The 60,948-nt window shown below is 46.1% G+C and overlaps 1 protein-coding gene and 2 long non-coding RNA genes across 14 annotated transcripts; 1 reads left to right on the top strand and 2 right to left on the bottom strand.

The window, feature by feature from the left end:
• The first annotated feature begins 2,606 nt into the window (after positions 1 to 2,606).
• On the top strand, positions 2,607 to 29,178 carry TFAP2A (transcription factor AP-2 alpha). 12 transcript variants are annotated; one of them, XM_045584249.1, is made up of 10 exons: positions 2,705 to 2,866; positions 11,761 to 11,818; positions 11,958 to 12,195; positions 15,271 to 15,322; positions 17,383 to 17,614; positions 18,108 to 18,146; positions 19,397 to 19,515; positions 21,464 to 21,605; positions 23,321 to 23,605; positions 28,449 to 29,178. In XM_045584249.1, the coding sequence occupies exons 1-10, from the start codon at positions 2,794 to 2,796 to the stop codon at positions 28,498 to 28,500; spliced, it is 1,290 nt and encodes a 429-aa protein (XP_045440205.1). In that variant the 5' UTR covers positions 2,705 to 2,793; the 3' UTR covers positions 28,501 to 29,178. The 12 variants fall into 12 exon arrangements, 11 of the variants coding, with proteins under 11 accessions (XP_036300487.1, XP_045440205.1, XP_036300482.1 ...); XM_036444589.2 differs by having other exon boundaries at positions 11,761 to 12,195; XM_036444588.2 differs by lacking the exon at positions 2,705 to 2,866 and adding an exon at positions 7,113 to 7,245 and having other exon boundaries at positions 11,761 to 12,195.
• Positions 6,304 to 7,272, bottom strand: LOC118722727. Its single transcript, XR_004989104.2, has 3 exons — positions 7,134 to 7,272; positions 6,842 to 6,926; positions 6,304 to 6,566 (listed from the first exon to the last, which is right to left on the bottom strand). It is a non-coding gene; the product is annotated as an uncharacterized LOC118722727 (long non-coding RNA).
• On the bottom strand, positions 14,206 to 19,516 carry LOC118722728. Its single transcript, XR_004989106.1, has 2 exons — positions 19,395 to 19,516; positions 14,206 to 18,232 (listed from the first exon to the last, which is right to left on the bottom strand). It is a non-coding gene; the product is annotated as an uncharacterized LOC118722728 (long non-coding RNA).
• Positions 29,179 to 60,948: the final 31,770 nt, after the last annotated feature.

Below are 60,948 nucleotides of genomic sequence, written 5' to 3'. Positions count from 1 at the left end.
AAGAGGCCAGATGTTGATGTTCTAGAAACTGCTCAGGTGCTGAGGCAGGTCCTCAAGTAGTCTTGGGCCTGCCTGGGAAACTGGGTGCAGCTGGCTAGCTAAAGTGGCCCTCGGGCGCCTGGGCTCAGGATTAAGTTGGGAAGTGTCTTCTTCCCCTCTGCTCCCCCTGCCATGGCACATCCCCCGCCTCCCTTAGGAGATAGTCAGACTCTTGGGTGTAGGAAGGAAGGAAGGCGGGGAAAGACCTTTAGGGGTGAAGTGGGGTTTGAAGAGCAAGAGGGAGGACACACACATGGGAAGATGAGGGTCCTGAGGGGCAAGAGTAGGAGGTGCAGTTGACCCAAAGTCTGGTTGCAGTGTGCTTAAGAAAGTAGCTGTGGCATTGACCTTGTCTGGACCTGAATGGGTCCTGGGTGAGAGTGGGGATGGGTGCACTCCAGTCCTTGATCACTCAGCAGCCTTTCTTGAGAGCACAAGGTGGGTCAGGCTCTGTGCTGAGCACTTTGTGAGCATTCTCCTAGTGAATTCTCACAACCAATTACCCATTTTACAAATGAATAAATGAAGGTTCAGACAAGTTTAATAATTTGCCCTAGGTCACTCAGACTATAAATGTGACAGAGCTGAGTTTGAACCTCAGTGGTCCTATTTCAAAACTCAGTTCTAGCTCCACTCTGGTCTCAGATTCCTGGACTCCCTCCTCTGATCTCTCCGGCGCCCCCACCCCAACCGGGCCCTGCACCTAGCACCTGAGCAAAGCCTGGGCTGCTTCCTTCCAAAACTTCCTGTCCACTGCCTTACAACGCTGAGCGGGGCTTGGCTTCCGCACTGAACTACACTAGTAGCTTTGCCCCTTCTTTCCGCGCTCTATGTCTTCCTCACTCCCTCCAAAAAGTACCAGAGTTGGAGATGGCACTCTAAACGCTCCACCTGGCCCTGGCACAACCCTCGGGTCTCCCCAGGCTCAGCCTGACCCAGCTAGCTGGATCCCAGCTCCTTCAGCTTTTGTTCCACCAGTGGGTGGGAAAAGCCTGGAAACCGTGCTCATTTTTAAGAGAGCACAGCGCCTCCAGCCGGAATCCGGAAGAACTACAGGCGCTTCTTCGAGACCAGTCTTGGAGTTGGAAGCATTTGGATTTTACCAACCTATTTCGACAACCTGGAAAAAGCCGGGGAAGTGAAGTATAGAAGCTTATGAGTTAAAAGCGCTGTAACTTTAATAACTTAAAAATATCGCAAAACACACATACACACAAACAAACAAAAGTCAAACTTGTTGAGCAGTGTCCTAAGGGAGGTTCAAGATAGTTTCAAATCAAGGAGAGAATCGGCAGCAGCAAGAAAGTCTCTCAGCCCAGAGACAATTAAAATGCCTAAGCAACTCGGTGACTTCTCGGAGAGACACCGCCACACCATGAGGGGGGGGGGGGTCGCAAGGCCATCTGGGTAGGCAGGAGTGCAGAGTTAGAAAGAGAAGGTCTTGGTGTGGGGACAAACCTCCACTTCTCAGAGCGGGACTGACCTCTTACACACTTTTGTCTGACGTGTCAGAGAAGATGATTCGACACCGGGGTTCTTGGTTCACCTCTCAGTCCCTGCGAAGGCAGCCGGGAGGGTAACTGAGCCTGTTCCAGTCGTTCCAGGCCCAATCCCCAGACAACTGGATCTCTTGGTTGTCGAGAGGTAGCTGGCACTGCTGGGCAGGGAGCGCAGCCTGGGGCTAAGCTCCTCGCCCAGGCCTCCCTCCCAGCCAGGTGTGGTTCCTGCCGGGGAGGTGAGCTCCCGGGAGCCCCAAATCCTGTGGCTTCTTTTAAAGCTCCCTTCTAATTAGAAGCAGCGGTGAAATCACTTGAGCGATTTTATCTGTCATGGGAAAGCAAACCCCAGCCCAAACCCTAGTTGCCCATCCCAGAACCATCAACGCCCCCACTGGTCGTTTAAAAAGTTTTTAGTGCAAAAGATAAAGAGCTGGGAAGCAACAAGAGGAGTGGGGGAGGGACGGGGGTTGTGACAGTAGGAAAAGAGGGTGAGCCTCAAATAGAAGTATGCGTGTGAGTGTGCAATTGTGTGCGTGTGTTTGGCTCTCTGCGGTGGGAGGGGACTAAACCTAAACCTAGAAGCCAGAAACGAACCTCTGCACCTACTAAAAAACACTTTGATCTGGGATCCGATGCTGAAGCAGCCCTGGGGGGTGCAGACTCAGATCCGCGAGGCCCGGGGCTGCCTTGAATCTCCTGGGCCGGTGGAAAGGGCAGGAGTGGGGGGAGAGGGTCCGTCCCCACCGCGGGCATCCAGGTGAGAGGGACCTATCGACTGGCCCTGCCTTCAGATTCTGCACTCCTCCTTCCACCCATCTCCGGGTGAAGACTCCCAGCAACAAAGTTTCGAGGGAGAGGAGAGCCGTGGGAAGACTGTGTAGATGCCCCCAATGCTTGAGTGTGAAAACAGGCTCTCGCACTAGCAGAGCGCCCAGTGCACCCAGGCAGGCAGTCTGCGTTGGTTCCGAGACCGACCGGGAAGGCGGGCTGGGGCTGTGGGGAAAAGCTGGAGTTGATGGCGAGATTGCCGCGGCTATAAATCCATCACTTCCCAGTTCAGCTCCGCGAGGCGCAGGCACTGGAGCTGGCGGAGTGAATTCCTGGGCTAGCGCGCATGCGTCGGCAGGTAGCAACCCAGCTCTTTATGACCAGGTGAGATGTTGGTGAGCAGGTAAAAAAAAAAAAAAAAAAAAAAAAAAAAGGAGGATTTGCCTAAGCGATTCCAGGGAGCGGGCCCAGTCGAGCCCTACAGCCCATGCCCGGCGGGGACCCGTCGCCAGGAGCGCCGAGACGCGATGTCCATACTTGCCAAAATGGGGGACTGGCAGGTACGGGGGTTTGCCTGGGCTGGGGCCGAGGTGGGCGGGGGGTTTGCCTGGGCTGGGGCCGAGGTGGGCGGGGGTGGACGGGGGAGGGTGCCGGGAGGGGTAGGCGGAGAGGAAGAGCCTTAGCCCAGGGCAGGAGTCGTAGGTGAGGCGCGCCGGGCTGCGCCCCGGAGAGTTCCTAGGGGAGAAAGGACAGGAGGACGCGCAGGCGGTGCCGAGGCGCTGGGGGCACCGCGCGCTGCCCGCGGGCCGGGCGCTGGGGCAAGTCCGGCGCCCGCTCCCACGGTGGCCCCGGGGGAGGGGTCACCTGTAGTTTGCGATGCAGCTCCCCCCCCCCCCCTCCTCAGCAGAAACGGGGCTGGATGACTAATTCAGGAGGAGGAAGGGTGCTGGGCGGGGGTTGTGGTGCGCCATGAGGAGATTTCCCTGCTCGCTACGCCTTCGGTCTTGTCCCAGACCCCAGGGCTGTGCGTGAAGTGGGGTTCCGGTGCACCTGTCTCTCCGTGTGTCTCCACGTTTTGGGGACCTGTAGCGAATGGAAAGGGGCCCACATGTAAGAAAGGTCGCGGGTTGAGCATGTTCTTTGGGAAAATACTTAAAAAGAGTTTGCGCTAAGTTTAGCTTCTCACTCAGTCCGTTTCCTGAAGTCAGTTTTCGCTTCTTGGGCTCCTGACGGGGTGGCTGGATGCGGGTGTGTGTGAATGGCTGGCGATGAGGCAGAAGATCTAAAATTTTCCGAAATCAACGCCTCAGGCTTGCCAGCTAGGCTCCGGGTTCTGCCCGCCCTGAGCCGCAACCTGACCCGGCATCCGGAGCATTCGTCCAGAGTTGTCCTGACTTCCAGACGTGTTCCCCTTGGGAACTAGGGCGGCCCTGGCCGGATTGGTGAGGGTAGCAGCCTCTCTCCTGTCTCTGATTTCATAATGGGAACCCCAGGGCCCTGTTTTCTGCCCCTGCAAAGCAAGGCCTGGCTAGGGCGAGGCTCCATGTGCCTAAAAGTTCGCAGGTGGGTTGGAACCAAACGCCCTGATCGGCCCAAAGAGAAGTCCAGGCCTACTCCTTGTGGCTCGAGTTCTTGCACTTGTTTCGAATTTGGGCCAATAAAAGTTCAGAGAAGTCCTGTCTTCACTGCATTCATTGGAGTTTGGGGAAAGGAAGTCATCTCGCAATACTAATTTCTTTCCTTACACTTTTTAAAGATCAACCGTGAGCTCTTATACCTCTCCCCAGCAGGTAAATCTCACTAAATAAAATGCCATCCCCAAAGTTAGACTAACTTTGTGGTTTAAGGATGCAAATCTCATACCAAATACAAATCCTGGGATAGCACACCTCTTTCCCTTGTCCCTGCGGGCTCAGGGCTCATCTTCATTCTCTCCTCCGGAGGTTGAAGAGGAGGGAAGTGCTTTGGCAGAGGGGTTTAGGTTTCCTCCTCAAGCCGGAAGGACTTTGTTGCAGAATTCTGAACTCCTCGGTGGTGAGAAGGCGCCGGGAGTAGAGGCTGGGCCTGGGTCTGGGCCTCCAACCGGTAGGCCCAGCTAAGGTTCAGAAGCAGCAAGCTTTTACAGCTTGAAGGGGAAAGGAGTGAACCCTGGACCTTGCCCCTGCGAGCTCACAGTTTGGCAAGCGGTGGGAAGCCTGAATGCTAAGTGGGGCGCTGAGGATTTGGGGTCCTGAAAAGTGAGATGTTCTGGGGTTGTCCTGTTGGGCTCCTGGGTCCCATTGGGTAGTGACAACCATAGAAAATAGAGTCATTCTGGCCTCTCGCTGTCTCTTTGTTTCTCTCCGTATCTCTGACTCTCACACACATACATGCCCTTAGTTTCTTCAGGGCCCCAAAGTTGGCCTGGGACCCCTAACCCTAGGCCTGGCGCTGCTGTCCTGGGGTTCTGGCTAGGCAGGGCTATTGACATGCAAACAAGGGACTTGTGGTGGTAATGTCGCTCCCTCTCAGGCCGCTCCGCCGGCTCCGGGGTGATGGGGTGCCGGCCGGGCCTTTCTTTGGTGCCCAGAACGCCGGCGGAGGCGCGGAGCCCGCAGGCCCCAATCTGCACCTCAAAGGCGCCCTCGGCGGGAATACGACAACAGTTTAGCAGCTCCGGCTGGTGCGGAGCCGCAGGTCGGCGGGGTGCGGAGCAGCAGGAGCGGCTGGTTGAAAAGATGAAGAGCCTATGCCTTCCCCAGCCCGCAGACTGAAAGAAAGAAAGCGAAACAAGAGTTCCTCTAAACACGCCTTAGTGCAGTTCAGGGGTGGGGAATCCATGCTCCCAGGCCTGGGGTTTGGCCTACAGATCACGTTCTGCGTCTGCTGCCCCGCTGGGAAGGTGTCAGTCCTCCCAGCGGCCCATCTCCCTGCTTAAAGCGAACCCCGGGCAGCCCCAGAGGGCGAGTGTGCCAGCACTAGAGCTGACCCTTTCCTGAGTAAGGTGCCTCTGGGAGCCCCTCGCTGGGCTCAGCCCAAAGACTACTATAGTATTCTGAGGAGGGAGGAGGGGAGAAGGGGAGTGCTCAGTTGTGGGGAGGGAATCTCCCTCCCCGCCCCCCAGTTTAAATCTCCCCTCTAGCTCTAGTCTTCTTTCTAACTTTTTTTGGGGGGTCTCTGGCCTACTCTGCCTGTCTTGGGAAAGTCGCTGCCCTCCTCTGGAGGGAGAATTGCCCTTCTACAAGGCTTGTGGGAGGGGGTCCTCTCTCTGCCTTCGCTCCACCTGTTAGAGAAAGCTCCAGTTTCCAACAGCCTCTACCCTACTTTGAGGACGCTGCTGAAATCTGGGAGGCTTAGGGGTTTTCAAGAAACAGGGCCAGAGGGAATCTGAGGTCGTGAGTAGAGCAGCTTTGAGGCGAGACCTACTGTTGTCGGGGAGTTTTCGGTATTCAAGTGGGAGAAAGACAGAAACTTTTTGTGTGGGGGCAAATGAGCAAGCTCAGCCAGAGAAATTAACTACTCTGTATTTTGAGTATCAGTCTGTTGTTTTTTCTTTCTTCTTTAAAAATGTTGCTAAAACTGAAGGAAAAATAAAGCCCTGGGGTGAGCAGGCCCCTGTGTGGAGGGGGAGAGCCTAGACTGGCCAGCCTGGCCAAGGGAATGGCTGCCCTGGCTCTGGTTCGGGGCAGCCGGGCACTGCGCCCCGAGCTCGCCCGCGTGGGTAACACCACCAAATCATGCAGGAACTCTCCTTGCTTTAATTAAAAAGGGGAATCTTGGGAAAACTGGAGCAGATTAGCACAGAGAAGAGTTGGTTCCCAGCGACTTATTTTGATGCATGCAAGTGCACACATGTCAGTGTTTCGGCTCAACTCCAGAAGCTCCTGTGAGCCTTCCTAGGAGTTCTGTACCCCTGTCCACATCGCGCCTAGGAAACCCTCAGTCCAAACACCACGTTGAGTTATCACTTGGCCCTAGCTTCATACAAACGAGAGGAAAATCACTTAACTCCTGGAGCTGTCAAGTGGCCTCTTCAGGGTACAATTTTTATTTTACACGCGGCAATTAAAGAATCGCAAACCCCAGCCGAGCGACGGAGGCCGTTCGGCGGCAAAACCTCCAACCTGGGGGGAAAGCACCAAGCCCATAAAACTCCCAAACCTCTGGCCCGAGGTGGTGGTGGCTGCCCCGGTGGAGGCGGTCATTTCTTGGGCAAAAATCCTGGAGTGACTACGCTGATCTTGGTTTGGTGGTTATATTTAATTGCGAAAAGGATAATTTCTAATAAAATCGGAGGGGGCCGGAAGGACAGCGCCGCCGTTATGGGCAGCAGAGGTGGGAAGAGGCGCGGAGAGCCTGGCTCGGCCTCTGCGGGAGCCTGGCCTCTGCACCGGGCTTCTCCCTCCAGGAGGGGACGGAGTGTTGGACCCGGGAGGAATGGGGGAGGGGGAGGGGGGGACGGGCAGGGGCGCGAGGCGGGGCTCGGGAGATTTCAGGGGCTCCATGGCGGGCGTGCGCTCCAGGAGCCAGTTGGCGGCTCCCAGCGGCCTTTATACCTGGTTCGGAGGCAGAGAGTCCTGCCGGCAAGCAATTGGATTATTGTTGATATGCTAATGAGGCGATTAGGCTGTTGGTAAAGAGCTGGAAAAGGGAAAAGTTTCTACCATTAGAGGGAGATCTCCGAGCGCACACGGGAGCTCTTTCCCTTCTCGCCTCCTCCTCCTCACCCTCCTCCTCCTCGACCTCCTCCTCCCCCTTTCTGCCCTCCTCCTCCTCCTCCTCTTCTCCCTCCTCCTCCTCCTCCTCCTCCTCCTCCGCTCACCGTCACAGCCGGCACTTTGCGCTTACCCCGAGAGTAGCTGCACTTGGGTGCGAGGCAGAGAGGGGGCAAATCAGTTCACGCCGATCCATGAAAATGCTTTGGAAACTGACGGATAATATCAAGTACGAGGACTGCGAGGTAAGCGCGGCGCCGGCTCAGTTATCCCTGCGGCCTCAGGACCCTCCCGCGCCTCCTCCTCCGCAGCCAGCCGAGAAGCGCGGGTGGGACAAACTTTGCCCCGCGCAGCGCCCGCCGCTCCCGTCCGCCCGAAGAACCCGGGGAGAGGTCGGAGCGGAGCCAGCGGACGCTCCCCTTTCCATCTCGCCCCTTCGAAGCCCGTGTCCCACTCCCCTCCCCCCCTTTTCTGGGCAACATTGTCTGTGCCTAAGACTAGCGAGAAGAGGGACAAGCACGGGGTTTTGAAGCAATTGCTGGCAGTAGGGCACGCGCCCGTGCACTCCGCGTGTCTTTAGCGAGGCTCTGGGAGCCTAAGTCACCAGGAAGAGAAAGGAAAGAGAAAACCCTTTACCTTCTTTAACTTCCTCTCTGATCCTGAGTGTGCGTTTGCTTATTTATTTGCTTATGTATTCATCCCCCAGCCTTTTAAATCAAGGCTCGTTTCTCCGTGGAGAGGGGGCCGCACACCTCGCTTTAGGCCGGGTTGCATCTCCCGTTTAGCGGGTTCGGTTTGCGATCACTCCTTTCCCCCAAACTGCTGCGGGGCCCGCTCCAGGTACACACTCTCTCTCTCTATTCAAGAAGTTCCGCGCTGCTTCTTTCTCTGAACCACTCGGTTGGCGCCTCCGTGGGGTGGGGGTGGAGGCGGCGCGACGCGGAGTTTCCCGGCTCCCCGGTCCCCCTGCAGCTGTCCTCGCAGCCGCCCGCGTAACCGTGGGAATCCCGGCGGGGCAGCACGCGACCTCCGGTGCGCGGAGCCAGCGGGGCCGATGGAGCCCGTTAAAAACCCGGGTCCCGAGAGCTCGGTTTCTTGGGGAGCAACCAGGAGAACCCCCCCCCCCCCCCCGCCCCAGCACTACCGTTCCGCCCGCGGGAGGCGCTGAGACCGGGCCAGGCGGCCGCCGCTCCCGCCGCCCTGACAGCCCCAGCCCAAAGGAGCCGATGAGTCACGGGAGGGGGAGGGGGCCGCGGCCGGAGATTACCTAAATAAATAGGTGGCAGTCCTGGCTTTTGCTCTCCCCCCCACCCCCCTACCCCTTTCCTTTATTTCTTTTTGGTGTTTGGAGCTGGGAGTGTCGGACATGGAGGTCCGCGCGGGCGCGGCGGCAGGGGGCTTGTCTTCCCCCGACATCGGAGCCTGGGTGTCTGTGAACGTGGTGCCGCCCGCCTCCCTTCCCCTCCTATGTGCAGGCTATTTTAAATCTCTCTCCTCTCCAGGGCCCTTTCTTTCCGCTCTCCCCACCCCCATGGGCACGGGTGGCGTCCTCCGAGACGGGCACTTCTCTGGGGCTCCGCGGCGCGGGGTGCAGACACCCCACATCAGACCAGCTACTTTGTTTTTCAGAAGGGGGGTGCCTTTTGCGAGCTAATGGGGTGAGACTCAGTCCTTAAGTCTCTCAGGGTGAATTGCCTCGGCACGGGCTGTGGCCGGAGGCTCGGGCACTCACTTTCTCCGAGGCCAAACGCCGCTCCGGGCGCTGAGCTCCGCGCGGCGCCAGGCGCCTGTGGGACCTCGGTGGGAGGCGAGGAACGTGCACCCCCAGAGAGAGACCCTGTGGGGGCGCGCGTGAATATATGTGAGCGAGGCAAAAAAGGAAAAATAAAAGGATGAGGAACGAGACGGGGGAGAAAATAGAGTGAAGGCTGTTTCTACAACTTTGGCTGTGGCGGGCGGGTGCCGGAGCAGGGGTTTCGGGTTCCCGAGCCGGCTCCGGGCTGTCTCATTATGCCGGGCTCTGCAGGGACACGCAGGAGGCGAGGTGCCGCTTGTTCTGACAGCCCGGAGGGCGGGCTGGCAGCGGCGGCCGCTCTGGGAGAGAACGAGCCCTGTCATGGGGGGGGGGGGGTAGGGAAAGGGGTGGCCCCCCGGGCGGGAGTCGCCCAGCCAGTCGGACGGGTTTGAGCCGGGAAGCTGCGTCCAGGCTGGGCAGCCCCGCGTCTCCGCGCATCAGGGGCCGCGTCCCGGTCCCCTCCCGGCCCCTGCCCCGGAGAGCCGAGGGCGGGGCGGCAGAGCGCACAGCCCCGGGTGTTGGAGAGAAGCACTGGCGGCAGCCGAGGCGAGGGTCAGTCCCGGGTGGGGCCCCGGGCCATGGAGCAGCGGCGTGGCAGCAGGCCTCCGAGTCCCGAGTCCCAGGCCCGGCTGCGGAGCGGAGGAGCTCGCGGCCGGAGAGGGCGGGGAAGCGCCTCCGGTGCCCAGAGCCGGTTCAACACCACCCGGACACGGTCCCCGGTAGCTCCAGCCAGCGACGCGCGGCCCCCAAGATACCCCGAGGTCTGCTCGAGCCTTTTAGGTCCGATTGTCCTCACTCGCTTTCTTTCCCCCTTCCCCCTTCCCCTTCCCGGCGGCCTCCCCCTCCGCGCGCTCCGGCTCAGCCCCCTCCCCCTCCCGTTCCCCCGCCCTCCCTCCCTCCCTTCAGCCGGGCTCTCCCTCCCTCCCTCCCTCCCTCCCTCCCTCCCCTCTCCCACTCCGGGCTCCTCTCCCTCGCCCACACTTTCTTTCTCACACACGCACGCAGACACATTCTCCCTCTCTCCGCACTCTCTCCCTCGGCCTCCCTCGCTCGCTCTTTCTCTTTCACTTTTGCATGCCCTGCCACCTTTTAAAATGTTGCCCCTTCCCTGTGATTCGCCAGACGCCGCGCCGCTGCCCCCCGCGCGCCCGCCCGCTCGCTCTCTCGCCCGCTTTTTGTCTCCCGCGCTCGCGCTCCCCGCCTCCGATTTGCCACACTGAGGCCGCCGTCAATGGACTGCATTGAGAGCCGGCCCCGGCGCGAGCTGCCTCTCCGCTTCACGCTCGATTTCCAGGCATTCTTCCCTTATTAAGTATTCGTGTAATATTAATAGTCATGAATATCTGCTATTAGGAGGCTCCAGGAACGCTGCCCGGCGCGGTTATTTAGAAGCTCAAGCGGAGCCGCCACTGAGAAAAGAGGGGAGACACGGATTAAGGAACACGCGCGCGCGGGCGCGCACACACACACACACACACACACACACACTTTTTTCTTTTGGGGGGCTTTTCGTTTTCTAAGGAACTTTGAATCACAGCCGATCACGGAAAGATAGAGACCGTGGGTTCGACCTGCTGAAGGCGCCGCTCGAATCGTGGTTCCAGTTCGGATGGACCGGAGCGGGGCTCCGGCGCTGGCGGGAGCGGCGGCGCGGTGACCGGAGCCGGGGTGGCGCTGGACTCCCGGCCTTTTGTGTGGGGCGCGCTCGGGCCGCGGGGCAGCCGGGCTCTCCGGGCTTGCTTGTTTTTTTCCGCCCTGACTCGTTACCCCAGACTCTTCGCAGATGTTAGTTCACAGTTTTTCAGCTATGGTGAGTCCCACCCCCACCCCCACCCCTGCTTCCTTAGGAATTCTGGTCCGGAAACCTGGTGCGGCGGAGCTGCGCGAGACCTCGGGCTGCACCGCCAGGTTTCCATCAGGGCACCCTTTGCATTTGCATTTCCCTCTTTCGCTCTTTTCCACCCTCAAATTCCCGGTCCCTGCTCCGCATCTCCCGGCGCGCAGACCTACCTCGCCCGCTCCTCCCCAAGGCGCGTTTCTCGCCTTGTTCATCTTTATTTCCTCGCGTCTCCACTTGTTCCTGAGATGTTCTCAACGTTTGATGCTAAACCCGTTTGCACACAAAAAGACGGAGCCCGATGTGCCCCTATCCTAGGGGGGCCCGGGTCCGAACCTCCGAGGGCTCGCATGCTCTGGAATCAACTCTGTTCACTTGTTTTGCAAGAGAATTTCAGTGGAGGAACAGAAAGTCAGGCGTTTCTTCTGCCTTTTGGGGCTGGGGTGGAAGGGGTGGGGGCCTCCGCCCCGGGGTGCACCTTCTCATTAAACCCCAGAGGGCTGAGTCTATTTTAAACATCGACTAGACGTCCCCTTCTCCCCATCCATATGGCAAATCCACGCTGTGTGTGGAGAAAGGGGCTCCTAATTGAGGAAACGGGAAAGGCAGAGTCTCCCCCAACCCCAACCTGCAGCTAAAACCTTCTTTAAGCTGGTAATTTAAACGTGTGCTTCGTTACAGCCCCACTACGAAATGTTCCTATTTAAATAGTCAGGGAATGCTAGTAGTCTTTGAACGTGTGTGGAACAAGGTAAACAACGCAGTTCAAATGGTGTGTGTAGGGGGAGTACGGGGGCGCTTCTACTGTTTAATATTTAGTAGGAATTTTAATTTTGCTTAAGGGAGGTTTCCCGCTGCAGCTTATCTTGCTCCATTCCGGGAGGCCCTTTTCTTACCCGTCCCCACCGTGGAAAGAGCGAGCTGAGAGCCCCTTCCGCCCCACATTTGCACAGTCTGTTTTCCTGCGTTTTTGGAAGGGCCCGCTTCACTTCTGGGGTGTTTCCCAAAAGGAACGACTTGGAGCTCGTTTCTGCGGCCTGCCGAGGGGAAGGGGAGTGGGTTCGGTGTGGACAGCTGTACCTCGACGCCTGACTTCTCGCTCTTCGCTTTCCTCTCGCCCTCTTCTAGGACCGTCACGACGGCACCAGCAACGGGACGGCGCGGTTGCCCCAGCTGGGCACTGTAGGTCAATCTCCCTACACGAGCGCCCCGCCGCTGTCCCACACCCCCAATGCCGACTTCCAGCCCCCCTACTTCCCCCCGCCCTACCAGCCTATCTACTCCCAGTCGCAAGATCCTTACTCCCACGTCAACGACCCCTACAGCCTGAACCCCCTGCACGCCCAGCCGCAGCCGCAGCACCCGGGCTGGCCCGGCCAGAGGCAGAGCCAGGAGTCTGGGCTCCTGCACACGCACCGGGGGCTGCCCCACCAGCTGTCGGGCCTGGATCCCCGCAGGGACTACCGGCGGCACGAGGACCTGCTGCACGGCCCGCACGGGCTGGGCTCCGGCCTCGGGGACCTCCCGCTCCACTCCTTACCTCATGCCATCGAGGACGTCCCGGTAAGAGGCCGCGCAGACGGCGCGGAGGGCGCGCAGCCCTGCCCCACTCGCGGAGAAGGGGCCGGGACACACGGCCGGCGGGCCCGGGTTGTCCTCAGCGGTGTTTACTTTTTCAAAATTTCATTTTATTTTTGGGGGGCGGGCGCTTGAAGGACGATCCACATAGGCAAACCGAATTTAAAAATTAAAAATAAGTTGAGAGTTCTGCCCGTAGAACAATGGTTCCTGGAAATCCTTCAAACAATGCAAGCATTACCATTTCCACCGACACAAATAAATCAGATGGATGCCACGGTATCTTCCCCTCTCCAAGACAGTAAACTGTTTCGATTGGGAGAGGATCTAATTCCACCTCTGAGTCTGGCGTTGGAATTTCTCCCTGTCCTGAAAAAAAGATGTCAAATTCAACCGAAAGAGCTCATTAAATGCCCTGGCAACTCATACGGAAGTGTGCAAGACATACTGAAAAATTATTTTTACTGGATTTTACAAGCACTAGTGATATCTGAAAGTTATGTGTATGCCCCTACCCTGATTAAGGAATAGTTAAGTAGCCAATCTGAGCAGAGGGACATTAAAATGCAGCCTTCTTCTCTTCCTAGGGGTGCTAAGTGCTGACCTCATAAATCATTAGCTGGGTTCCAAATGCCTATCAGAACCTGCTGCACCCCATATTAAATTAAATGTTCTGAAACTATTGAGCAACATTACTTGAGTTTTAATTCAGTTATCAATAAAGGTAGTTTAAAATGATCTCTTAATAAGCATGATATTAGCACATTTACTCTTTACAATGTAAACCAGCTATTGATAATTTGAAAATACTTTCTGAAATTAAATTTAAACCAGCATCTCTGCTTCAATCCTACATATTTATGGTTTCCTCACAACCTTCCTGAAATGGAATTAGAACAAGCCAATAATTTTATTAAAGCTGTAAAGGCTCTATTAATGCTGCTTTTCTTTGGAGAGGAAATGTATCTGGATGTGATTTTTGCTGAAATGCTATTTCAAATTACTGCATCAAATATTGCAGCAATATGTCCGTTGACAGTTTAATGATTACTGCATTAGATTGCAAAGAAAATGGTCAGATGAACTTACCTGCTTGCTTGGTGAATTTAAAACTTTAAGTTACATAGGAAAATAGAAAATTTATTACATCTTTCATTTAACTCGGTTAATCACTGAAATTTGTTGGTTAAATTTAGCAGCCTTGCATGGAAAGCAGAGTAGGACTTGATCCAATGTGGGGTTTAGTAAGCATTGCGAGTGTGTGTGTGTGTGTGTGTGTGTGTGTGTGTGTTGCAACATGTATTTAGAGGCAGATACTAAACAGTGTAGTAATTGGGAAGGAAAATGAAAGGAGCAATAGTTAGAAAAGCACAATTAAAAAAAAAGCCTGGAAGTTGTGATCATTTTACTTCTTCCCAAAGATTCTCCGAATCTTTTTCCTAGCCAAGTCTTTGGAAATATTAGAATTGCAAAATAATGTTGCAAGCTTTTGAGACTTCTGTGGATTAGAATTGCTCTACTTTGCAAAAATTCGAAAGCGGTTGGTGTGAATTCTTAACACCTATATAGTCCCTCTTTGCGGTGAAATTGGTCAGTAGGAGAAATTAACCTAAAGATCAAATGAAAACAAGGAAACCCAGTTGCTGCTCTCCCCCTCCCTTCCCCACCTTTTAAGAAGAAGAAGAAAAAAAATTCTTTCAAAGAAATTTGGGTCAGGAAAAGGGTTGTTTTCAATTTTCCCATTGCTGCAACAGTTAACCTTTAATAAGAATGACTGCTAAATATTTAAGAAAATCAAATCGATGGTGAAAATTATTTAATCATTAATATCTCAGTGGGGTTTTAAACTTAACAGTCTTCCCTGTATGGACAAGGTCTAGAAATAACACAAATAAAAGTATTATGCCACACTACATTTACTTTATGAGTTTAGGGTGCATGCATAAAGGGATCATATTTCCCCATATAGTTAAAACACAAGAACTGCAGCAGTACTCATTTCTGAACATTTCTCAATTTAATTATACTTAAATCCAGAAGCACTTTAGGCAAGTTACAAATGAGAGCATTGAGTATAATAAAACCTGTAATAAAGCAACTTAGTACCATCCACCCGGAATCATTGCGATCAGGCACAATTAACAGGAGCATAAATCCAAGACAGAATGGAAAATGTTTGAATCAGTATTATTGTTGGACAAAGACTAGAGAAGGAAGTAATAGTTTTTTAAATGGTAATGCCTGTGTTTGGTAACGATTGCGAAATCTTCTATCTCAGCAGCCCTGGTGCTAATTTGTAAACACAGCCAGACATTATATTGCCTGTCAGTTTCTGCATTAGAAAACATGATTTCATTTTACTTTCTAATCACGTTTTGACTCTGGCATACACATATACCCATCCATCTGCAAAAAAAGGAAAACCCCACCCCAACAAATCTGCTGTTGGACAACAGAAAAAACCTCAAACGTTTTTGTGTTTGTTTTTAAAAATAATTTCTATTCCTATATCCAATTTAGGCAGTAGTCCCTTTTTCAAAAAAGACAACACAAATTATTTTTTCATAGGTGAAGATGTGTGCATACATTTGATGTTTATCACACTACCTAAAGCGTTTCCAGCACACCCGTCCTGCCTGTCATTTCTATTGTGTTTCTCTGGCTTTTGCTGCTGAGCCCTTGAATCACTAAAAGTCCGAAGCCACTGAGGCGCCAAAGTAATGCTAGGTGCATTTTAAAAGGTTGGACTGATTGTGAAAAAGATTAGGTGCTCCAAAACTTGATTTTAATTTTCAAAGAAAGTTTTATTCCCAACCCCCACTTCTTTCAAACTCAAATTATTTGTGGGAGGGGGAGAAATTGGCCATGGGTGTGCAGTGAAACCTCTTGAGTTGCAAAGCCCCAGATTCCAATAAGCCAAGATGAGATGTTTATATATAAATGTCACTATAAGGGGGGAATTTTGATTCTACACCTTCCCCTCCCCCCAGCTTGCACGGAATATTCATTTCCTTTTGTTTTGATTATACACTTACATCCATGTGTATCCTTTTGTTGCAGCATGTAGAAGACCCGGGTATTAACATCCCAGATCAAACTGTAATTAAGAAAGGTAAGCCATTTCCTTTTGCATTCCAAGCATGTCCTTACAGGCATGGTGCTATTTAAAAGAACTTGCAGAGCTGTATTTATTTTTTTTCAAATACGATTTTCCTAAAGGCTCAGAATTAGCAAACAGACATAGAACAGCAATGCTTGAATGATTGGCTTTCAGTAGGTTAGCAATGGCAACAGGCTAGCTTTGTTCTGATTCATGATTTAATTAGTTTAATGATATCTGGACAAACACATAAAATGTGTAATAGTTTAACTGATTTGGAAATGGCATTTCAATTTTGAAATGTTTTAATAGTTTATTTGTGTGAGTGGCCAGGAGTGTTGAGAAGTGATATGCTAAAACAGTGCAAATAATTACTATTGATATAAGGGCAGATGATAAAAAGACATTGCATTCCTTAGCAGAGGGGGAAAAAACCTTCGTTTTCAATCCGATTTCTCATTAGCTCTTTAAGTTTTTAAACTTTGTGAATTAGGTTAACAAAAATTTGGCTTTTGGTAAAAAATTACCATCTTGAAGATGTCAGAATTCTTAGCATAATTGTTCAAAGCAAAAAAAAAAAAAAAAAAAGTTGTTTAAAAGTGACCAGTGATTTGGATGGATTTGTAATTTGTATTGTATTTAGTGAGTAGAAATAAAGTTTACTGGATTAAATGTTTTCACAGCAGCTTTTTTGTTGTTGTTATGGTGGCAATGTTACATTTCAGGATTCTAGGCACCACCAGAGGCCAATGCTATATAACTGTTCTCATTTCATTTCTAACCCCAATCAGCTTGTTAGCGAGTTTAGAGTTTCATTTTTGCATCTGTGAAGTCTTTGTCACATCAAATTAGATGTGCAAGGGATAAATCTTAAGAGATGCTCTTTCCAAGTCGACACGATAATTGGCTCTTTTATTAGTAATCTCTCAAGAGTTCGTTTAACTCCTATTGTCTCTATTAGCCTCCCCAGAGCTATTAATGTCACAAGTGATCTATCCAAAACTAGAGCCCCCCACCTCTCCATACATCTAGAATATCCCATTAAAGAGGGAGGAGTTAAGGCAATGAGAATGTATACATATTATTATATATGTCTCCAAGTGGAATTTTAAAAATACAAATACATACTATGTTTAAATGGTTATGAATGCATCCGAATTATATTGGTGTCAAGAAATGTAACGTTAGTACACTTTCTGCTGGACTTGAAATTATTTTCTAACTATGATGGGTCCAACAATGAAGAACTAAAGAATTTAGTAATATATCCTCCCTGCCTTCCCAACGAGGACGCTTAAGCAGAGGGCTTTTAACTATTTGCTCAACAGAAGTATTCTGTGCTAGGCCTGTTTATCCTTCTTTCTAGCAAAAAACGGGGCTTGGAATGGCTCTTCAAAACTCGAGTCTTTCTCAAAACTAAACATAGGAAAGGGCCTATTTCTCAAAAGGATGGGGCGCGTGTTGTGTGTCAACAGACGGCTTCCCAGATTGGTGCCTTAACTGAAAATGCTCATTTACAGGCTGATTTGCCGTCTAAACTCTGGGCTGACTTTAATTGCAGGTTTATGAAGCAACTTCCCCCCGCCCCCGGGTCCCCCCCAACACTAAACCCCTCATTTCCACAAAACTCCAAAGGACACATAGTTTTTGCTTGCTCTTGGTTTGCAAACGTAACGCCCTCCCCTGCACCCCAAGCCCGTGCTGGAGCATCTTGTCTGGGGCCCACAGTCCTCTGGAGGCTTGAGAGCTCAGCGGCTCACAATTGTACCACCCTCTCCAGGCAGCACCCGAGGCTAAGAGGAAAGGGTCCGGGCAGAAGCACAGGCCTGGCTGGCGGGCTGGGTGGGGGCAGCTCCAGGCCGGGGGGTGCGGAGCGCCGAGGAGAAGCCTTGATCTCAGGTCGGAGTAGGGCGGGAGGTGGGGAAGGAGCCATGGAGTTTTCAGAGCTGGAAGAAAAAGGGGGGTTGCCGCGCGGGCCTGGGCGCCTGCCCCGGCCGGGGAGGAGCGTCTGTCCGGCTACCCTGGGGCGGGGTCCGCGGCTCCCACACACGGCCTCCGGTCTGTCTCCGCAGGCCCCGTGTCCCTGTCCAAGTCCAACAGCAACGCCGTCTCCGCCATCCCCATTAACAAGGACAACCTCTTCGGTGGCGTCGTGAACCCCAACGAGGTCTTCTGTTCGGTTCCGGGTCGCCTCTCGCTCCTCAGCTCCACCTCGAAGTACAAGGTCACGGTGGCGGAAGTACAGCGGCGCCTCTCACCGCCCGAGTGTCTCAACGCCTCGCTGCTGGGCGGAGTGCTGCGGAGGTGAGGCCCGCGCGGCCCGACCTCCCCGCCCGCGGCCCGGGCCGCACTGCGCCTGCGCCCGGCCGCGACGCAGCCGGACCCCGCGCCGCGGCCCTCCCTTCGCGGGAAAGGAAAGGGGCGGGGCGAAGGCGGGTTGCGGAGGGGGCGGGGCTGGGGCGGGGCGCGCCCGCCTCCTCCGCCCCTCCCCTCGCGGGGGCGGGGCCTGGCGCGCGGCGGGGTGGTGGCGGCGAACCGCTCGCTTGGCCCTCCGGCCCCTCCCTCCCCGCCCGGCGCGCACGCGCAGCTCGCTCCGCCGCGAGCTCAGTCCCGGCTGCGGCAGCCGCGGGGCGCCGTGCAGCCGCCTTTTACCTCCACGCGCGCACCTTGCCGGCCCTGGAAAACTTGCTCTCGGGCTCCTCACTTTTCTTCACCTCCGTGTAGGGTCTCCGGCGGGTAGCCCGTCGTTCCTAGCATAGAATTTTAAGTAGGAGACGGTTGCTTTCTCTCGAGTCAGCAAGCCACGCCCGCCGGTCATTACCACCTCCGCCCCGAGGTGACTCCCGGTGCCCAAGGCACTCGCATTCGTGGTTGCGATGTATGGCGGCGCCGATGTGTGCCAGGCAGCATTAGGTGCAGTCACTGCCGACGGATACACGTTCCATACGTGGCCTCACCCCCGCGAGGTCCGAATGATTCGTTTCGTAGATAAAATTGTATAAGCGGCAGCGAGGTGAAGCATCTTCCCTCAGGGCAGGTTCCTCCCTCCTGGGGGCTTTCTTCTAGGGTCCCACCGATGGAGGGTCTTGGGTTGAGCTTTCCCAGATAAATACTTTCTTCCTTTTTTTTTTTTAAATAAGTAGATAAAAAGTTTATCCTTTTGATACTCATTTACCTACCTATGAGATTTTTGGTTCTGCTCTGATAGGTACATCCCATTCAAAGCCTATAAAACCATTCTTGGAAGGTTTTAACATCAGCTATTTTAATCTTTTCTTCCTCCTTCACTGTCATTTGGCTGTCCCTTTGTAATCTTTCACTATCACAGATCTGAATCCGCCCTCTGCCTTTTCCTCCCCTTCCCCCACCCCCAATATTGGAGACTGTTTACCTAGGGGAGTATAATCTAATCCACACAATTAAAGAGCACTTGAGTAGGGAATAAAATCTGAAATTAATTAATTTGCTGTTTTATTTAAACAATTTATCTTAACCACTTTCTGATTATGGAAGTCTATTTAGACATCTATTTAGAACTGCCTCCATTGTCTCAAAATCAGGGAAATTTTTAAAGGCTGATATCAGCTTTTGACATTTCCAGTTAGGCTGGTGACATTGCATGTAAACAGTTGGTGAAATGAATTCCCCGTTGGGGCTAAAGCCAGAGCAAGCAACGTGAGAGTGATGATAACTTTGGTTACTCTGAACAACCTAACAGCAGATCTTACAAAGACAATTTAAAGACCCCATTGGGGTTTATGTGATTGTAACAACAGGGAAAATATACAGTGACCAGTTGAACTAAAAAGTACCTTAAACCCTAGAGGTGAGAGCTGTTTTTGTTTGTGGTTCTTTAGAGAGCTGGGGAATCAAAACTGTTTAACCTGCCACAATAATTGCAATAATAACTGAATACAGAAGATGCTTTACAGTTTAATAAGCATTTGTCTCCATTTCTTCCTAGATTTCCCTCCCTTAAAATCTCTGGGCTGTGATTCTTAATTTTAGGAAGTTGTCAAAATTACTATAATATGATGCAGATCAACCCAATGTTTTCTAAATGGCTTTCCTATATTCGTGAAACAGGGCGAAGTCTAAAAATGGAGGAAGATCTTTACGAGAAAAGTTGGACAAAATAGGATTAAATCTGCCAGCAGGGAGACGCAAAGCTGCCAATGTCACCTTGCTCACATCACTAGTGGAGGGTAAGCGAGTCTACTTGGTAACAAGAGGGAAGCTTCTTCTGAAAAAATGGGTAATACTTAGTGGCCAGATGTTTGGTTGTATTTTGTGACAATTGGGCAGTTTCATTTTTTTCCAGAGTATGTAGCAGGAAGTGAATGAAATTCTTGCATGTCAAAAAACTATTTGCATTTATTCCTATCATGCTTTCCTCTTCCCCTCTGCCACAAAATCACACCTCCCTAGCCCAATTCTGACCTAAACAATGTGAAAATTAAAGAACTGCATATTCTCCAAGTTCCTGTCTCCCTTATAGAGCTCAGCAGTAAATCACTTAAGGTATTCTGACATCTGCATTTGAGAAATGCGTGACCATTACTTCCTGAATTAATTTGAGAATCTTTGACCTGCATCCTGATTTAAGACCATCCTGAAAGCTCAGGGTAATATACCCTTTTAGTTTTTGTTTTCCAAACATATGCTCCCTATCTCTTTTTTAATTGTGCTTCTTTACTTGGAAGGGAAGAAAAGTGAGTGATTTTAGACTTTGAACTGCTTTGGATATAAAAAGAAATAAGAAAGATGAGCACTGCAAAAAGTTTCTCCTGGCAGTTTTAAACACGCACACATGCATGCATGCACACACACACACACACACACACACACACACAATGCATACACATGCATGCTTCCAAACCCCTCAAAAACAAAAGCCAACCCCATCCTCACTCCCTGCTCTAAGATGCACTGTCACCAGAGTCTTCTCAGATTCCTGCTTCCTCTAGATTCCTGTTAAGTTTTTCTGACACCAAATTGGCTTAAGTTGAGTGTGTTGGAATAAATATATAGCTCTCTTGCATTTTCCTTTGTGTTCTGCTGGAAATGCCTTCTGGCTATAGGGGAAAGGACACTTAAGTTATCAGGCAGATTTCAAAACTGCCATTTATATTTGCAGAAGGCATTTTATCTTATTTGCATTTTCTATTTGAGGAGGTATAATACAGTTGAATTCAACTTCTAGCTGTGTAAATAACTAAAAATGTTTAAAACTGTAAATTTGAGGAGAAACCCTATGACCCATTTGAAAATGGTGTCAAAGATGACAATAATATAACTGCTAAATAATAAGCATTTGTTCAGTGCCAGGAACTATCTACAGTAGCACTGTGTTCATGCTATTAAAAATAATACCAATACATAGAAAATGCACTATCCATACTCCAAAAGACCTATATGAAAAAAAAAAAAAGTAGTTATGAGTTCGGGTGTAGTGTGAGAGTATGTGTGGGTTTTGGGGTTGGGCCCTGTAGCAGGGAGGCAGTTTCTGGAGAACTGTTATTGTTTGTGATCCGCTCCATTTTATGGAAACAAGCTCTGCGGAGAGGGCTTTGATGCTCTAATTGGCGCATGCGTTCTTCCGGAGCTGGAGCTAATGGCAGGAAGCCCTGCAGTAAAAACCAACTGGTTCAGGAAATTAAAACCAAAGATTCGAAAATCAACAACACAGACAGACTCAGTGGAGTGACCCTCAAATCCTCTTGGTTAATCGGTTTGGATGAACAGATAATTATATGCGATCAAGTTAAAATGTAAACCCTTAGTTGTTACCTTGCAGAAAAGCTCAAGGAGTAATTATGCATACCATTTATGAATGCGTGGATAGGTGTGAGATTGGAATACAAGAGACATTTTAAAAGAGAAGTTGGGAAAGTGTTATCAGGGTGGGGATGAGGGTAGTGGATGAGATTTACATTTTCAAATCATCTTGGCCTTCTAGGGTAAGTGGCCATTTTCCTGATAACTACATCCACCAGATTCTACAGAGAAGGAAATAAAATGCCTGAAATGAGAAAACAAGTATTTTGTGTTTCCTTCAACATCTGGTTTAAGAAAATAAGGGAGTTGGGAGGAAGTTTTGATCCCAGCTCTACATTCTCTTGCACTCGCCTCCCTCCTCTCACCTCTTGCCAGGAGAAGCCGTCCACCTAGCCAGGGACTTTGGGTACGTGTGTGAAACCGAATTTCCTGCCAAAGCAGTAGCTGAATTTCTCAACCGACAACATTCCGATCCCAATGAGCAAGTGACAAGAAAAAACATGCTCCTGGCTACAAAGTAAGGCACTTACCTCTTCAGGGTCTCTGTGTCTCATTGTGAAGAAAAACAAAAATCAAATTTGCTCTCACTTTTCTCTTTTCCTTTTGTGTTAGTCAGCTTTGTTGTTGTAAATATTGATAAACACAATCTGATAAATCATAATCTATTTTAAAGGGATATAAAAAGAATTTAAAGAGATACAAGTAGAATTGTTCTGTGTATTTTGTCTCACCTTCCCATTACAAACAATTGATGCATGTTGGGGTGGGGGAATTGTAGGGATTTGATAGAAGTTGAATGTGGATTTGTGACTATGCTGTTTCAGAAGACCAGAATCAAGTCATCAAAGGAGTAAACAAGCTTGTCTATATCAGTTTCTTTCTCTTGCCCAAGTCAGTTTTTGTTTTCTAACCCTTAGTTGTTAATCCAAAGGCAAGGAGTAAGTAGTGGCCTGCAAAATGTGCAAACCAGAAGTTGTCCTAGTTTCACCCCTAATCCCAATCCTATTTCTTGCTTCCTTTCTTCTAGAAAGTCACACACACACACACACACACACACACACACACACACCCACAAGTGTTAGCCCACAGGCAAGCTATCAAGTAGGTTTCAAAATGGCCCCAAGTTAAATTCCCATGGGTGCTTGGGTAGAATAGGCTTCTCCTGGTGGCATGTGAAAAGAAAATGACTATCTTGGTATGTTTTCTGAACATTAAAAGGCTTGTTTGGAAGCCTTTAATTATCAAAGTCCATGTCAGGAGGGCATGGAACCAGAGGGCAGAGGCTGAGGCCTCAGGCAGAGCAGTGTTTGGCCTGGGGACATTATCAGCCCTGGGGAAAGCAGCCTGCCAGTGCTCCCCATTCTCCCCTCTCCCTTCCCCACCCAACCCCATCCCCAAGGCCCAGCTGATCCTTGTTTCCCACATTCAGAGACAGGGCTTCCAGTGTGCAGGCCTCATCTTCCTGTATTTCAGTTTTTTCTCTTTCTTTAGGTTTGAAGCATGCCCATATTCACAATTTCCCTAGAGTTTTATTTTATTTTGATGTATGAGGAAAGACATGGAATAGGAAACTGAAATAACTGTTTCTTCTTCTCCAAACCACTCTAAATACCCCCAAGTCATGGGTTTTTCATCCCCCCCCCCCTTTTAAAGGTAAAATAATCCCAAGAAAAGTTTTGCCTTTCTGTTCACATGCAATTGATTAGAAGGTGAATGAATGGAGATTTCATCCCACAGGCTGCTGCTGAGGTCTCTCTAGAAGACCAGAGAAGAGGGTTTCTGTAATATTTTCAATAGGACAGCGGATGACCGCATGCTGTTGGCTATTGAAGAGAGACTCATGTTTGACTCCTTGTCCCTCTTACTGTCCTTTGTTCTCTTCTCCTGTGTGAAATGTTTTCCAGTGACTAGGATGTTTGGTGTGAGCAAGAGAGGAGGGGGTTAGAAGTTTGGTATAGCTGAGAGGCGGGAGGGGGAGGTGGGGAAGAAAGTCAGGGACTGACACATTAGTGGAAATATTTAAAGAAGGAGCGGCGATGTTTTAGTGGACACTGCAGGGTCTTCCAGCATGTGGCCACTGTAGTTCTGTCTCTAGGGCTGGGGTCTTGGGTCAGGTCAGAGTCTGCTGGATCCCGGCAGAGGTAAGTGTAGGGAGAAAGGTTATCTTTGCTGCTGGTGCTGCCCCAGAGGAGTTTCATGTCTCCCTCTCTCTCTGCTTCCCTTGTGCTGCAGACAGATATGCAAAGAGTTCACCGACCTGCTGGCCCAGGACCGATCTCCTCTGGGGAACTCGCGGCCCAACCCCATCCTGGAGCCCGGCATCCAGAGCTGCTTGACCCACTTCAACCTCATCTCCCACGGCTTCGGCAGCCCGGCGGTGTGCGCCGCGGTCACTGCCCTGCAGAACTATCTCACCGAGGCCCTCAAGGCCATGGACAAAATGTACCTCAGCAACAACCCCAACAGCCACACGGACAACAGCGCCAAAAGCAGTGACAAAGAGGAGAAACACAGAAAGTGAGGCTCCTCCCGCCCAGCCCCTCCCCCAAGCGCCCACCCACTCCGTCTTCCCCGCACCAACCACCCCGGGCAGGTGACAGCTCCGGGATCAGCAACCCCCACTGCTGCTACTGCTGCTGCTGCCGCCGCCGCCGCCGCCGCCGCCACCGCCTTCAGTCCTCCCGTCTGGGAGTCCGGGGACTGCTCTGCACTGTCAGTGGGTAGCCCCTGCTGACTCAGGCCCTGCCTCAACTTCCCAGATCAGCATCAACCCTTTGCCCTCATGTGGAGCCTAAGAACAGAACAGGCCGTGAAGCCAGCAAAGAAAAGTTCTGTCGGAGTTTGTGAACTTTTTTTTTTTTTTTAAATAAGTAAAAACCCCACACATCAACAATGGCAACAACAACAAAAACTTAAAACTTTTTTTTTTTCTAAAAAAAGAACGTAAAAATTTAAAAAAATTATATGAGCTTCATGGGACTGCATCACCACCTTCTCTTACATACTTCAGTTCAGATTGTAGCCATACTTAAATAAGGCAAACGGATAATGACATTTTTATCAGTATTGTGAATAAACTTGAACACAAATACACGAAGTTCCATGTCATGTCTCAGTTGTAGAAGTTTTTCCTCTCCAAGGTAAAGCGACCAACTTGAACTTTCTCTGGCAACACGATTCAGTTATATAAGGGAATCAGTGTTCATGTCTCTGTATATATTTATTTATGTGTAATTTAATGGGAAGTGTAAATATGGTGAGTCTGTTTTAAGCCTTTTTTTTATTTATCTGGTGATCTCGTTTACCTCTTGTTTAGTGGGTTTTGAATCTTCCCTATTAGTTCTTCATGTGGTTCATGGTACTTATTTAGAAACTCAAGGTTTGGGGGGGATTCCTTTTTCCTCTGGGATTCATGAATTTAGCATGTTAAAGATGACAATGAAGCAGCTGAATAAATAAACAAGTAAAGTAAAAAATTTATATACAATTAGAATTACATTTATCTTTTCATTGAACGGAAAGAAAAATTGATATTGGACCTGGGAAAGATTTTTAAACTTGAGTGGTTTCATAACCCTTCTATGTATTATGGGGAGGGGGAGAAAGTTAATTTTATTCCACCATTCTCCCTTAAAAGCATCATTTGAGCAATAAATGAGTATTGTCTTTAAGCCAAGGGTTAGGGATTTTTTTTTCCTCTCTTTCTCCTCTCTTTTTGTTCAAAGAACTTCAAACATTTGGGACCACCTGGTATTCTGTATTTTCACTGGCCATTTTGGAAACAGTTCTAGTTGTATTGTATTGAGTTGTGCTGGCAGTAGTTTCCATGCCTGTCAATGTATCATAGTCCTTTGTTGCCCAGATAAATAAATATTTGATACGCTTTATGTCGATTTTTTTTTATTCAGTGGCTGTCTTTACCCAGGCGTATTTTTGTTCTTGGCAGTATTTTTTATTCAGTATGGTTACAGTAATTGAGTTTAACTCTCCCTTGGCAATTGCTCCTTGCAATAAGCAGCTGAACCCATTGTTTCCCTCAAGTATAATAAAAACTTACTTTCAACTTGGAGTTCAGAGCAGGGTATCATTTAGATATTCCACTGAGTCTGTATCCAGACAAATGACACAATAAAACCCAATGTATTCTTTTGGATAAAAGATTGTTTGTACTGCTAAAGAAATGACACACTATCTTTTCCTTACTAGAAACATTAATTTTATTATTAAAAATAAACTTTTATTTATGTTGATCCTTTAGATTTTTATTTGTGTTTTGGAAACCAAAATATAAAATCTTCATAACCAAACATTAAGGATGACAAGGAAGATGGAGAATAGAAGACACCTGTCTCGCCCTCACCTTCGTCCCCCACTCCACACACACCCCTAACTACCTTGAAGTCTGTCTCAAAATAACTGAAATTTAAATTGTTAGTTCATTAGCACAAAGGAACCACCACTTCAACCTTCACTTGCTAGCTCAGGCTTCTCGGAGGCTAAGACATGTAAATGAGCTAAAACTAGCTCTAGTTTTCTGGGAGGAGAGAGGAATAGTGGCAGAAATGAACAGGAGGCAGAGAAAAAGATGGCAAACTGTCTCCCATTTATTTTAATATTTTATTTAGAGATAAATTTCTTCCTATGCTGTTCTTAGTAGCTCTTGTGGGAGCAGAGGGGGGTGGGAAATTATGTTGATTTTCAGAATCATTTCTGCTTGCTTCTAAAAGCCGACCCACCCCTTTCTATCACCACAGGGCTCCTCCTAGAACCTTTCAGAAATAGAAAATGTTCTCGGAGGCCTGGCGGAGAGGATGGGGGAGGGCCTCTGCAGACTTCTGTCTGTCTTCTACAACAACAGGACTCTGTGCTTAGCTCTTACAGAGGAAGGACTTCCTGTGCATAAAAATGGTGAATTCAGAGCTTTTAAAACTGATTTGGAAAGTCTGCTTTGGAAGTGAGGAGGATTTTTTAATGATTTTTCAGAAGAAAATGGAGGTAGATAACTGGAAGGTTTATAGGAAAAGTCATAGACAAAGTGTCTAGGTGGAGGTGTGATCTACATACTGGAGGAGATTTAACGTTTGTTCATCTGGTTTGGCATGCCAAAGGACTGGGGAAGCAGCATTAGGCAGTGTCCATTTTGCAGGCTTTTGCTTTCTAATCTCCTTACTGAAGGCAGTGCAAAATCAATCCCGACAGACTAATGGGAGTTGGTGGAGTCTAAATTTTATTTCCCAAAGCCAGAGAATTTATAATAATGGTGGAGTGTTGTTTTTTTCTTTAAAAAAAAAATTCAAATGGAGAGTGTATCCTCAGAACGCACGCAAGGCGGCAATTGTTTTTTAAAGCGGTTATTTATTATTTCCTAGAGAGACTGGTTAACTGTAACGTAGATGTAACAAAATAATGAGGCGAATGAACCCTAACTGTACATACTCTTGACAGAAATGAAATGCACACAGCATCATAGCAGGTGAAGTGAAGCATTGTCTATCAGGGCTGTTTTTCTTGGCTGCATCTCAGATTGTGTGGGGGGATCCTAACCTCAGGCACAATAGCATTCATAAACAGCCATACATTGCTGCTCTTTCTCCAACGACACATAAATACTCATTTTAAAACAAAAACAATCTTATTAAATACCATTCATTCATATCTGGATTTACAGATGCTTGTTATGTTGGAAAAACCTGAACCCCATATAATCCTTGCATCCTGAGAAAGACAGAAAGGAAATAGTGGGGTAGAACATTACAAGGTCATAATAAACAATGGTTTCCAAAGGCACAGAATTAGCTATTTTTATTCTGTAATTGGACATTTTGAGGATCATGATATTGTCACTTCTCTTTCTTGTCTTGAACAAACATTAAAAAGAAGTTATATATGTTTTTAAGGAGTGGGAAGATTAAAGGGTTGTTATTAAAAATCATTTTTATAGGACTAACCAAAGGCTATATGGATTTTGGCTTTCTCTGTTGTAACCAATGTATATTTTCTAAAACACATGGTGATTATTGTACAGGTCACATATTTACATACTAACAGCAGTGATTATCTTTGAATTAAGTCAAATTAGGATACCTCCTTGAATTATAAAAATGCTTGCTAGGCTATGTTAATTACCACACCCAATTTTTATGGAAACACAATGCTCCTTCATTACCTCTTCTATTCTCCAACAGCCTTTGAAAATCACTATCCAACCCATTCCTCCCCAAAATCGAATATTAATATAATTTGAGTTCTTGATGGAACTACCATCAGGACTGCAATGCCCCGCAGCTGAAATAATATTTAAAATAGAAGGGATTTGACATTTGAGAAGTCAGTGGCTTGAAATACCCAGTTGTACTTAGCTAATTCAGTCCTTAACCTCTGGTTTCAAATAAATCAATTACAGTCGATTCCACTTCAGTTCAGAAGTGCACAGGGTTTTAGTTAATTGAATACATTTTATTCACTTGCTAGGAATATTCATTTATCAAAATTCCAAATTTAATGTACATTTCTTTACAACTCAGATTGTTAGACTGCACAGTCAGATCAAATTTGCCCTGTTTTCCCCCAACTCCTGCTTAAAATCTAAATTTCACCACTCTATGAAACGATGTTTGCCATTCCTTTCTCCATCAAAAGTAAATTCATAATAATTCCATGCCAGGCAGGAGAGCTGTTTTCCCCCCACAAAGAAAAAAATCATGTGGCCATCATCCTTGCGTTAACTTTAAATAGGTTAAGAACAGAGCTGGATTAATTAAGTTTTTAAAAAGTATTGACCTGAAATTAAAAAAAAATTATGCATGGTTTCCATTAGAGCTTAACTTTGCCGCAGCTGACAGGTATGACAACATTTTAAAGCCGCAGGCTCCTTTTCTTAACCCTCTCTTTCCTCTGTCTCCCTTCCCCTCCCCTCTGGCTTTTGGAGAAGTGCTTGAATAAATAGTGAATTGTTAACTGAAAGTAGTACTGTTAAATGTGCTCAAATGAAGTTGTGCTTTAAACAGATATTGATGTATGCAGTGTTTTATATTTATTGTTTGTAGCATCCTGCTGGCAGCGGTTTACTGTTTGGAAAAGAAAGGGGTTAATTAGCGTCATTATCAATCACTAATGCTTGCCTAACGTGTCCAAAGAATAATCAAGTTAGAGGACGGCATGAAGCCAACAGCTGCTTCATCCCAGTTACAGATCTCCTCTAAGACACACAGCTATGGGGTGGGGAGGATGGGGGATGAAATGAAGGGAAGAATCGTCATTGCTTGGGTAGAAGGGCTATAAAAATTAGGTCAACTCACTAGAGATTCAAGAGGCAGAAAGTATAACATAAATAACAGTATTTTCATTCTCTGAGTTACAGGTGTAGAGATGGCACCGGTCCTGAGGCAAGAGTACTAACATTTGTCCTTTAATTGGCTTGATTATCCAAGTTGGGCATTTGAAGAAACACATCCATATTTCCCTATTGCTTTGTGCTATGTATGTGTGGGGGGGAGGGGAGGGAGATACCTAAAATGCAAGAAAAGAAGGAAGAAGAAGGCAAAAAACCTCACACACCACAGACAAACCCAAGTCAACTCCGAATATCACCCAACTACCCATCTCAGAAGAATAACACCACAGAACACATCAGTAACAGCAGTTCTCACACCTCTGCATCACCTCATAGGATGCTTAGGGATATTTTTCCTTGTGATTTCAATGAACAATTCTGTTTTTATATTAAACTTGGTGGTTGCACAGGCATGCCATTCTCAGCTTCCTGTTGTTCTTACTACTCTTAATGATACTGTCCTTGTGATACACCGTGGGAGAGAAACTGAAAAAGTTTGACCTATTATGGGTTCCTCTCAGCAGCTTATCTTTAAAAATATTATTTGTAAGATAACTAGGAGTTAGAACTGAAGACCCCATTAATGATCAAAGTTTACTCAACTGTTTGTTTTTTTTTTTCTGAAGGCAGGGATGAATTAGTCCAAGGTGGAGTATTTATAAACAGAGAGCTGTTATTTGATTGGACAAGACATTGATTTCCATCTATGAAAGGAGTAGCCCAGATTCATGTTTGCCCATGTGGACATAGATAAAAACAAGAACCAAATCAAACCAAACCAAACAACAACAAAACCATTCTCAATCTAAACATGAACATAAGTGAAGTCTCCATCTAAAGAGGTAGCTGGTGTTTCCCACGGAGGGCAGCATGGTTGCCATCAGAGTGGGAAGAGATGGAAAACTGTGTAATGCATGTTTGTGGGAGTTTTTGTGTTGTAAAAAATAAGATTCGGTCCCTTAGAATAATGATTGAAAAAAAGGAAAGGAGGGAATACAAGAGATTTTAGGATGAACCTGGGGCCTTATACCTAAATGGTAAGTATTGCTCATGTGTAGACTGTATTTCTTTTTCATTTTTGATGCCCCCAAAAGTGCAGCACTAACTTTGATTTCACAGAGAGATTTCTTTATTAACGAAAGAGCAACAGAGCATATTGCTGGAGAAACCTGTTAGAGCAAAAGGAAGCTCAGGAAGATGACTTTTTAGTGGATAACTGAGAAAACTTACAGGAGGAATTTTGCTTTTCTTTCTTTCCTTCCTTCCTCCCTTCCTCCTCCTTCCCTTCTCTCTCTCCATTATACCTTCCTTTCCTCCCAGTCTCCTTTTTAACACAAGAATAGGTCTGACATCTTAGAGCAAAATTCCTATGACTATTTTGACTTTCTATGCTAAGGTCCGTTGTATAGAATATTTTAAATAGCATGGCATGGATTTTTAAAAACTGGTCCAGTTTCATTCTAGTTTTCACTACACGTGATTTTACCGAGGAAATAAATATCATAGCCACTAAATTCCGACAACAACCCCAAACAAAAGCCATTAAACTGAAGGTGGAATCTCATGGTCTAGTCTCATGGTCTAACCACTGTTCCATGTTCCTTGTCCATCACAGCTCTCAGCTTCACAAGTGAAGGAGAGTCCCTGTTTTCCCGGGCTCTCCTAAGTTGTTACCACTCATCACCCTTTTAAAACCCAGCCTATCCCGGGGAAATGTACACATATATGCGTGTATATTTATATTGGGAATGTTTGGTTAAACTAAATTTAGCTAATATAGCTTAAAAGATTACTTCTTTTCCCGAGGCAATGAGTTCATGCTAGGATCGAATTTAGCTTTGTCAGCTACCAAATCCTATTTCAGGGTCCCCCTGTCTTTTCTGGAGTCCCCAAGTCTGCTCTGAGCCTTTGTCCACAGCATGGACTTGTCCCAGAGCCTGATCTCAGCTGGGGGAACCAGGACCCCTGCCTGGGAGGCGGCGCGGTCCACACCCTTCACTGCGTGGGGCTCGGCCCACCCCCACCCGCGGGCAGACAGGCTCGGCCCCAGCTGAATTCTCTGAAAAAAGTCTCCCCAGCACCCCTGTGGATGGGAAGCAATTCGCAACGCGATTCTGGCGGGCGGCGGGGGGCGGCGAAGGGGGAAGGGGACGGGAGGCTCGGGTTTGGGGTTGGATGGAGGCGGCTGGGGGTGCAGAGCCCCGAGGGCAGCCGGGGAAGGTGCGGGAGGCCTGGGCGGCGGCCGTCGACGCTCGAGTCCGGGTTTGACCCAATTAAACGGCAGTAAATCCCTGGGAAAGGGGTTCGGGACTTGCCTGCCCTCCAGCCTGCCTGCGCGCTGGCCGGGGCAGTGAGCGGGAGCCGGGAGGCTCCAGGTCAGAGTTTTAAGGGCCTTTTTTTTTTTTTTTTTTTTTTTTTTTTTGCACGGAAATGGCGCTTTAATTAACGGCTGGAGGCAGGGTCTGTGAAACTCTCCGGCCCCCAGGCTCCCAGGGCTGCAAGGAGTTCCAGCGCCCCTGGCCCGGGCGTCTAAGTAGATAGAGCCGCCCGGACTTCCCTCCGGGCCCGCACCCGTTCAGTCCCACACCAGGCCTCCCCAAGCTTCGCACTCCTCACCCCGTTCCCCAAACGTCTGACCGCGGGGCACCCCTCCCCAGGCCGGGGCTCCCCTTCAGCGGGACCCCAGGCGCGGCGGGCACCGGCGCAGCCGCCCCGCCCCGCCCCGCCCGCTCCCCGCATGGACCATCAGCCGCTCCGGCTTTGGGAAGTCATTAACACCTTGTTTTACTGCAACAATTCGGTTGACCTTTCCCGTGCGAGCAAACATCCAGGATGAACTACCTTAGCAGTGGGCGATTCTAGGGGGGTAAGGTGGGGGAGCGTTTACGTGGTCCAAGCAGGGATCCCCACTAGGAAGACACGAGCTGAAAGCCATGGGCAGCTTTCCCGGCACATTCCAGGCCCATTGGCACCTCCGGGCTTCCCCTCCCCCGCCGCCCCTCCTTCCGCAGAACTGCGCTCCGACTTGGCGGCGGGGGCGGGGCGGGGGCCGGGCCGGGCGGGGAGGGGGGCTTTGCAGATCGTTGATATTCCGGGTCCAGCCGCTCTCCGCGCTCCCTTTCTCTAAGCTCAGCCGGGGGGAAGTGTCGCCCCGGGCCAAACATATGCTTCTTTCCAGCGCGCTAATCCACCTTCAGCGTGGAGGCATAATTGCTCGAGTGTCCATGGATTCGCGGCGCTTTGTCCCTTGCTGGCTCCCATCAACCCAGGCACACGCCATTTCAATCAAATCTTTTCAGAAGACTGTCTCCTTTTATCAAGTCCCAGCCCTTGCAAACGACGGGAGCATTTAACAAAACACCCTCCATGTTCCGCCGCCCGCCTCCCTCAGCCCTGGCGGAGCAGGGAGCTGCGATTATTGCAACAACTTTTCATTCAGTTCAGCCTCTGAGAAGGGGGGGGGGGGGGGGGGGGGAGAAAGAGAGAGGAAAGAGAAACAACATTCGCATCCCATCTCAAGCAAGTCTTCCTAAAGTTTTTGGTGTCAGGTGGTCAGGTGTATGGAAAGGAAAGGTCAAAGGTCACCCTTAAAGAGAAAACATGTTTCATCTTATTTATTTTTCTTCTTTGAAATTACAGAATCGACTGTAATTTCACTCTGTGAGTGTTTGGGCAGTCCAGTGGGATTTAAAAAAAAAAAAAAAGCAGGCATAAACAAGCTCAGCGAAATGGGCAGAGGACAGGGAAGGATCCTATGGAAAGGATAGTATTGATAATCTAGCAAAAAGCTCTGACAGAAAAATCCCCAACACTGATTCCCATATGCCTCTCCAATCTTGCTTTTGTGGCCTGTGACTGGCATAAATCAAAGTTGAATCTGAAGATCTATCTCTGCCTTATGATAATAATCTCATGGTAAAGATGGAAGACTTACACTCTCCAGATTTAATAATTTGACTAGATTCCTAGCTTCAGGAGAAAAAGCTTTTATTGATTAGGAGAGAAAAAGGAAGACTGTTAGAGTGAAAGACAAACTCTGGAAAATACCTTAGAAGCTGATATAAAAAGTATTTTTGATGCCGTAGAAAAAAGTAATGAAGCCACACGCAAAAGATGGAGCAATTATTATGTAAATGCAAACAGAAGAGATTATAGTTCTATTATAGGAACATAGCTTTGCTGCTTGTTTATAAAATGAGAACGTCAGAGTTTTCTTCAAATCTCAGATCACCTCATATTAAGACTGATTTTAGGGACTTTGGGAGTTTATTTCATGAGGATCAAGGAGGAGAAAGTCAACATAAATGGCACTTGTTCCACAGCCTTAGAATCCAGTAGGCCTTTATGGCACGAAACTCCATGGGGCCTTTTGGTGTTTCCCCTTACTCCTTAGATGTCCATGCTAAGGAAGATTAGAAGTGCTTCCACTATCCTTGGTCCACTATCAGAGTGAGATGAAATTGTTGAGGTCTCCTGGATTAACCATGTAGATGAGCCAAGTTTGCTGTGAATGTTGAGGTCCAGGTATTTAAGCCAGATTTTCTTCCACCACAGTTTTAACAGGTGATTGGGTATGGGCTGCCTTAGTCTTCCGTAAATGTTCAGGTTGTGGGATTACAAGTGGTAGGAATTCTGGGAAGTGGGATCTGAAGTGATAGGAATTTTGGAAGAAGGCTGCCTTGACTCATCCTGGAAACTGGAAAATGAGACACATATGAGCTTTATGGATTGAGAACAATAAATTACTTTGTTATGATCATGAAACAGTAAAGAATGGATGAAATCCTCCAAAATGCCAACCTCATCAGGGGATTGTCAAGGGAAAGAGAGAGTGATTTTTGAAATTTGTATTCATTTGCTTATTTATGACTTTTTTTTGTGTGTAATTATACAGCAAAAGAAAGACACAGTAAAATCTCCAATCCTTTTTTTTTCACCCTTGCAGTAAGATGGGGGTAAGAATTCAGTAATCTTGGGGAGAAGTTAAATACTAAATACCAGAATGGCAAGAACTGTGAGAACCCTCTAGTGGGGGAGACTGCACTCAATAAACATAGTCTTGCATATTCTCTTTATTTCTCACTCACACTCTCCATAGCCAATTGCATGGAAGGACTCAAGATGATGGGTTCTAAGTAGGGAAAATGTTTTCTAGAACAGCAGAGGCCATGGGAGTGATGAATCCTAACCTTGAGGATATATCTCCAAGCCAAAATGCTCTTGAAGATACCCTGAAGTTGGGTTTCTCCTCTGGTATCTGGAGACATAAGCAGGTGGCTCAGCTTCTTCAACTGCCTGACACAAGATGGGGTTGGGGACACCCATTATGAGGAATTGATGAATTCCAGGGGACTTCTAACCATCTTGGCATTCCAGGAACAACAGAATGGAGGGAAGCATTGAAGAGGAAAGCCTAAAATTAAACTAGCTCATTCATAATGAGACCATTTTTAGAGGCTTTTAAAAAAATTAATATTCAAACAGTTATTGATCTCTCCAAACTCAATACAGACCACTGATATCTAACTCTGTCACAAGGCTGGGAAGCTTGGATTGGCTCCTTCAAGCTCTCAGAAAGCCTTGTGTTCTGCAGGCTTAGGATGGGCTCAATTGGGAGGTCTGAGGGGAAGGCTGAGAAGGGAGTTGCCTCAGAGAATCTTAGGGCTGGAAAATCTCTTGCTATACACGTTAGTATAAGTCCCAGTCCTTGGAAGTTAGTGCCAGGTCAAGAGAATCAAGTTACTAGTCTGTGACTCTGAAGCCAGAGCTGCTTAGGCAAAGTGTCTCCATGAGTATAAGTTTGAAGAAGGAATCAAGGAATGGAAGGAAAGGAATCAAAAAGGAAACAAGAGTTCAGAGAATTCTCTTGTATTTCCCTTCTACCCCACCTTCTTCCCCTCTCTCCCCACTGAGTATTTTGGCTGAACTTTAGTGTTGCTTTGTACTTTGCTCCTTTGCCGAGAAAACCCTTAAGAACCTTCCACTAGGCTTAGATTTAACCACAACCCTTACTGAATCTGACTTATGAAAACCAGACTTCTCTGAGAGACGGGGTCTTCTGGCAGCAATTAGTCTGACTTTTCTTTAACAAAATTCTTTGTAATGCCATTCAGAAAATGGTCGGTAGGAGTTTGTGGCAGGGAGTGTGTATGTGTGTGGGTGGGTCTGGGAAGGGGTGGTTGAAGTGGGGGATGGGGTTCCAGAAGGCCAATTTGTATGATTTGGTGGGAGGAAAAATTCCAATGTTAGCATGTTAACTTTGGGAGCTGTGAAATATTTAATTAGTGTACTAGTTGGGATCCTATTAAAACCGGCTCTATTTCTGAAGACTGCCCTGAAAATCAGCTTGCTCCTTTTCTATGTACAGACTATAAAACAAACATTGCCATCTCTCCTGACACTGAATTCAAACCATCTACCAAAGGAATTTATTTTTAGAAGCGGGACTGCCTGGAACAAATGAAAGAAAGGATCCAATTAGTAAATACTCCAAAGTAGAGGCTATGGATGGATGCAAGAAGCTGGAGGAGGGAGGGAACAATAACCTGTCACCATCCCAGCAGCGACTTCTCTGTTTTTGACTCCAGGGACAGCAACCCAGTCCCAGAGATGCCTTCCTATTGCCCTCATCCCCTACTCGTATTTAGAAGTCCAACCCCACAACAAACAAGAGACCTATTCATTGAGGCTGCAGAGCCACCTTCTTCTCCTGGTTATGCAAATACTAAATTGAATCAACTGGTTAGAGCGTTCCATTGCTGAAATATGATAGAGAAAAAAAAAGTTGAGTATTCCAAGGAAATTGATTCCAACAGTTCACTTTCAGTCGGTGTGGATGTCTGTGAGTCTGAAGGTGGAGAAACAAATGCATCTTGTTAAAGTGTGGCTGCCATTCTTGGAAGCAGCTGAGGGTTTTAGGACCCCCCCCCCCCCCCTTCCAGAGGAGATAAGAATTTGAGCCTTTTAAGAAGCAATGCTGAAAACTCTGGGCAGCCTCTCCCTGGGCCTGAGAACTGGTCTCTGAACCCCCTCTGGTCCTTGTTTTCCGAAGTTGACTGGACTCGAGGTCCTAAGGGCCAATTTCTTTTCTTTCTTTCTTTCTTTTTAAAAATATGTATTTTACTGATTTTTAACAGAGAGAAAGGGAGAGAGATAGAGAGCTAGAAACGTCGATGAGAGAGAAACAATGACCAGCTGCCTCTTGTACATCCCCTACCAGGGATGTGCCCGCAACCAAGGTACATGCCCCTGACCGGAATCGAACCCGGGACCCTTCAGTCCGCAGACCAACGCTCTACCACTGAGCCAAACCGGCTTCGGCCTAAGGGCCAATTTCATTGAAAGCCCATCCTAAGCCCGAAGGCAGTCAGCTCCTGACTTCTATCCTGTCCAGAGGAAGGAGGATTGGGGAGACTGCGGGGAGCAAACACACGCTCCCCTTCTCCTTCAGACCTGGGGCACAAGGATTTCCTTTAAACTATAAAGAGAACCCGGTGTTGTTCCTGAAAACCAGGAGACACCCCGAGCGTTCCTTTCTCTCTCTAGGCTCCCGGAGTCGCCGACTTTGCGACTTTGAGGGTAGCCTTTCTTGCGCGTGTTTCCCTTCTGCAGCGACTGAGGCGGGAAGTTCCCGAGAAGGCCTGGGATGCTTGTTCTTCGGGAAATCAAAGTGGGGGCCATCAGGAGGAAGGGGGTCAGCCTCTCTTCACAATCCAAGGCATTGTTGTTTCCTGACGCGGGACCCTGGGCAGAGCCCCAGCCATCCAACCCCTGCTCAGAACAATAAGGGCGAGGCGCAGCGCTTGTCCTAGGCCACCATCTCCATCTTAAGCATCTTAACCACCCAACCACCTTCCCTCCCTCTTTCTGCACCCAAATACATCATTTCAATAAGAATGGCTTCGCTTTAATAAAGATGTAATACATTAAATCTGTCTGTGTCGCTGATCGATGCTTCTTTGTCTTGTGAACGATTTGGGATTTACTGATCAAGGATTCTGGGGGAGATGCTGTAGTTCAGAGTCAGGGTTGTTTACGTTGCTTGACAACAGTTGCGGAGGAGGCAAAGCCCCGCGTGCGCGTTGGCACACACGCGCCCGCACACTCAGAGGCCCGCTCGCTCTGCTCTCTCCCAGGGCTCTCTCTCCAGCGCGGAAGCCTAGAAAGCTTTGCAGGGCTGCCTGGGCCGTGGGGGAAGGGGAGCGCGGGGAGGGGAGGGAGGGGAGTCGGCCTGGATGTGGGGGGGGGGGGGGGGGGAGGAGGGTGATGCGAAGCGAAGCGTCTGTCGGAGAATCATTTGCCCTGAATCACAAATTTTCACGGCTTAAAAAGAAAAGGTAAAGCTAATGTCTGGCTCAATTAATAAACATGGTAATTTCACACCCGGAGAAGGACATAATTTCATCCGAGCGCTATCGGCGCCATCACAAAGGGTCAGGGCGCAGCTGCGGCGAACCCGGGTCATTACGGAGCCGCCGAGCGGCTCCCGCGCCCCGGCCTGGCGCGCCTTGGGGCGAAGGATGGCTGCGGGCGAGGCCGGGGCTCCCCCCGATAAAGGATTTACCCCCGGCGTGGGGGACGGAGCGGGCTGCAGGCGGGGAGTAATCAGCTCGCAGACGTAGCTCCCGCCACGGTCCCCCACCCCTTGCTACTGACTTTTAAAAAAATAAAAGATAAAACAAATACCCTCTCCTTATCGTCTCAGTCTTTTTCTCTTCCCTTCTCCTTTATAATAAAATTGCGACCAATACAACACACACGCGCACACACACACACACACACACACACATTTTTGTTTTTTTAGAGGCCCTCTTTGATTTGTCTTCAATAGAAATCTTTTTGTATCTATAAATTTCAGGACAGTTGCAGTTGATAAATTTGTGGTGTCAAGATTTGGGGCCAGGAGCTGGGAGACAAGATATTAGCTTCAATCTCATAATCTCTTAATCACATTACACTTTAAGTGAGCATGTGTAATTTCACCCATCAATGATTTATTTAAGCATTTGGAGCACAATTACTTGTCTCCTACACAAATACTGACTGCAGCATTGTTTGCTAGGAAGAAACCCCGAGATTTAGAAAAAAGAACACATCCTTTCCGTTCCATTTACGTGTCCGCCTCGGAATCAGAATTCATTTGTAATCGAGACCCGCAGGGCCCATCTCCTCTAAGGGAGCCCCACCTTCCCCTGCACACCGGTCTGAACCACCGGGGAGGGTGAGCCCCTCCCCTTTCTGGGTTTAGGTTTTTAGCAGATCTTCAAATCTAAAATAAATGCCCATTAAGTAGCTGCATGCAAATAGAAGGGAGCAGGGCAGCTAAACACACAAAGCCCATCTCCCATAAAACAAAAGCATGATTGATGGCAACCCGGATGCTCCCGTGTTTGGAAAAAAAATTAGTCTTGTCCAGTGTCCCAGGTGTCTAAATTATTGAAGAGCGATGTGCGTATTTCAGCGGGGGAAGGTGGCCGAGGTTAGCGACCGGCGGCCGGCGCCGCGGTCGCCACGGGGTGGTACTTTGGGTCTGGGGAGACTCCTGTGCGGAGAATGCTAACACCTCCTCCTCCGGGCGGCCGAGGACGCGGGGCTAACCTGACAGCTCTCGGGCGCATGGTTAGAGAAAATGGATCGCTTTCCTGGGCCGGGGACCCCACCGCCCCGCCACGGGCAGCCGGCCCCTCCGCAGACCGCTCCCGTGCCCGCAGGCCTCGGGGTGGGGGCGGGCGGCCGGCCCGGGCGAGCTGCAGCCGGGAGGGTCCCGCGGTGCCCAGAGCAGCCGTGAACTTCCGCCCGCGAAGGGGGGGCGGGGAGGGGGTTCGCGGAGGAGCTTAGCCCCGGGTCGGCCTCTGCGGGCGGGGCCCCGGAGCTCCGCGGCCCCGGAGCCGCTGCCGGCGTCAGCTCTTTGTTCCGGGCCTTCCCGGGCCTCGGAGTGCGGCACCGCCCGGGAGCGCGGCGGGTCGCTCCGTCGGGGGATGTATGGGGTGGGGTGGAGGTGGGGGAGGGAGAGATCCTACTCTGAGGCCCGGCTCTGAGCGGGGCTGGTGCGGGGATTAGGCGGCCACTTGGGGTGGAGTGGGAGGTTTGCTAAAGCAGGGAGAGTAAAACAAGTGGGAAACGGAGGGAACTTTCCAGCATCCCATTTTTAATGCGAGAAGGAAGCATTTGAAAACAAGTAAGGACTCCCTCCCATTCTTCCCTCCCTCATTCACCCTCTTTATAAATAAGCTAAAGGGAAAGAAGAACAGCCCAGCCACAGCCCAGAGGGGTCTGCAGCGCAGGGACAGGTTTGGCGGCCCAGGTCGGCGCGGGAGCCACAGGCCCTCCTCCTGGCGAGGCTGCGGGCCGCGGCGCGTGGGCTGCGGTCCTCCGCGGGGGGGACTGTGTCCCGCGCACGGAGTCCTGACTCCAGACTTGAGTCCATCTTGCCGCTCCAGCCAGGCCCGGCGGATTCATTGTAGCGACTACAAAGAGTAATTACCTATCAGAAAACAAAACAATAATTACACCACCGAGTCTACAGACACACCAGCCGGCGGAGCGCCCTGGAGGTGGAGCCGCCAGGCCCCGGCGCCCGCGCTGACTCAGCGGATCGGAGCCCGGACCGGCCGCCCGCGGGGCCGTCCCCCCTCCCCCCCACCCCCAGGCAGGACGGCGGCCGCTCCGCTCCTGCCCGGCCACCTGCTAGCGGGCCTGGAGTCCCCGGCCAGGAACGGGGATGTGGGAGCTGCCTGGCAGAAAAACATCACAGGGACCGAATAACCGGGTTCCTGAACAGTCAGGGTTAGTTTAGTTTTTTGTTTTTTAAAGATATGTTTTTCTTATTTTATTTTATTTTTTATCCTCCCTCACCCCCCCCCCCCCGTCCCACCCCACGTATGCCCCCTCCCCCCTGTTGCCCTTGACCACTGGTTAGGCTTATCTGCATGCGTACAAGCACTTTGGTTCTTCTCCAGGCTTAGTTTTTTAACCAACTGGGTTCCTGGGGCTGCCCTCTGGTTTTATGGGCTTACACGTAGAATGGAGAAGGGCGGTCCTCACATGTTAGTTTCCCCGGCACCTGCCACCTGGTTTCTGGGTTACCTCACAGCTCCCGGAGGCCGCCCCCCCCCCCCAATCCCACCACCCGGACCCTAAGTAAAGCCTCTTAGGGTCTTGGCTTTACTCCCCCAAGTGGCAAGTCCCCCAGGCCCTTTCCCTTCTTCCCCGGACCCAGAGGGGGGTGCTGGGCAGCTGGGGATGGAGCCTCCGCGCCTCTAACTGCCCCCCCCCATGCCCTCGGACAGCCGGAGAAGGAGGCTGCCCTGCGGCCTCACTTTCCCTCGGCCTCTTTAGTGGCTCCAGCGCGCCCTTGGGGTCACCCCGGACTCAGGCCAGGAGGGTGGAGGGTGGGTGCGGGGTTGGGGAGGCGTAGAGGCGTCACCGCAGAGAGACGGAGGCCGCTGCCGTCCGGAGTGAGAACGGTCCCTCTCTGCTTGGGCCGGGAGATGTGGTGGAAGATGCAACTTAAGCTTAAAGGACCGAGCCAGGCCTGGCCACTCAGGTCTCTCCTCCACCTCCCCCAGGCTTTTGCCCCGGGCTGGAGGCTGTCGGCCTCAGAGGCCAGGGCTGGGGTAGGGGTGCGTGGAAGGGCGACAGCCGACCCGGGACCGTCGTCCTACGAGAAGGCCGCGGCATCCGCGTGGGCCCCAGGTGTGAGCTGCACATAGACCGGGGACCAGCCGCACCCTCCGGAGCCAGGAGGCACTGTCCGCAGGTGGGAGGCAGATTTGGTTAAGGAGGGAGAAGGCCTTAGCCACTCAGAGTGGGCACCGGGACTTGGGGGGGTCTGAAGTCTGAACGCCGGCGGCGGCTGAAGCCTGGGGGAAGCTAGCGAGAGGCCCGCGCTCGGTCTAGCGCCCTCTATAGGGCTCACGAGCCCCGCCAAGTGCCGACCGCTCTCCTTTCATCCCCCAGGGCTGGGAGAAGGACAAAGGACCTATAAAAAATCCAACAAAAAAATATCAACTTGACCCCCAAAAGAACACTGTTTAATGAGGTGGAAAATTCTTCCACACAAATTGCTTTTTCTACTACTTTATGAGAGTTCATAAATGTTAATGAAATCCAGTTACCAAAAAGTAACATACATCACTGCAGCTGAAGGGAGGCAGAGGAAGGAAGGTGGTGGTTAAGGTACAATCATAATTAAAATAACAGCAGCGGCAGCAACAATGCGGCCTATGGCGAATGTGGTTAGAGGCCCAGTCCAGCGTGGCACCATTGTATCGGTCCGGGTTGACTCCTGGTTGTTGCACTGGACAGAACAACTAGAGGTTTAGCCACGGCAGCAACAACCCAACCCAAAACGTGCAGGTGTAGAAACTGGTGTATCAGAGTGAAGATAAAAACAAAATGCCCCCTTGCTACTTTTCCTATAACAGAAGCTTGCTACTGACTTAAATGTCCCCAGAATTCATACAGAAAAAGGAACCCAATGAAGGTGCCTAGAAGAACAAGGGAAACAGCAAGATCACTGTCTTTCACAACCTGCAGGATGTGATTGCTTTTTCCTTCCTCTCCGTGCGTCAGTCTGTGAATTCTTAAAGCAAGAGAGATCTTATTCTATTTCAAGCATCATTTCCATTCTCAGCACCCAGCCTAGCGCCTGGCCCATAGTAGGTGCTTAATAATTGTGTGTGTGTGTGTGTGTGTGTGTGTGTGTGTGTGTGTGTGTGTGTGTAAATGTCTTATTTTACTTGGCTGGGCAAATGGCTTCCTATCAAATTTTGGAAAATGTTTTAATTTTTCACCTTCCAGAGTCTTTGTTATTAATGGAGTTTAGGAGAAGAGATGGGAGGTCAACTGGTGAAAATCATTGAATAAGGAATATGCTTTTTTTCTTCTTCCAGCTTTATTGATATATTAGAGGCCCAGTACACAAATTCATGCGTGGGTGGGTTTGACTGACCAAAGGGAGGGGACTTGGGAGGTTGGCTGGCTGGCCCTTCTCCCATCAGGCCAATTGGCCTGCTGCAGTCATAGTGACTGGTCATTTTGGTTGTTCCAGTTGCTTGATATATATATATATATATATATATATATATATATATATATATATCAAATATATATATATATATTTGACATATATATATTTGACATATATATATATATATATATATATATATATATATATATTTGACAAATAGGAATTATATAATTCAAGTTGTATGTGCATGGGAGGGAAGCTAGGGCTTCCCCTCAGCCCAGCCTGAATCCTCTCACAATCCAGGACCACTGGCTCCTAATTGCTCACCTGCCTGCTTGCCTGATTGCAACCTAACTGTTCCCCCTGCCAGCCTGATCATCCCTGCTGGCCTGACCACCCCTAACTGCCCTCCCACCCCCCTGGACACCCCTCACTGCCCCACATGCTGGCCTGGTCACCCCCAACTGCTCCCCCCTGCCAGTCCGGTAGCCACCAACTGCCCCTCCTGGTTACCCCATGCAGCCTGCTCAGTTGTTTGGTCGTCCCTCATTAACCCCCACTGCTGACCTGGTCACCCCACACAGCCTGCTGTTTGGTTGTTACTGTGAGGGTGTCCTGACCAATTTGCAGATTACCCTTTTATTAGTATAGATAATTAGCACACTCAAGCTAACTAACATATCCATCACCTCACATAATTACCTTGATTTTTAAAAATATATATTTAATTTATTTCAGAGAGTAAAGGAGATGGAAAGAGAACTATTATAGATAGATCAATGATGAGAGAGAATCACTGATTGGCTGCCTCCTGCACACCCCACACTGTACGAGCCTGCAACCCAGGCATGTACCCTGACCAAGAATCAAACCCTGACTTCTTGATTCATAGGTTGACACTCTACCACTGTGTCATGCTGGCTGGGCACCTTGATTTTTTTTTTTTTGTGGCAATAGGTAAGATCTACTCTTAGCAAATTTCAAGTATGCAACACAGTATTGCTTACTGTAGTCACCATGCTGTACATTAGATCTTGTGTAACTGAAACTTTGTAGCCTTTGACTAATGCATCCTCATTTTCCCCTCCTTCCAGCCTCTGGAAACCTACCATTCTGCCTTTTGCTTCTGTGAATCAGCTGTATTAGATTGCACGTATCAGTGAGCTCATGCAGTATTTGTTTTTTTGTCTCTAGCTTATTTCACTTGGCATAATGTCCTCCAGTTCATCCATGTTGTTGCAAATGGCACGATTACCCCCACCCCCCACACCTTTTTTTTTTTTTTAAGGCTAAATAATAGTCCATTAAAATGTTTCAAAGGAAGATGTTTTATATATTTCTTTAATGGGATCATTTTGTTTTATGACTTTATCTCTAATGAGATATTTTAAAAAATATATGAAATAATTATTATTTTTAAAAATATATATATATTTAAAATATATAATGTTTTATTGATTTTTTACAGAGAGGAAGGGAGAGGGATAGAGAGTTAGAATCATAGATAAGAGAGAGAAACATCTATCAGCTGCCTCTTGCACACCCCCTACTGGGGATGTGCCCACAACCAAGGTACATGCCCTTGACTGGAATCAAATCTGGGACCCTTCAGTCTGTAGGCCAAAGCTCTATCCACTGAGCCAAACCGGTTAGGGCAGTGGTCGGCAAACTCATTAGTCAACAGAGCCAAATATCAAAAGTACAACGATTGAAATTTCTTTTGAGAGCCAAATTTTTTAAACTTAAACTTATTCCAATGTTACTTCTTCAAAATAAACCCGCCCAGGCCATGGTATTTTGTGGAAGAGCCACACTATAGGATCCAAAGAGCTGCATGTGGGTCTTGCAAGCCACAGTTTGCTGACCAATGGGTTAGGGCAATAATAATCATTTTTTTTTAGCTCTTATCTTTTGTCAATTACTATGTTCAGTGCCTTATAGACTTTACTCCCTTTAAACTCTCAACAATCCTTTGAGATAGGTGCCATTGTTGGTATCTTTATTTATTAAATAAAGGAACCAAGACTGAGAGAGGGTAATTAACTTAGGTTAGGTCACTGGTGAGTAACTGGCAATGCCTGGTCTGGAACATGGGACACTGGAATTGAGAATGCCCTGCCTTAGGGCTTTCAGCCATTGTGATCAAGGGCAACCCATTGCCTTCAGCGTTCTTATCTATAAAATGCAGCTAATAACTGCCTAGTCTATATTGTTCACTGTGCGGTGAAGATAAAATTTGATCCACTTATGAAAACATGTGAATGTTAAAATGCTGCAAGGCTATGGCAATTTTTGTTGTAATATGCTGTTTCTTTTTCATACTAGTACTTCCAATAACCAAGTAACTGTCTAGCAGTAATCACTAAAGTTGATTGAACTTTAGCTGAGTGATTGTTTTGGGAAGTGGGTAGTGATGGATCTGGTGAGCATGAGGTAGAGAGACTGCGATGGTTGCATCTAAGAAACACCATTGGAGAGATTGGGTTCCTCCTGATAAACTTCCCTGCATCCTGTGGGATTTTAGGGTCCACCAGGTGTGGCCTTCTGAGGCTTCCCCCCACTCCCCCAGTTTTCCTTAGGGATATCTTCCCTTCTAATTGCACAGTGCTCTGCTCTGCCTTGCCTGGGCCATTAGCCCTGCTGTTGGCCATCACTGTTAGCAACAAGTCCTGCCTGGCACAACAGTGAGAAAGGTTAAAGTGTTAATTTTTGTAAGTAAATTTGCAACGCCACTGGAGACAACATAATTATTACTTCCCATATCTTATTGTGTCTGGTGGAGAAGTGTTCACAAAGACATCAAACAACCATCAAGTTTCTGTCACCACCTCCTGCACCTGTCATCCTCCAAAAAAGTGGGCAAAACCTTGTGTGTATTTGAAAATCTTAAATACTTTTTCACTCTCGTCACTTGTCTGGGGTAGCACCTGGAGATGTCTTTAATCTTTGAAACTTGGGTCAGTTAGTCAAGAAATAAAGAGGCAGAGCTAGTAAAGAAACACTGGCTTCGTAATTGTTATAGTAATCAGTCTTTAAATTTCATTCATTCATTCATTCAGATGTTCATTAACTTATTCAATATTTCAATATTTTTAAGTGTTTTTTTTTTGGACTTCAAAATTTTTCTTGAAAAGCTTCCAAGCTGACAGGGAGGTAGATGAGTAAAAATGTAGTTACAGAACAAGCAAGTAAGTTCTAATATAAATTTATACTTACATTGAGGTTGGATCAGTTAATCGTTTGGATATATGAAATCAGGCATATCATGTCAGAGCATATCGTCCTCAAAGGGGTCATATTGCCCTCAAAGGGGCAAATATTGGTTCTTGGAGGGCAAACTTTTCTTAGACATTACAATGGTCTGTGGCCCTCCAAGCTCAATCATATTTGACAAAATCTTATTTATTGGTATTTAATTTTTCTGGTTAGATAGACTTTAAATTAAACTATTTTTTTCTCCTTAGAGGGAGTAATAATGAAAAAAAAGTTGATAACCACTGGGCTAGATAGATGAATTTGCCTCAGTCAGACTGTCTATCAAAGACTGTTACTGTTCTAATTAGCTAGTTATTAATGATATATATTTTTATTGATTTCAGAGAGGAAGAAAGAGGAAGAGGGAGATAGAAATATTAATGATGAGAGAGAATAATTGATCAGCTGCCTCCTGCATGCCCCCTACTGGGGACTGAGCCCACAACTCAGGCATGCGCCCTGACCAGGAATTGAACCTTGACCTCCTGGTTCATAGGTAGACATTTAACCATTGAGCCACACAGGCTGGGCAGGAAGTTGCAACTTTACACTCCGCAGGGAATCACCAGTCCATTCTTTGCAGATCACTGGGGGAAGGGGAAGATGGAGCATGCATGTGCGATAAAATTGGGAAGGCACTTGCCTGTCAAACAAATCCAAGATAAAAGATTGTTTGCTAGAGAGGTAGAGCCAATGCAAGCCTGCAAAATTTAGGAATACACAAACAAAGGAAAATTCTCTCTCTCTGGTTGCTCTCTGCTCCTCTGGCTTTTCTCCTGCTTCCTTGCACTTGCCTATATGCCTCCATAGTTATGTGGTCCTAGAAGTGACATGGCCCAAAGCTTGTTAACTACAGCTTGGAACATATGTTAAGCTGGCCTGCTGCTTGACTGGACTGTGCTCTAACATGGAGTGGAAACTCTGGGCAATGACTTTATTCCTGGCTCCACTGAAGACACAGCTGGACTTCTTCCTTGGTGATTGGAGGAAGAAGGGACCTTGGAAACTTGGGGATTTAATTTCACTTAAATAAATACCACTACTTTTCCGATGCTAGTTTTAGAAAGAAAATTCATTTTCTCTTGACATTGTAAGAAACCCAACAGGTGGGGGACAGGGAGAGCTCCCCACTGATAACAAGACTACTAGGTTGGCTATTGTGGCCACCTTGTGCAGTTAGTTAAAAAGCAAACACTAATATGATTAACTTGTCCTAAAAATTGTCATTATTTTACTGATAAAAATACTCCTTATTTATGGCTTGATATAGAGAGGAACCCCACTTCCTATGCCTCATAAAATAAGAAAGTGAATTCTCAAAAATTAGTTCATTATGGAGAAGCACAGAAAACTGACTTTTGACCTCCCTTCTCCAGCTGCAAAATGAAGTTGCCTAGATAAAATGTTGACCCCTCTAAAAGGAAGAGGGCTTGAAAAAAAGTGATATTCCATATTATTAATTATATAGAGATGGTTGTTGAATTTGTAGACATGCTTTTTCTTGTTCATGCAGAGGTTAAGATATCAACTTTTAATACAGTACATAAAGAAAACAATAAAATCCCTTTGCAAGATTGTAAATAATTTATTCTTTTGGTTTTCAGTTTTTACTAACTGTAATTACCTCTTTGATATCTTGCCCAAAGTTTAACCTAAGAATTTGGTGAACCCAGAATGTGAGATTTTGGGAGACATTTTTGAAACAAAATTTTCACTATATAAAGACATTTAAGTTGTAGAACATAAGACAAGTTGGGAAATGTACTAATAGCTGGACAATCAAGAAAGCAGAAATGATGATAATCATTGAGCAACTTTAGAAAAGGGGAGAAAAAATGATGGCTTGCAGGAGGAAAGAGGGATGAAACCAGTAACAAAAATAGCTTTACGCAAAGTGACTTTATTTATTTAAAAAGAATAAAAGAGCTTTCCCTTTCCCCTTCCACCAAAGTTTAAAAAATAAAAAGCCCTAACCACATACAAACATTCTGGGTAGTCCTGAAGAGTCAATGAACACATTAGGGGATGCAGTGGAAAACCTGGCTTAGGACTCATTGTCAATGAAGGACAGAGTAGTCAGCTGGGGTTAGTGACTTCCTTAAACCAGGCCACGCAGGGATGGGGGTGGGACTGCACAGAGCTTCTCAAATAGCATTTCAATCCATGTGGGTCAGACAGGCTACTGTAGATATAAACCTTCATATATAAACCCTTCTTGTATGAAGTAGCTGCTTGTCCAGTCACATACCATAGTCACACAGACAGGGACACAAAAGCCATTTGTTAATGTTTCAGACGAGGGTGAAGGGGAGGCATGAGAAGGTTGACCCACATTCCTAAGGGAAGGCAGCAAACAATTCTTCTCATTCACACCATATTAGTATTGACTGTTTTATTGTAGCTCTGTTATTGTGGCTGTTATTCTTTTAATGACACCATTTTCAAAAGTTTAAAAGTTGACTGCTAACATTTGCTTCATTTTAAATCTTCGTGTTAAAGTTTGGGGGGTGTGTTTGTGTGTTCAGACACAAGGATGACCGAAAAAGGAAACTAGTTTTTAAATTCCCAAATATGCCCATTTTTTTATACACAAGCTAAGTACATTTGAGATATAATCTTCACTGTAAAATAAAGATGGACATATTTGGAGTTAGCTGTGGTTTAGTGGAAAGAGTTTTCAGCTATGAGCAAACCAGTTAATATGGGTGAATTTTCATTTCTTCATCTGCAAAATGGACACAATAATATATATCTCATAGGAATATTGGGTGAATTAAATATAATAATGGATACTATAAAAATACAGTGTTTTGAAAATGTAAAGTGTCTTTATAATTCTTATGGGAATGAAATAACCCAAAACTTCCTCCCTAAGATCCTCAACCTGGTTCATCTGCCACACTGGATTAATGTTAAGTATTTTATTGTAGCCTAGATTTATATTCCTAAATTTAGGTCTATTTATATCAATCTCCTCTCTACAAAAATGAAATAGCTTCCTTTTCATACAGTTTAACTTCTAAAACTCTTAGCCTGGAAGGTAAGGTCTTCCTTGATCCAACCCAAGCTACTGTTCCAGACTTTTGTTCACTAAGTGCTTTCAAACACCCCTGCTAACAAACTATACTAAAGTGACTCTGCTCCAATCTTCTTGCCTTTCCTTGATTACACATAGGACTAATAGGACTCCTCCTGGCCTTTGCTCAGCCTAGAATACCATTCCTTTCACTCAGAAAAAAAGAAAAGAAAAAAAAGAAGCAATCTTATCCTTTAAATCCTATATTACAAATTCATCTCATAAAGCTTCTTTAATCTTTCTAATCAGAAACAATTGTCTCTTCTCCTGATTTCTTACAGCATAATTCTTACAACTTTACTTGACCCTGCTTTAATTCTGTTTAAAACCCCTTGCTGTGAATCTATGATCACTGTTACTTATTGAGCATCTATGTCTTCACAGTGGAGTTTATAATGTAACCAGAGGTCCGATGCATGAAGATTCCTGCAAAAATGGGCCTTCCTTATCCTGACTGCAGGCACCGTCTTCACTCTGGCTTGAGCTGCCTTTCTGCTTTCTCATTCAGCCCAGAGGCCCTGAGTAGCTGGGGCAGTGCAGAATGCAGGTGTTCCACACCACCCTGCCCCTGGCCACTCCCAGCCTGCATATGCAAATTAATCCACTATCTTTGTTGGGTTAATTGCATATTCATTCCTGATTGGCTGATGGGTGTTATAAAGGTACGGTCAATTAGCATGTTTCTCTTATATAAGTGTAGGTGTTGTGCATGCTTCAGGTGCAGTGAGGCCCTTTTGGTAAAGCATGGGGAATACTACCATTCTACTTTGTATTTGGTTAGTTCTTTTAAAAAAAATATTTTTATTGATTTCAGAGGGGAAGGAAGAGGGAGAGAGAGAGAGATATAATAGAAACATCAATGATGAGAGAGAATCATTGATTGACTAGGGATTGAGCCCACAAGCTGGGCATGTGCCCCAACCGGGACCTCCATATTTACAAGTTGACACTCAACTACTGAACCACACTGGCCAGGTTGGTTAGTTCTTTATATCTATTTTCTTCACCAGATGACAAGTATGTTGAGTGCAGAAAGGGAGGGAGAGTGCCATGTGATGAAAGAGGCAGAGATTGGAGTGATATAGCTGCAACCAAGGAATGCCAAGGATTGGCAGCCACCACTAGAAGATTAGAAGAAGCAAGGAAGGTCCTACCCTGAGTTCTAGAGGGAGCAAGGCCCAGCTGACACCTTGGCTTTAGGCTTCTCGCTTTCAGAACTGTAAGAGAATAAATTTGTTGTTTTAAGCCATTCAATTTGTGATACTTGGTTATGGCAGTCTTAGAAAACTAACATACCACTTTCCTGCCTTTTGGTTTCTCTGTCCAGAGGAGATCAATGTTAACACTTCTGATAGTAATATTTGATTTAAAAATCAATGTGTTTGGCCCTAACTGGTTTGGCTCAGTGGTTAGAGCATCAGCCTGTGGAATAAAGGGTCCCAGGTTCAATTCTGGAAAAGGCACATGCCTGGGTTGTGGGCTTGATCCCTAGTGGGGAACCTGCAGGAGGCAGCCAATCAATGATTTTCTCATCATTGATATTTCTCTGTCTCTTTTCCTCTCCCTTCTCTGAAATCAATAAAGATATATTTAAATACATCAATATGTTTGATTTTTTAATAGATAGTACATTCACTTGGGTAAAAAAAAATACACAGAAAGTTATAAAGTGAAGGAAGTCTCTCTGTTATTCCATTCTTCATCTACTCATTTCCAATCATGCCTTACCCTGTCTATCCACCATGCACATGTTATTAGTTAATTTGTATACATACCTACTACAGATTTTTATTTTCCCCTTACATGATGGGAATCTATTATGCCATTGTTCTTCACTTTGTCTTTTTTTTATGATAAGAAAAGTATTTTCTAATCATTTTTCAATTAAAATTTCCCTGGTATTATTGTTACTGTTTCATGGTTAAGGAAAGAGGGAAAGCATGGACTTCGTTAGGGTCATCTTCCATTTCAACATCCAAACTGGGCTGACTTTCTAGTGCCTGCACTTCTGGGCTCCTAAATTATAGAAGAAATATGTCAGTCAAAGTTAGAATGCCTAAAGCACTGCTCCTCACACTGGAAGTTTTAGGTTTAGGGAAATCAGCCTAACTTGAGACCCAAGCTTCCAGGTGAACAAATTGGCCTTTTGTGTCTCTATTGTCTCCTGGGAACCTTCATGGTCAGGTGGGATGTTCAGAGGGAGTCAGACATCTACATCTCTGCTGTACAATTATGGTGGGTTTCAGATTTTTGGTTTGAGGAGGAAGAGGACAATAAAGTATGGGGGTTAAAAACATTAACTTTGGAATCAGATGCTTACATTAGAATTTCTGTTACCAGCTGAGTGACTCGGCTTAATTACTAAACTCTATTTCAGATTCATCATCTGTAAAATGAAGATTATTATGAGGAGTAAAGGTGTTCATTGGCTTGCGGGTAGGTGCTCTGTCTGACACTTTAATGTCAAGATGGTGATGAGGAGATGACAGTGAGGCTGGTGGAGCAAGATATTAACAATGCTGCAGGATGAAAACTGAGAGAGCCACTGGCTTATGTTAGACCAATGAGAGGGTGTTTTTTTTTTGTTTTTTTCCCCCCCCAAATCTGAATGGGTTAGCCTCACTTCCTTCAGCAGAGGCTGGAGGGAACTGGAGATGTATAAGGTGAAAATACCTTGGCTGAAAGGAATTTTGACCTCAGTTAACTTATAAAACATGTATGAAATCATATGCAAGTAAGTACCAATTACTTTTTGTCATGATTGTTGTCACTTTTGTAACCATGGCATCTACATTATGCTGGGTCACTTGATCTTTGATGTCCCATCACCTCCAATCCATTTTGTACCCATCATCCACTGACAGCTTTGTCAATTGCAGTGCTTATCTTTATTTTATTCTTTGTTCATATTTTTGCAAACTTCCTTATTGTCTAGAACTGGTGATGAAGCACTTCATAAGTTCATAAAAATGTTGCCCTAGCTGGGTTGGCTCAGTGGATGGGGCATAGACCTGCAGGCCACAAACCCTGGTTGTGGCTTCGATCCCCAGTGGGGGGTATGCAGGAAACAGCCAATCAATGATCCTCTCTCATCATTGATGTTTTATCTCTCTTCCTCTCCCTTCCTCTTTGAAATCAATAAAAATATATTTTAAAAAATAAATGAAAGAAAGTTTAAAAAAAAAAAAAGTTGCGTTTAACATCACACCAGCAAGTGACTGGGAGCTATTGAATTCAAAATGTGTATCCTTAGATTTTCAAAAGCATCACTTAGAATTTCAATGCACAATCCCAATTAAAGTTAAGTGTAATTGGAGTTCAAATAATTGAAAATCCTTATACAAAAGTCTCCTTGAATGTCTTTTAAGATAAGAGCCCTCTTACTTCATGTATTTGGAAAAATCAACTCAAGGAAAAAACTATAGTAGAATGAGCAACATCATTTGTCTGTTCATTTAACCAATGCTAAACCTCTCAAGGATGATAGCTATATGAGGAAAGCTACTGACATCTCTGGTAAATATAATATATTTATATAATATGTTGTTAAAATAAGCACACTTTTATACTAATCAATATTTTATGATCTCAGTGTAATATGCTTCTGTCCCATTACAGGGTCATAGTCAACACCTTAGGTCATAAGCCTTACAGTAATGGAGGAATTTTAATATCAAGTTTATCTCATGAGGTGAGAGCATCCATTAACGGGATAGCAGAGACAATCTGCACAAGACTTGAGCCAAGAAGCTTCCTCTGGGATGATAATATTGAGCCCAGAAGAAATTGAGGCTGGGAGCAGCCCCCAATCTCTAGTGCATCTAAGGCAATCCACTCACAGGAAGCAAGTATTCTTGGGTAACATTGTTCAACTGAGTAGAACTACATTAGCATCTAGCTTACATTTCTCCATCAACGACATAGGGGTAAAATAAATTTTATCTAAAATTTTTAAAAAATTGAAGTATTACTGTTTAAAATATTCTTTAGATTGTTAATCTTACAGGAAAAGAAAATGAATCCTGTTAGATGTTCTTACTGAACCCTTTTTGATTTGCTGTGATCTTATTTTCTTTTTCCTGTGTTCACAGGTTTTTTTTTCTCCTTGTGGTTACTTTTCTGGAATTTACCAGTAAAACATATTGGAATCACTGATCTAAAATTTGCAGAATATCTTTTTTTTTTTTTTGGTAAAAACTTAAACTATATTTAATCTGAACTTCCAGAATCTCATCTGATTTCAACACTCTTCAAAGGCTACCACTGATTTCTCATGAAAATTTGTTGCATTACTGTTTCAGTCCTCAAAGTTGAATTTCTTTGTTGTTGTTTTTTAAACACAAAACAGATATCAATGTTTTCCATATAAAGAACACTTTTGATCACAAAGGTCACTCGCTAGGGTATGACGGCAGTAACTACTTTGGAAAACCATCAGATTAGGTTTCAAGGTCTTCCAAGAAACCATTATCTTTACAGTCCACAACCTTGACCTAAAAATCTCTAAAAAGGATGGGATGGAGGAACCAGTAAAATGGACCAGATTTTCTTTATTGTGGATTTTGAACTACTGAAATTGCAGACATATTCTGGCATCATGAACTTATGTTGTAAAAGCCAAAAATTCTTTAACATGCGGAAGGGTAAAATAAAACACTGATTTCTGAACAATAAGCCTTGAGGTACTCTTCTGCCTGAAATGCCAGGTCACAGCAATCGACAAAGACGTTTATTATGAACTTAAATCTTCATCAGTGGGATGTGTTATTCTCTTCTGGGCTCTAAAGAAGAAAGCTTTTCAATGTGTTGTTATGGGGCTCAATACCACAGGAGCAATGGAAACGATAGACGTCATCCCTGGGTGAATCAGAAATGACATGAATCACATGCCTCAAGACCTGTTGGAGGAGTTTAGGATCTTGATGGATGAACTACTCAGAGCCTTGGGAAACATAGATAGACGATGAGCCTGATTTCCCCGCCTCAGGCACAGGGCAGTTGGGCTGTTTCAGCTTGTTCTGACAATGAGGAAAATATCTCTCCTCATTTTACTGATACTTAGGTGCACGGATAGCACCTATATAAGCCCTAAGGGGGGCTGTGACGAAGTACACCAAGATGAAACTCCACAGTGCCTCTGCCTGGTGTGCCTTTTGCCCCTCTTTGTACAAATTGTGCTTATTTCTAAAGTACCCCCAATTGCATAACTTCTTTTCTGAGTATTTCAATATCCATTGCTCTTCCCATAGTTTGATCTTTAAAACTGATTCTTGTGATACTCTCTACCTTGGCTATTTATCTAGCTTGTCTCTCTCTAGGCTTCATCTTCCCTAGCCAGCTCACCAGTAGTATCTAGTAGTAGGGGTTATGTTTTAATTTAATTTTTGCTTGTTTTGTTTTCCTTTTAGTGCCTTTCACAAATCACGAATGAATGGAAGAATAGGTGTTTTATTTTTCTATGTGGTACCTGTGGAAATTCTAGGTTCTTATTGATCAGAATCAGTCCCAGCTTTCTTTCATGAGTGCTTCTTAGCATGTGAATCCTAATTTTTGATTTAGAAAATATGAGCATGGTACCTCATTATAGTAATTTCTCCAATATATCAATCTTTATCAAAGAGTTGATCACTGAACAATTTCCAAGTCAGTTGTAATAGCTAATATTTTTCTCCCATGGGAGAAGCATACACAATGGTTCACACTGGTCCCTCCTCTCCTACTCAGCAGGTTGCATTATCATCATCATCATCTATCAAGGTAAGTTTCCATCAAGAAAAGCCTGAGGTCACCTCCCTTAAAAGAATGTGCTACTGCGTTGGTTTTTACTGATGCCCTGTCAGCAAGACATGCATTTTCAGTTGTTCCCAGGAATGTTGTTGGTTCTTTTGCTGATCTGGTTTCATTTATGATCAATGGCCCACGACTATCAAGGGCACAGCCCAAGTCTGGGGTCTGAAGCTTTGAGTGAGAAACGAAGCGAGGTCTTTACTACCCAGCTGTAACTTTGACCTAATTTGTAGCAGCCTATGTGCGAAGCAGACATGCTGGTTGCACATGACAATGCAGGAATAGGCCAGGAAACCGTTTCTTCTTGCCTCACAAGTCTTGAATTCACCTGGCCATGAAAGTGCACAGGTGAATAAAGCTTTATACAATGGTTTTTAATCTTGTACAAACCAGAATCCTTTTGAGAGTGAAAGGAGCTAGTAAAACCAATTTTTAAAATGTGTTGAACTACAGTTGGAGCAAACTGGGACTGTCCCAGAAAGTATGAAATTGGATAGTTCTCAACTTTCTCTAAATAGCAACTCATACATGCACATGCTGTCAATATTGTGTGTGTGAGTTTTAAGGTTTCATGGAGACCCCTAAAGCCAATTCAGGAACCCAGTTGTATTAGAGGAGAGGACTAAAGGCTAAAAGCTTCTGATTTGGTATTTTTCTTTTTAAACTTCTTTTTAAAAAAAATATATATTTTATTGATTTTTCACAGAGAGAAAGAGAGAGGGATAGAGACTTAGAAACATCAATGAGAGAATCATCCATCAGCTGCCTCTTGCACACCACCTATTGGGGTTGTGCCCACAACCAAGGTACATGACCTTGACCGGAATCAAACCTGGGACCTTTCAGTCCACAAGCTGACGCTCTATCCACTGAGCCAAACCGGTTTTGGCTAAAAGCTTCTGATTTGGGAAGTCTGTCATTTTATTTGTGCCAGAAATTCTGTCCTTTAGAGCTTTTATTCATCCTTTTAATGACTTGGCATTCATTGATGATTACGTGCTACTTTAAACATTTTTCTGGATCACGGAGAGACAAGGAACATGAGAGACAAGAATCATGGGGAGACAAGAGCATGGTTTGGGAGGGGTGTCATTGTAATGCTTCAGTAGGAGCATTAGTAAAGCACTGCCATGGCTTAGGTAGAACATCCTTCCTTATTGGACATCCCTCTTAATTTAATTTCTGGATTCTCTTTTGAACCTATTTTATTGCTGAGGCTAGCAAAGGAGAAAGTGATATGAGAATTGGGTTTTGAAAGTTTAAACGTAGCTTGCCAGTGATAGAAGTGACCAATTACTTGTGTTAAGTGACCAATCTTTTGCATTTTTTCTATGTGCAGAAAAGGTAGTAAATTTCATCAGCTTGAAGATAAATACCATTGCTAGACAGCATAGGACAGGGGTTAAGAATGCAGTTTATTAGTTTAATGACCAACTGTGATGGTTAGTTTTATGTGCCAACTTGGCTAGGCCATGGTACCCAGTTATGTAATCAAACACTAATCTGGGTTCTGCTGTGAAGGTTTTTTTGTTGATGTGGTCAACCTCTATCATTGGTTGACTTGAAGTAAAAGAGATTACCCTGGGCAATATGGATGGGCCACATCCAACTATTTGAAGGCCTTAAGAGCAAACACTGGGGTTCACCAGGGAAGAAGAAATTCTGTCTCTAGTCTGTAGCATCAACTGGTGCCTGAATTTCTAGCCTACCAGCCAGATTTCAGACTTGTCAGACCCCAGAATTTCTTAAAATCTATCATCTATCTACCTACCTGCCTACCTACCTACCTACCTACCTATCATCTATCTATCTCCCTTACCTACCTATCTGTCATCATCTATCTTTCTCCCTTACCTACCAAATTTCTCTGGTCCTGACCCATCTTTAGACAAGATTATAGTGAAAATAACCACGTAAGACAACAGGTCCTGGTGTTTATTCCCCAGTGATTTAATCCAAAAAATTCCTGGGGGGAAAATCATTTGCAACTACTAAAGTCTGTCATTTCAAAGCTTAGAGAACTCTTGACTTGTGCCACACTTGTTCCTCAATTCAGAATTGTCTCTGAAAAGTAAAGTTCATTTTGGATGTAGCCAAAGGGAAGACTGAATGATCAAAGTATGAAAGCCCTCTTTTTTAAAAAAATATATTTTATTGATTTTTTTTTTTTATAGAGAGAAAGAGAGGGATAGAGAGTTAGAAACATCGATGAGAGAGAATCATCAATCAGCTGCCTCTTGCACACCCCCTATTGGGGATATGCCCGCAACCAAGGTACATACCCTTGATCAGAATTGAACCCAGGACCTTTCAGTCTGCTGGCTGATGCTCTATCCACTGAGCCAAACCGGTTTCGGCTGAAAGCCCTCTTAATGGCCAACTGTACATATGGGTAAATCTATCATCATTTATCTATTCTTATTGGTCCTGTTTCTCTGGAGAACCCTGGCTGACATGCCAGGGTTGAAGCCTATTTTTGAATCATGACTCCCATACCTTGTAGCTGTATGGCTTTAGACAAATTACTTGACTTGCCAACATATTAGTCTCTACACATGCAAAGAGATAACAGTAGTAATTCCTTCATAGTGTTGTTGAGAGGATAAATGAGTGAATACATCTAAAGCAAAGTGCCTAGCATAAATTAAAGACTCAGTCTCTTACTTTCTCATTCTAGTTTTAGTTAAACTCCCCCTCCCCCCAAGTTAATTTGTTTGAGATTTTCTGGGGGGAAAGCATCATGCTTGCTTTTAAAGAAGTACATGTGACTCAACACTTTCTATCCTCCATATGAACAGGCAGAGAATTGTTCTGAAGCTGCTACTTAAACACCAAAGTGGGTCACCCCCAAATGGGCTGAGGAAGTAATTTTGGGAAGCAGAGTCTAGACACGACACTGGTCACTGTGGAGCAGTAACCCCAGATAGATCACTGCAGTGACTCAGGACTCAGGGTACACACTGGGGTTCTGTTTGAATAAAAATCCTGTACCCCATGCCCTGATCAGTGTGGCTCAGTTGGTTGAGAGTCGTCCGTACACCAAGAGGTCACCAGTTTGATTCCCAGTCATGCACATGCCTGGGTATTGGGCTTGATCCCTCAGTAGGGGGCATGCAGGAGGCAATTGATAGATGTTTCTCTCTCTCTCTCTCTCTCTCTCTCTCTCTCTCTCTCTCTCTCTCTCTTTCTCTCTTCTTTCTTTTCTTCTCTTTCTAAAATCAATAAAAATATATATTTAAAAAAGGGACCTGATGGGTGTAACACAGTGTTTGAGCATCGACCTATGAATGAGGAGGTCACAGTTTAAATCCTGCAGGCTCAATCTCCAGTAGGGAGTATGCAGGAGGCAGCTAGTCAATGACTCTCTCTCATCATTGATGCTTCTACCTCTTTCTCTCCCTTCTCCTCTGAAATCAATAATAATAAAAAAGTAAAAGGGACTAAACATTCTTATAATGAAACATAAGTATGTCCTAAACATTAAAAACAAACAAACATTCTACTCCAGGAAGCAAGATATGGTGCTCTGAACAGCATCAGGCTCAGAATACATTAAGGTTACTCACCAATGATGGGTCCTTGGCAAAAACGAACTGCTTTACAGAGGTACCCATCTAATATTATGTGCTGTGCTGAGCCATTTAGCATTTAGAGTTGGCAATCGTACTGCATTTGTTTGTGCACATGCCTGAAGTGCACAGAAGGGTCTGTATGGCGTAAATTAGCTGAATGAAAAAGCCCAGTGTCCAGCCTATAATATCCAGTGCTGTGCCATTCCTGGTGGAGGTGCCCCTCGGGCAGGCCCCAGGTGTGCATGTGTGCAAAGTCAGAGACTTTGTGGGAATAGAACCTTCCTCAGGGGGGACATATAAGGAAGCAGCTCAGTGCTGCCCTTGAATATGTGCTGGGTGATTAACATAACCCTGGAAGGGCTTGTCGGTTGTTTTTGATGGTGGTGATGTTTGTTTAAGGTTGCCTGAATATAGAATCAGTGAGGCTGTTGATCCCTGGGAAAGGAATGGATGGGGCAACAGTTTTTGGAGGATGGTTTTATATAACAGGAATTAACTTGGCAGAAATGAGAAGCATAGATACAAATCATTTGCTCTCTTTCCCAAATGTCTTAAAAAGCATATATACCGCCGGAACCGGTTTGGCTCAATGGATAGAGCGTCTGCTTGGGGACTGAAGGGTCCCGGGTTCGATTCCGGTCAAGGGCATATACCTTGGTTGCGGGCATATCCCCAGTAGGGGGTGTGCAAGAGGCAGCTGATCGATGACTCTCTCTCATCGATGTTTCTAACTCTCTATCTCTCTCCCTTCCTCTCTGTACAAAATCAATATAATATATATATATATATAAAAAAGCATATATACCTAGTAAATAAAAAAACTGAATGATAATTAGTGGGAAAATTTTTTTTTTGATGGAAAAAGGGGAACTAAGTTGGCTACATGTTTGCTTTATATTTCAGTTTCCCACCGCCGTATAGCCCAGAGGCTGGCCTGACACTACTCAAGCATCTGATTGTGGGGTCCTTCCAGTCTGTATGGACCTGGTGGCCACATATTACCGTGGGTCATACTTATGGAGACTAAGCACAGTTAGGATCAATCTTGGGACAAGTGATGATAGTAGGTCTGTGTATCAAACAGTTCTGACTCTTCACCTTCTAGACACATAGTAGGATTGTACTTCTTGGTCTCCTTTAAGTTAATGGGGCCATGAGACCAATTCTGGCCAATGAGAATGAGTGAAAATGACCTGAGTCACTTGTAAGCTGGACCATATAATCATCGGTGTGATGTCCTCCAGTGTTTGTGTTTCGTCTGGAATAGCAACTGGCACTATTTGCCTGAATTAACCAGTGACCACAACAAAAAGAGCCCTCCTGATGACCAGAAATGGATATACACCATGATTAAGGAATACATTTTTTAAGTCATTTGTAGAGATTTTATAGTTGTTATGCAGCATAACCCAACCTCTCCTGATTGATACAGAAGCCTGATCACAGGGAGTTGATCTATGTCAACCATAGAATGTTTTGCAACCAAACTTTCTTGCATTACCCCTGTTAGATTAGCATCCCTGGAAGCTAATCTAACACACTCCCAAAAAAGTCCAGCAGTCCTCTTATATACTCAGAATAGAATAGATACTGATCCCCACACAAGAGAGACCTCTTCATCTTGTTCTAGAAGTAAATATTTGAGGATTTGCCTGGAATTTGGTCAGGATCTAGAAGCCACAGTAATTGTAAGTTCATTAGTTTTTAGATTTAGAAGGAATCATTGGAAATCAATCACCCAAAAGTTTAATTTTATTAAAAAGGAGATCAAAGCTCATAGAAATGAGGAGAGTAGTTTAACCAAGTCCACACAGCTTGATAGTGGAAGAGGGGCCCTTCTTACATTTTTCCTAAGTAATAGGATTATTTATAAAGGTTAAAAAAAAGTCCACTGGATTCTAAGTCAGCTCTGGCAAACTACAGATGTGTGTTTTTAGTAGCTATATAAAATAGTTAAAAAAGGTAAAATTAATAACCTACTTTATTTACACCAATATATAAAAAATAGCATTACATTTCAACATGCAATCAATATAAAATTATTGAGATACTTTGCTTTTCATACTAAGTCTTCAAAATCTGATGTGCACTTACAGCACATCTCACTTGGACAAACCACATGTCCAGTGTGTGATAACCATATTTGATCAGTGACCACTAGGTTGACAGTACAGTTGAAAATTCTTGGAGAACAGGAGATTTCAACTCAGTTTCCTTTGAAAAATGGTGAGTTTTATCACACATAATGACAAGCTCCTCAATTTCCTTATCTGGATACTAAACATAATAATGTTGGCCTCAAAGTGATATAAGGCAGTTAATGAGATAATGTCTGAGTTCAATAGAAGGTTCTATCTGTCTACATTCAAGGTGCTATCCTCTTTTATGTGTCTGTGGGGAAGTCCCATTAACACCCATGGGAACTATGCATGTAACTGTAATAGAAAAACAAACATTTCTCACCAGGCAAGGAGTAATACTAGGTTACTAGCAGGGCTTTCCCAGTGTGGGTGGGGACTTTCTGCTGGGAACTGGGAGTTATGAGGTCTTCTTTTGCTACCACTTGGATCATGCAGGCTGCTGGGTGGTGGAATGGGGAAAAGGAAACCTGGGGGTTAAAAATGACATTAAAAAAAAAAACAGTTTAAAATTGATTTTTTAGAGAGAGGTAGAAAGAGAAAGAGAGAAAGAAACTCAATGTGAGCCCTGACCAGTTTGGCTTAGTGGATAAAGCGTCGGCCTGCGGACTGATGGGTCCCAGGTTCAATTCTGGTCAAAGGCATGTACCTTGGTTGCAGGCACATCCCCAGTAGGGGGTGTGCAGGAGGCAGCTGATTGGTGTTTCTAACTCTCTATCCCTCTGTCTTCCTCTCTGTAAAAAATCAATAATACACACACACACACACACACACACACACACACACACACATATATATATATATATATATATATATATATATATATATATATATATATTTATTATTAAAAAAAATTTTTTTTTAAAGAAACTCAATGTGAGAGAGTGACATCAATTGATTGCCTCCCGCACATGTCCCAACGAGGCTCATACCATAACCAGGAATCAAACTGCCACTTCTTGGTATACAGGAAGTTGCTCCAACCAATTGAGCCACACTGGTTGGGGCAAAGATGACATCTTTATATAAATGAATTTGCTACTTCTCACCAACCCCTGACTGCCAGTCAACTTTTCAAAGTTATGACACCTGTGCTTCCCCCCACCCCTCAGGCTGGGGAAGGTCTGTGGCAGGCTGAGGAAGAAAGATTTAGGAAAATCTAATGTTTATGATTACTATTTCTAATGATTACTTTTAATTTCATACCCACTCTGTGCCAGGTACTTCGAATGTACCATTTCTCCTCATATCACTGCTCTTATGGGTATTATTATTTCCACTTTACAGATAAAGACACTGTACTCCAGAGCACTTAGATAACTTCTTCAAGGTGGGGAAAAAAAAAAAATTAGAAACTTAGAAATGAGCAAAAGAATGAATCCCTGTGTGTCTTTTCAGTTTCATTGGAAGCATTGTCTAACAAGCCCACTAAAGATTATTTAATTCTTAGAGAAAGGTATCTTTGATTTACGTTGATTGACTATGTTATAGGATTAGGGCCCAACTCGATGAAGTTATAGAGTCCAATTTGTAAATTTGTAGATTGCTAAATTACAACTTTTGTTTAGTTGCTGTATAGTTGACTGCAATGTCTTATTAGTTTCAGATGTACATCATAGTGAATCATACATTACAAAGTAATCACCATTATAAGTTTAGTTACCATTTGTCACTATACAAAGGAATTACAATATTATCAACTATACTCCCCATGTTGTATATTACATCC

This window comes from Pipistrellus kuhlii, unplaced genomic scaffold (genome assembly GCF_014108245.1).
Source record: "Pipistrellus kuhlii isolate mPipKuh1 unplaced genomic scaffold, mPipKuh1.p scaffold_m20_p_2, whole genome shotgun sequence".
Taxonomy (NCBI): domain Eukaryota; kingdom Metazoa; phylum Chordata; class Mammalia; order Chiroptera; family Vespertilionidae; genus Pipistrellus; species Pipistrellus kuhlii.
Note: the sequence above shows the minus strand (reverse complement) of the source record. Positions and strands in the feature narration are given on the sequence as shown.

Bases quoted from the DNA above. Each gene is read 5' to 3' on its own strand.
- TFAP2A (XM_036444585.2), top strand. From the start codon at position 9,374: ATGGAGCAGCGGCGTGGCAGCAGGCCTCCGAGTCCCGAGTCCCAGGCC. The intron at 15,323-17,382 runs GTAAGCCATTTC...CTGTCTCCGCAG, and splicing joins TCAAACTGTAATTAAGAAAG to GCCCCGTGTCCCTGTCCAAG. The intron at 23,606-28,448 runs GTGAGGCTCCTC...TCTGAGTTACAG, and splicing joins AAAGAGGAGAAACACAGAAA to GTGTAGAGATGGCACCGGTC.